The 72089-nt window shown below is 34.5% G+C and overlaps 6 protein-coding genes, 1 long non-coding RNA gene and 2 pseudogenes across 10 annotated transcripts; 4 read left to right on the top strand and 5 right to left on the bottom strand.

Annotated features, from left to right (window-relative positions):
• Window positions 1-5445: 5445 nt before the first annotated feature.
• LOC144574391 (uncharacterized) lies at window positions 5446-6653 on the top strand. Its single transcript, XR_013518201.1, has 2 exons — window positions 5446-5670; window positions 6399-6653. It is a non-coding gene; the product is annotated as an uncharacterized LOC144574391 (long non-coding RNA).
• Window positions 6654-12793: 6140 nt separating this feature from the next.
• LOC144574353 (F-box/LRR-repeat protein At4g14103-like) lies at window positions 12794-14897 on the top strand. 2 transcript variants are annotated; one of them, XM_078324298.1, is made up of 3 exons: window positions 12794-13742; window positions 14205-14264; window positions 14694-14897. In XM_078324298.1, exons 1-3 carry the CDS (start codon window positions 12798-12800, stop codon window positions 14796-14798), a joined length of 1110 nt encoding a protein of 369 aa, XP_078180424.1. In that variant the 5' UTR covers window positions 12794-12797; the 3' UTR covers window positions 14799-14897. The 2 variants fall into 2 exon arrangements, with proteins under 2 accessions (XP_078180424.1, XP_078180423.1); XM_078324297.1 differs by having other exon boundaries at window positions 14205-14354.
• A 3490-nt stretch (window positions 14898-18387) lies between these two features.
• Window positions 18388-21623, bottom strand: LOC144574003 (monothiol glutaredoxin-S12, chloroplastic-like). The gene is made up of 3 exons (XM_078323810.1): window positions 21216-21623; window positions 19352-19762; window positions 18388-18790 (listed from the first exon to the last, which is right to left on the bottom strand). The coding sequence occupies exons 1-3, from the start codon at window positions 21606-21608 to the stop codon at window positions 18707-18709; spliced, it is 888 nt and encodes a 295-aa protein (XP_078179936.1). The 5' UTR covers window positions 21609-21623; the 3' UTR covers window positions 18388-18706.
• An 11998-nt stretch (window positions 21624-33621) lies between these two features.
• On the top strand, window positions 33622-35632 carry LOC144574268 (formin-like protein (DUF1005)). The gene is made up of 2 exons (XM_078324192.1): window positions 33622-34448; window positions 34586-35632. The coding sequence occupies exons 1-2, from the start codon at window positions 33811-33813 to the stop codon at window positions 35307-35309; spliced, it is 1362 nt and encodes a 453-aa protein (XP_078180318.1). The 5' UTR covers window positions 33622-33810; the 3' UTR covers window positions 35310-35632.
• Window positions 35633-44160: 8528 nt separating this feature from the next.
• On the top strand, window positions 44161-46130 carry LOC144574161 (uncharacterized). 2 transcript variants are annotated; one of them, XM_078324033.1, is made up of 2 exons: window positions 44161-44282; window positions 44716-46130. In XM_078324033.1, exon 2 carries the CDS (start codon window positions 44803-44805, stop codon window positions 45562-45564), a length of 762 nt encoding a protein of 253 aa, XP_078180159.1. In that variant the 5' UTR covers window positions 44161-44282; window positions 44716-44802; the 3' UTR covers window positions 45565-46130. The 2 variants fall into 2 exon arrangements, with proteins under 2 accessions (XP_078180159.1, XP_078180158.1); XM_078324032.1 differs by having other exon boundaries at window positions 44173-44282; window positions 44713-46130.
• Window positions 46016-48083, bottom strand: LOC144574162 (cytochrome c oxidase subunit 6a, mitochondrial-like). The gene is made up of 4 exons (XM_078324034.1): window positions 47918-48083; window positions 47699-47805; window positions 47544-47586; window positions 46016-46303 (listed from the first exon to the last, which is right to left on the bottom strand). Exons 1-4 carry the CDS (start codon window positions 48021-48023, stop codon window positions 46257-46259), a joined length of 303 nt encoding a protein of 100 aa, XP_078180160.1. The 5' UTR covers window positions 48024-48083; the 3' UTR covers window positions 46016-46256.
• An 8179-nt stretch (window positions 48084-56262) lies between these two features.
• On the bottom strand, window positions 56263-58372 carry LOC144574049 (L-type lectin-domain containing receptor kinase SIT2 pseudogene; annotated as a pseudogene).
• A 2705-nt stretch (window positions 58373-61077) lies between these two features.
• On the bottom strand, window positions 61078-63192 carry LOC144574051 (L-type lectin-domain containing receptor kinase SIT2-like). Its single transcript, XM_078323878.1, has one exon. It carries the CDS (start codon window positions 63156-63158, stop codon window positions 61179-61181), a length of 1980 nt encoding a protein of 659 aa, XP_078180004.1. The 5' UTR covers window positions 63159-63192; the 3' UTR covers window positions 61078-61178.
• A 1874-nt stretch (window positions 63193-65066) lies between these two features.
• LOC144574050 (L-type lectin-domain containing receptor kinase SIT2 pseudogene) lies at window positions 65067-67332 on the bottom strand (annotated as a pseudogene). The gene has a single exon (XR_013518118.1). The product of XR_013518118.1 is annotated as an L-type lectin-domain containing receptor kinase SIT2 pseudogene (transcript).
• Window positions 67333-72089: the final 4757 nt, after the last annotated feature.

Below are 72089 nucleotides of genomic sequence, written 5' to 3'. Positions count from 1 at the left end.
AACTACGTATAACTTTCTTTTCTCAACCGAAACACTATTTGGGAGAGAAACCGAGAAAGAGAGAAAATACCGATTCGTTTCTGCACGAAAAGATACATGTGAATGTGCATATATATATATATGAATATATCTTTCTCTCTCTACCCCTCCACCCCTATTTATAGTGTTTAGATTCGGTTGCAAAAGACCAAAATGCCCTCCAAGTTCGGCCTATTTACAAGATATGCCATTGACACCTCATCCTTTTATATGTGAAATGACCAAAATACCCCTTCCACACCCTTCCACATTCTTCTCCATGCTTCTACACATGCAAGGTGGCATAGGTGTGAAATGACCATTTTGCCCTTGTGGATAGGATTGATGACATGTCATCTGGATAGGATCAATGACGTGTCATGCGGATAAGCACGAATCTGAAAAGACCCGAATGCCCTCGGCCCGAACACAAATAATATTCGTATAATTATTCTGAACAATTATATATATATTTTTCTTTCGGTTATTTGTTTCGGTATCGATGACGTGTCATCTGGATAGGATCGATGACGTGTCATGCGGATAAGGACGAATCTGAAAAGACTCGAATGCCCTCGGCCCGAACACAAATAATATTCGTATAATTATTCTGAATAATTATATATATTTTTTTTTTCTTGCGGTTTGTTGTTTCCGTAATTTATACAACGTGTCCTGCACATTTATAAATTAACCGGTTAACTTTTATACAACGTGTCACACGCGTTTATAAATTAACCAATGTTTTTGCTTGTTATTTTTTACATAACATTTATAATTTAATTATAACACGTATAATTAATTATAACCATCTTACTATTGATCATAACCAATTTATAATCAATCACAATAAGATTCTCCGATTAACTCCTATATGGTGTGACCCAATAGGATCTGTGTTATGTTGGTAAATAGAGTTAAAACTGTTTTAACTTCTATAATCATGGGTGGCATCTGGCAACACATCATGACCATCCAATTACACAGATGATGCTGTACTGTACAATATCACGATTCAGTAAACAATTTACTTGTGTCTGTTCTTCTGTCTCATAGCTATCAGATCAGTTTCAAGGTAGATGTGTGTCATCCTTGCTAACTGAATCTTTTCTTAATCTTGAGCAGATTATCAAATATAATTACTCTTGTAATTATACCGCTAGCAAATAATCTAACTCTATCAAGGGGCCCAGTGATGTTATAGCTCGTATAGAGATACGAGGGACAAATAGTATTCTTGGTAAACTATCACTTCCTCAGCTAAGCTATACATATGGAAAAGCTACCGTTATGACTGCTTTTTACGGACAGCGGTGGATAACAATCACACATACATATTTCTCAGTGGGAACGATAAATACCTCATACTGTAGAACGTGACACTGAATGAAAACATAAATGACACGAACACAATTCTATTTAATGTTTCATTCGGGGTCTGTCAAATACAAGGTTCTAAATAGCGATTATAGCGGCATAGCGGAGAGACCAAAAAAAAAAGCTATTGCGAATAGCGTAGCTATAGCGGAAGCTATCACACATAGCGATTTTCCCTTTTCAAACTTTAGATTCTATATTTCTACTAATTATCAACATAATCAATATTAAAGAATTGATGTAACAACTAAATGACAACTAATCTAAGTCTATACTTTTTATCAATTACGCAAATAAAAATGAAAAAAATCTAAAAAGTAATATTATTTAATAGTTTATACTTCATGGTATTACATATTATAATAGACAAAGAGCAATTAATTTTATAAGGTAAATGAAGTCAATATACATATTTAAACATTTTATAATTATAATAATAATCAAAATCAGCTTTCAATTGAAACGAACGATAATAATTTTATAAACAAATACTATAAAAAGAGTAATCAAAATGAATAATTAGTATTTGAATATTTCTCGATATAGAATGATAGAATAAATCACAAATAAAAATAGAAGCATATAGTTTGGTTTAGTATACTTATCGTAGAAGACCATGTAGCATTATAAATAAGAATAGAAGTACAGAAGTCCATATAAATTGCAAAAAAAAACCATGTAGCATAGCGGTAGCTATAGCGGGTCTCATATAGCGGTAATAGCGGTCAGCTATTATAGCTATAGCGGTCGTAGCTGAGTTAGCGCAATTTTATCTCATAGCTTAGCGTTTATGGTCCGAAAAAGCTATAGCGTAGCTATAGCGCCGCTATAGCTAGCTATTTAGAAGCCTGGTCAAATACCATGTTTCTAGAACATGTATCTATGTGATTAAAATAACATCTCGTGTCAGGTGGTTTGTAAAACTTAACCATCTTTTAATCCACATACTAACCTTATCGCGGTAATTAGTGTTCCTGCTAATTACCTTGGTCAGTGACTTTTTAAGAGTATATATTATCTATATTATGGAGTTTCACAATTTCAGTCATGAACTCGAAATGATCCATAAATTCAATAATACTCAAGGCAACAAAATGATATTAATCATCCAATTCATGAACAAAGCTTTATGATAAATTATCGTATTATTGACTTCTAGATTATTACAAACTAACAGCTACAAAGTCTCAGGTACAGCGAGATGTACCAGTTTAAACCTTGAATCTACTCTCGTCTAAGGTTGCAAGTGCACAACCCTATCCGTATAGTATAATAAGGTATCGATCCTCAGGGACGGTTTGATTCGATTCTAAATTCCTACAAATCCGAGTTAGGTACTAGAAGTGAAAAGTTTGGGTTGAATTCGTTTCAATTTCTCAATTCAATAACAAAAGATTGCAAAAGAAAATAAATGTTTGTTTCAGTCAAGTTTAAAAGGATGTTTCCAGGGTTTCAGATTTCATCCTCAGCTTTGCCTCTCTGGACCCTCACTCGACTCGCATCATCTCTGATGCGACCCTAGTGATGCGACCCGCATGGTCTCCCATGCGACTCGCATGGCCCTCGAGCGAATGCAGCATTGCATCTGTTTCTGAGTTATTCGATTGTGCAAGGTTCTACTGACCCTACCTACGATTCCTGAGCCTCAACTCTCGTTTATTAGCACCAGAAACCTAGTAAGGAATTGCAATTTCACCTTCTTAGATCTACAACTTTCAACTCTCGTTTATTCGTGTTCAATCTAAGTCAATTGATCGGTTTGCTAAAGGTATCCACTATCTCTCAATAAATGGAAATCTCACCTTTCGGTTCAATTGATCTATCTTTTCAGATTTCTAACCTACCTCATGTGCTTGATTAAATTGCAAGAAGGATCAAAGTCAAGAAATTAGAAGAGATGCAAGAAACATTCAACAATAGACAATCAAGATTCAAACAATCAAAATCAAGCAATGAAAGAATAATACTCAATCAATTGATCACAAGAACAACTCAAATTCAAATGCAATACATACAATCAAAGCTTTAGACTACATCAACCCTAGAAACAAGAAAGATCTACTCAAACAACATCATAAAAGAAGAGAGAAGAGAAGAGATCATGATAGAACCCAATGTAGCAATCTAGCAAGGATCTTCCCTTCTTTCTTGATCAACACTCCAATTCTTGAGGATTTGAATCTTCAAATTCGGAACTCCCTCTCTGTCACCAGAGGTGGTCCATTTATAGACCTTTCAAAACGGTTGCTTCAATTCTGGGCCCTTATTGGGCCTTTGCTGTCTGCTCTGGAAGCTCGCGATGCGACCCGCATCACCACTGTTGCGACCCGCATCGGAGTGTGATGGATGCGCCTCGCATGCAGTGGTGCTGCGACCTGCTGGTGCGGCTCTGAGTGGTTGATGCGCCTCGCGTCAAGTCTGATGAGGGTCGCATCAAGGTCTCTTAACTTCAGCAATTCGCTTGATTTCACCAATTTTCCTGCAAGATAAGAATGAAAGCACAGCAGTACCAATTCTACGCATAATCATTATAATAGATGTTATTTAATGGCTCAAAATTCGTGTTTTGGTACTGAAATTGGTCAAAACAATAGGTCGGATATAGCAATATCAATGACCACCAACGGGTCCGAGTCGCTGAATGCAGTATTCAAGCAGAGCCAGATGTTGCCTGTGGCTACAGTTGTAGAGGACACATTCTACAAGTTAAATGCCTGGTTTCAGGAATGGCGTGCTAAGGCCGCAGAATTAATAAGGATGAACCAGTCATTTTCAACAAGGGTGGAGGAGAAACTAAGACGACACAGGGACAAAGGTGCAACTATGACCGTGATCCCGATGGGCAATGATGGAACAGAATTCGAAGTGCAAAATCCAAATGAGTACGTTCCTACCAGCAGTAAACCAGATGGCACTATGACGTTTGCCAAGAGGGCTTGCAAGTACGTGGTTAAATTCGGAGATGCCAGGGCAGTAACCTGTACATGCCAAGGACCCCAACTAAGTCACATATCATGCAGTCACGTGATGGCAGTATGCCGAGTGAGGAACTACTGCGAGGATCACTATGTTGCTGACATGTACCGTACCGATTACCTTGCTTCCACTTGGGGTGGATCTTTCCATTCTTATCCCGATCAGCATGAGTGGCCTGCATATGTCGGTGATAGAATACTCCCTTCAGAAGGATGGATAAGAAAGGGGAGGAGGAGACACAAGCGTATTGTAATGACCATGGACGAGATGGGTGGTAGGCGACCGTCGGGAAATCGGGGTCGCCGTTCTGTTTCTGACAGGCGCACGGCAGGTATGTAGCATTGTACGAAATTCATTTATGATTTTATTATATTACTAACTGAATTGTGTTCTTATTTTCAGATGCTATAAACGCGCACAACGAAAGAGAAAATGCTAGAGTTTTTGCTGAAGCAACTGGTAGAACACAACCCCCCCCCCCCTCTCCTCCGAGCCAATCATCTAGTTGTCAAGCCTCTACAAGTAATGCCGCACCTGCAGCTCGTACCAGTACAACTAATCGTTTGTTAGGTTTATTGAGACATCGTGGCAGGGGCAGATAAACTTGCTATTTTGCTTGTGTGAACTTATTTGTTTGGTTTGAACTAAGTTATGAACTTATTTGTTATGTTTTATTGTTTTGTTAAGCCACCGTTGGATCAACAATTTTGTAAAATACTTATTTATAAAATAGTAAAAAAAATCAGAAAAAATGTAAAATTTGGTCTCCAAGCACATATTAATATGGAGAACAAGATGAACGGTTTGGATCGGTCATTTGGATTTTGAATTTTAGATTTATGGTCCAATGCACAAACCCCTCCATGCATTGCAATGCACCATAGCCCATCTATATATATATATATATATATGAGTAAGGCTATCGTACTTTGCAAAGTAAAGAGCCTATTGTGCTTTGCATTTTGATCCCTTAGATTTTCATCCAGATTCGTGCAATATCGATCTCAGATCAGAAAGTTTTCGCTGAAAATCAAATGGGGCGGAACTGGAGGGGTCCAGTTGAGATTTGAACCCCTCTTTCTTCCTCCTGACTCCTTCCTCCCTCTCTTTCTCTCTCGCGCGAACTGGATTTCCCAGCGGCGACTTCACTCTCATCCCCGACCATCTCTATCACAGACCCAGCGGCGACCACCTCTTCTTCCCCGATCGGCTCTCCCCTCCTTCTGTCACGCGACCTAGGGTTTCGGCGACAGTGCCAGCTCGTCCTCCATTGCCGTTGAAACTTCGAGAACTCTTCGGGTTAGTTCCAAACTGGATTCTTTTGCGGCTTTTCCTGTCGTTAGTCAGTAATTGATAAGAAACTTGCGGTTTCTCTATCTTGTTTCTCTGTATTGATGGTACGAAAGACATCCGGCGGTTTTTTCAGATCCTCATTAAGTGACTAGGTTTCTTTTTGAAAAAACAGAGTTATCACTTTCAAATAGTTGCAAACACCTGATTATAATTACATCAGTTTTATGAAAAAATATAGTCAGTAAATATTGATAGATTATCATACTTAGAATAAGCTTCTTATCAGCTGTTACACCTAATCCAATATTAGCTTAATTTCTGGAAATAGTCAGTAAATACTGTAAAAGATCACGTGTAATTAGCTTTCTTAAAGAGAATTGATGAACTTTACTGGTACAAATGATTGGTACAGTGTGTTACCAGTATATGTGGGTTGGTACAAATGGATGATAGCTCTTATTATGACTTGATGAAATTTAGTTAGAAAAAAATTAAATTTTATACATCCGTATGGATTTCTGACTTTATCAAATTTAATTAGAAAAATATTAAGCTTTATGTGGAATTCAACGTGCCACTGTATTAGAACCTTGGGAGAGAAAAAGCATTTTTGCTTACCATTATTTAGAATTCGTTGGGGTAATATTACTAGAGCCCCTTTAACAGTTCAAGCAAGAATAAAGACATGGTTGAATTGTAATATTCTTTTGATAACATTATTTTTACTTGACTAGGCAATAAGAGCAGTCGAAGTAGAAACAACAAGGAAGGGGATGCAGATGTGGCGACCCCTTTTTGCAAAAGATGACGAAGCCATATTGTTGTTAAAGTTTCCTGTAGTACTTGATGTTTAATTAGTTGTTGATTTAATTACATGATGAAGTACAGAATTATTATTTCAAGTGTGTTGTTACTACATCTCTTGTAACAGTTCTTTAATTAGTTATGATGTATGTTTATTATTGTGTTATAACAAAATTGCCCTTTTACATGTTTATTTATTTTTAACAAAATTATGATGTATGCTTATTTTTGCAAAATTGTCTTTCTGTTATGATAAATTGGCCCTTCTTCATGCTTATAGCAGTTCTTTAATTCTGTTACTATGCTTACTGCTCTTGAAGTGTATTGTTCTTTTAGCATGTTTAATGTAAAACATGTACAAAACAATTTTAAATAAAACATGCTGGCTGTTTCTGGAACAAAATGCTGAAAACAGTGTAATACAAGTTTAAACATGCTTAAACAACATGCTAAAAGTTTTTCTAAACGACTCTGACATGCACTTAGCAACTTAATCTTCTTCAATTGAGCAATATACCACAATTTGACTTGCACTTAAAAATCATAATGCACAGTTTGTGCCACCTTAATAGAAAACATGTAGAAAACCACTTAAAATTGCACATAGATAGTCAAATCACATAATTTAGCAACAAATGCATGTACAACTCAATTTCCAAATTACCTCAACAAAACTGCCTCCCTAAGCAACCTAGTAGCTAAACAAAATCAACATCAGTACATTTTTATTGCCCAATAGCACTGTCGTCGTGGCGTTACACAACACAGATGGTGCTAATTTACAATTTAGAACCATTGAAATCATCATGATTCCAGAGGGGAAGGAAGAAGCGATTTCCAAATCGAAGCACGAGCTGTACAATCCCAAGAAAAAAATAGAATGTAATTTTCACAGTGATAAAATGCCATCATATAATTTTGAATGTTTTAAAATTAAACATATATTTGCCAAATAGTTCCTCTATGACTATTCTAGTCCACCTAATAGGTACAACTACAAATAATTAACCAGTTAATTAATCTCCAGAAGTACAAATTTGAGAGTTGAAAATAAGGAAGTAAATAACAGTAAGGTATATAAACATTGATCTTTGATAAGACTAGGAGTCCACCATGCATTGAGGTATGCTGGTAACTTATTAGCTTCAAACTGTACCAGCTGGCTCGGTACCAAGATATAGGGACACCATAACATTTCATAATTGTTCAAAATTAAAAACCGAACTACATTCAAGCATTTTCAATATTAAGTACTTGATACATGCACGAAAATCTGAGGCCACGGGACAATGATTGGCTGAGCGATATTTGGGGGTAAAGTAGGAAGAAACAATACATATCAGAAAATCGAAGAGAAAAGAAGATGAAATTGCAATCAATTATAAGAAAATATTTATATATAAAATTAGTTGAATCTGTTTAGCTTTTATACGAATCATTGAAAATCAATTTCGTAAAACAAAAAAATATTGCATCTTATATGAATTTACGATGACTCTAATACCAAATGATAGTCTTAATAATTCATGAGTGTTTTGCAATTAAAAAAACACAAGCAATCCAGAATCCGTAAATTCAAAATAAAATAGCAAAGTAATTTAAATCTTACAGTTCTGAAGTGCAGACATCTTTAGACAGAAGCGTTAGTACTGATCTTCAACGGTTTTCCTCAGATCTGATGATGGAGACCTTAGGCGTTTTCTTTACTTCTCACTTTCAAAAAATGGTCCACATTACACTAATTATTTACATTATCTTAACAAATCAAGCATGCATGCATTAATTAATAATTGTTCTAAATAAGCAATAATAAGCTAGTAACAGAAAAGAGAAATATATATATACACATGACTAAGCTTAGCAAAATAGAGAGGAGAAATACAAATTAACTTTAAAGATCTCAGATCCTAGCTCCTTATGCACAAAAATCAGAATGGCACTGCTGGAAGGAGAGAGAGAGAGTATTAATTGATTAAAACGGCACTGCTGGAAGGAGAAGGTCTTTTATATAACCAAAACCCTAGAATAACCTTTCTACACAGATTTTTTACTTAAAAATCCGTGTAGCTCTCTCAAGGCTTTCTATACTGTTATTTAAACAAAAAACCATGTACAATTTTCACCTTTCTACACGGCTCAACGTCCATGTTGCTCTCTTAAGCTTTCTACACTACTATTTAAACAAACATCCGTGTACAATTCTTACCTTTCTACACGGTTCTTTAATAAATATCCGTGTAGCTCTCTTAAGGCTTTCTACACTGTTATTTAAATAATAACCCGTGTACAGTTCCTAATAAACGTCCGTGTAGTTCTCTCAAGGCTTTCTACACTGATTCTTTAATAAGCATCCGTGTAGAGATCCCACGGATATTTCGGGCTTCCAAAAAATTACAATTTATCCACGGTTTTTAGGTAAAATTATCAAATCCGTGTACAATGTGCAGTGTACAATGACCATTTTTGTAGTAGTGACTGTTTGTATTATAAAAACGATAATAAGAATGTGAGGCACGATAGAAGCATGACATACACTTTCATGAACTGTTTATTGTATTTTTTTTTATTATACATGCAACATTGTAATAAGTGAGGTATGAATAAAGTGTGAATTAACATTTGATTCAATAAATAAAATGGAAATATCTTATATATATAGTTTAATTTCTCACTCTCCAAAATGTAAATAATTTCGAACTATATCTAATTAAGTTGTAAAACGGAGTTTAATAAATAAGTGTACATTGATACAATTAATTATATGGAGTTGAATTGGGTGGATTTTTGTTTGAGGGAGTAGGATGTGAGTTGAGTAGACAAATTAATTTGTGAAAAGTTATATATATTATTTTTGATACGCGCGCGATACAAATTAATTAATAGATGGTTTGCTCCAATTGAGTCGAGTCGGTTTCTCGAGTCTGATTCTAATTTTGATCTAAAATAAAAGTGATTTATTTGTGATTGAGCCGAACAGAACTAGCTAAGCTAGCTCATTTAATTTTAGAAATAATTCTTATGTTTATTTAATTAATTAATTAATTGTTATATATTATTTCTAACATTAGAAATGAACTACCTTCATCAGTGAGATTTGGGCCGGCCTTCTCCAGATTCCAACATAACATATAAGTATAACATATTACTAGTAAATTACAAATATATAATTTACTATTGATTGCTTCTTGATGCATCGTGAAGACGTGAAGAGAAGAGGAGTAATTACTAATTAGTAAATTAAGCCTAATAGCCAATGGCATGTTAGCGTCCATACGAGACACCAGATAACTGCATGTTTCACAGGGTATCATTTTGAATTTTTGATGATGTGAGATATTTCTGTTAAAACATTTTTTTAACTTGGATAGACTTTCTGTAATGAAACGACTTTAAGTCCTTTATTCAAAAAAAATCTGGACCGTCGATTTTAGATTGGATAGATCGGTCTATAATTATATTTATATCCACCCTAACCCTAACTGTATTATTCTCCCCATTTGTCCATTTAATTAATTTTAAATTTTAAATAGACGGTCCGGATCTGTCTGCAGCTCTTCACTGAAATCATTACTGGCTAACTTCTAAAGGTTAGTATTTTTGGAAGTGCAAGAAAAGAGGCAGTGTTGATTAGTATTAAATACTCTTACAAGACTGACTGACTTCTAAAGGTGGTTCCAACTTCCAAGCTTAAATTCATCTTAAATAAGTACTCTTTAGTCTTTATATTGGAAACTTATCAAAACCTACAAGTTTCAACTTAAGGGGCCCCCCTTGTTGAACCAATTTATTATCTCTCTTACCAGATCGATAGAACCAGTTGGGTTGCATCAGGACTAGCTAGTATTCAAGCATTTTACCCCTTGTTGAACCAACTAATTATCACTCTTACCAGATAGAACCTGTTGGGTTGCATCAGTACGTACTAGTTTCAAGCATTTTAAGTCCTTCCTAACTAACTCTTGATTAAATTTTTAATGCAGTCACATTACAAGGTGGAGATAAGCCTTGGATTTCCTGGGAACAAGTTGCACATTATAAATTTGAAAGGCATTAATTTTGATATTATGGAGATCAGAGGCAGCGAGAATGTGGAACTTAGGGCTGACATGGGAGAGCTACTCAAGCATGTTCGGAAAATCAACTCCTCATAGTGTAGTAATTTATTATTCTATTTTTGCGGTGTTTGTTGTTTATTATATATTCTAAAAAATTGATATTTGTTAGTTAAGTTAGGTTATACGAGGTTGTTATTTCTGGTTTATTTATTTTTGTCAATCTTTTACATTAGATTAGGGCTGCACAAAAAATTCGTAGTTTGTGATTCGCTTCGAGTTTGATTCCAAAAAGTTCGTAAAAAATTCGATTCTAAATAGTTCGAAATTAATTCAAATCAAATTCAAACTGGACCTGGTTCGTTCGAAATAGGTTCGTGAACTATTCTAGATTTCAATCTCAAAGTAACGTGAACTGTTAATTTCCGCTGATGATTTATGTTTGCTGATGACTTAAAAGTTTAAACATAAGGCCCTCCAGCCATAAGTCATAACTCATAAGTCGTAACTCTCACTCTCAGTTCTAAAATCCTAAACGACTTTCACCTCTCACTTTCGGTGACTACAATCACTCTTCCTTGTTGTAAAAAAGTTCATAAAAGATTTGAAATTGAGTTCGTAAAAAAATCGATTCGAAATTAATTCAAACCAAACTCAATTCGAAATTAATTCAAACCAAAATTCGATTCGGAGCGCGACGGTGGTCGAAAGAACGGATCCGATCATAGAGAGCGATAGGGTTTGAGGTAATAGAGCAATTATGAGTATTTATAAGTGAGATTAGAATATATATTAGAGTTATTTTGAGTAATTTTATGAGAATAAAATATTAGATTTTGTATTGGGGAGTCATTTAACTCGTTGTAATTTGTTTTTCTTATCAAAGAAATTGTTAGTTGGCACTTAAAGCCGCTAACCTTCAAAAAAAAAATATTAATAAACACTTAATTAAAAGGATGATCATTCAATATTCAGGAAAGAGCTTTATATATGATCCACATACATGACACCAGAATCCATAAATTCTCTTTCTCAACATTTTTCTTAACTAATCCATAAATTAGAAAGGACTTAGTTCAAGTAGTACGCGATGAAAGAGAGGATGGAGGCACCGATAAGGTCCCGACAGTCGGTGCAGAGACTGAGAAGGCCCCATTGATAGGTGCTGGAGTTGGAGTTGGTGCCTTAGATACCATTTCAGCAGTGGTGGATACGGCAACGAAAAGGAAAGCACATGTAACCTTCTTCATCTCCATTATTGCAACGATCGAGTTTTTTTTGTCGAAACCTGCCTTGTATTGTAAATTTGGAGGTGGAAAAAAAAATATAGTTTGTTGTGCTTGTGCTAAACAGGCCTAAATATTTACACAATTTGGAGGTGGAAGAAAAAAGGTGTTCTTTTTCTCAATCTTGAAGCATCCTGATTCTGGCGACTATAGTTCCACTATATATATATATATATATATATATATATATATATATATATGGTTAGTATATATTAAATTAATACCCTGCCATTCCTATATGTGTATAATGTCTAAGGCTTTCCTATCTATGTATGTATGTCTAAGCTTTAATTTTCATCTGTTGAATGTAGAGTAAGGGCTGCCAGTTTTACCTGAGTGGTTATGTCTATCTTGGTTGCTGCAAAATATAAAATAAAAATGGAAAGGATTGCGCTGGTGCTATTTTTTAGCAATTCCTATTATTATCTATGATGTTATTTTGATCACATCTATATATATATGTTCAGAATGTGTTGTACTGGTACTGTAGCTATTTTGGGGAAGTTAATTAAGGCAGGATAGTGGACCACTTTCTAGCTATATCTATTTTAGGAAAGTAGTGGGGGATCCTTGTGCTTTAAAAGGGGGCCTGTAAGGGGATGATTAGACTTAGAGCATTGAGTGCAATTCGTGAGAGATCCATAGGCGCGCAATTACAATCACCTTTATCCTTTCTTCTACTTGTAAACAATTGCTACAGTAATTTTGGGTTACCGCCTTAAAAAGATTGTGCGTCAACTGGTATCAGAGTTTCCATTGCTGTATTGGGTCCTAACACAAGGCATTCTAGGAGATCGACAAGCATCAACTACCAATTTGCAAGAGATCGGATCTCAAGCACGTTGCAAAGGTAAATTAATTCTTGAAATTTGATAAGCGATTAACGTACCCTCTGCAACTCAATATAGTTTGTTGTTTTATGTTCTAAATTAAGCAGGGCCGTGGAGGGAGGTGCTTGAATAAATAATTTTTGTGTAAATTAAGGTGAAAGATGATGAATATCAAGGCACGTGTTAGTGAGGAGAATGACGGCATTGATATGATCACTAGTTTGCCTAATGATATTCTCACACATATCTTATCTTTTCTTAGTACAAAAAATACCGTGCAGACATGCATCTTGTCAAAAGGATGGATAAACACATGGGCTTCTGTGCCGGATCTAAAATTTGACATTAAAGAGTTTGGATTGCCAGAGAATATTGATGATCATGAAATGCATGTAGAAGAATTTGTGACCAAATTCGAACTACTTGTGAAAAACGTGTTGGAGAAACGAGAGGCATTCCGTGTTAATAGATTTCAACTTTGTTTGGATTCGGGGGTTTTCTGGCCTTGCAAAGTTCTTGCCGATTATATTAGTGATGTGATGAAGTTGGAGCCTCGAGAGTGCTCAATCAAACTGTGTTCAAGGGAAAAGTTCAATTTAAACACCGATCTCATTTTCACTTGTGCATCACTAATATATGTCGAGCTATGTGTCTCTACAAAAGGACGGCTTTTTGTAGCTATGGAACTCAACTCAGTAAACCTTCCTTGCCTTAAAACCCTTAAACTCGGTCGTGTTAGAATGAGCGATGATTCTTTGAAGAAGCTTTTGTTGGGGTGTCCTGTGCTTGAGGAATTAGTGTTAGAAAATATTAACATCGACATTATTGAAATATGTTCTAACACTTTAAAGAAGTTAGTTCTTAATAGTTATTATTCTGTAAAGAGATTGCAAATTTCCACACCTAATCTCCAATATCTAGATATTAGTAAACTGCGTGATTTGAGGGGAAATCTGTTGCTAACTATGCCATCGTTAGTTGATGCTTCCATCTATATTTGGGGTTGGCATGGTAAAGATGAATATGTTACTAGGGGACTCAATCTCATTCACAACCTTTCAAATGTCGAAAGCTTACGGATTGATTTGAATTTTCCCAACCGAAAGGTACATTTTCTTTGCACTTTTGCATATTCTTTGTTCTTATTTTCGGTACTTCAAAATTAAACAAAACCCTACTTTTACTCTTGTTATATGCACTCCAATGTCTATCCAAGCCCGATACGTAGCATAATTAATTGTTTATTAGGACATTCATTACTAACTTGCGAAGGCTTAATTTTCACATGCAACAAAAGAAAAATAGTATTGTTTTAAATTGATTGGTTTGAATATTTGTTGTCTGTCATAAATACACAGTTTTCAATTGTGATTCGAATACAATTCATAATCTTAAGTGTACATGATATATATTTGTTTGTGGTTCTTAGATCGAGTAAATACATAATCCTATGGTCATAATAATTAAGCATCCAAATTCTGATTTATATTTAGGTTTGGTGATTTTTGTTTTTGTTTTTGTTTTTTTCTCTATAATATAGTTTTAATTTTATTTTGTATTGAAAATAGACACAGATGAAGGATATTTCTAGTTTTCCAGTCTTCAAGAACTTAAAGTGCCTGAAACTGGTGAGTTGTCGTTTCAATGTCTTTGATCTTCCACTATATTTCCTCCATCACTCACCTAAACTGCAGGAGCTAACCTTAACCAACATCCATGTAATCTCTCTCCCTTTCTCTCTCTCTCTCTTATTAATGCAGCTACTGGTACTTACTATATATATATATTTCCATACTCGATCAATTAAGGGACGTAGACAAAATCAAAATCAATTAATGAGATGTTAGAATAATTAAATTTATCAATTATACAAATAATCAGTTTCAAATATTTATGGTCAATAGATAATATTATTAATGGACTAGATTAGCTAGGAAGTCAACCATGTAATTAATATATAGGAGGTGTTAGTCAAAGTAACATCCTCAATTAAGCCCTTCGAGAAGGAGAAGGATATGTAGTCAATGAAGTATATATAACTCGTTTTGTTACTACAGGCGGTACGTGTCACAGACTTTTCAAATGAGGAGACAACTCTGGAGAGAATGAGAGTAGTCCAGCGGGAGTATCTTAAGACCGTTAGAGTTGCGGGATTAATTTAGAAATGATAATGGATTTGTTGATCAACTAATCAATAAGTTTCTTGCCCATGTTAAAATCATTGATGATTTTGTTATTGATGATCTAGAAGATGGTTATTAAAGATATATAATTTGGGAGAGATTTCGTATATGACTCGACTATATTAATATTATCTAATATGTAATATGCTGTGGGTGTATGACTCGGTTGTATTAATGTTGTTTAATGTAACATTGATTCTTATTGCCAGAAGTTCACGGATATATAATTGTAATGTTTTGTTCTTATTACGTTGTTTGAAGTGTGCATTATATATAGAAATTTCAGTTTTTTTTTTTTTTTTTTTTTTGGTTATTGCAAAGTCTTTTATGTTACTTTTATTTTTCTTGTGTAATATTCGTGATAAAAAATGTAAGCTTCTGATTTCCATTATTATTATCTTTTATAAAGTGGGTACGTACACCCCACCGATTATTAGATGCTAATGCAAAATTTTATCGAGTCTGGTGTTTTCAAGCTTATCTATTTTTGAAAAATGATGATCTAAATGTGTCTTTATTTTTCTGTTTATATTTGAAAAAAAATTATAATTTAAAATAAAAATTTAATTCACAATACAGTGTCTATGTCATTTTTATATTTTATACACAAATAAAAACAATTACAAAATTTCCATTTAATTGACCTCATGGCTTGTAGAATTACATTAATGTGAATAATATTTTGATGTTGATTTTTTGAGTAATTGACCTAAAAAAATGACAATTTTTTGGTGCGTACGTATAGATAAAATATCTAATATAGAGGACATGACAGCGATCTCGCGATACTATTTTATTTTCTGAATTTTATACATATTTTGTTTTATAGAATTTAAATAATAAAATATCTAATATAGAGGACATGACATCGCAACGAACTCTGCTTTGAAACAGGTAAGAAAAAATCACCACGACATATCATTCTTCTAATTATCTCCCTTGTGCATTATTGGACAGGTCGGGTCAAACCTCCAGTACAGGACTGTCTGTCTCTCTGGCTGCCGGTGGACACGGAGGCTATTCCAATCTCTAGTTGGCATCCAGATGATCACTCCATGGAGCAGCAGACGACATCATCACCTGAGCAATATGGAACACCATCCCCTGTTGAGATTGAGCTCCCGATGGTTCTTTATGAAGAAGCTGCGCAATAGATGGCAGACTCTGGTTCTAATGGCCAATTTTGATTTAGCTAAAATTTACCCCAGCCCTTGGTGGCTTGTTGTCAGGCCCTTCTTGTGGCTTAGAGTTATAAAGTTAGATTTTATATTGTTGGTTTTATATGCAGTTTATCTTGTGGATTGCGTTTATCGCTGTTATTGGGCTCTCTTTTGTTGCGGATATTAGGTAATGAACACATGATGCTGTAAATTAACTTTTTCTTGAATGAAAAGGGCTTCGGCCTCTCTTATCAAAAAAAATAATAAATACATAATGGCGATACTATAAATACATTTGAACCTTGTATTTGAAAAATGTCTTGTAAAATAGGTCAACATATATATACAGAAATAATCACATCCGGAGTACTTGACGACAAAATATATATATTATATACAAATTAAGAATCAATTATGATTTACATTACTGTATACTATATAGTTGTAGTTTGATCTTATTATACTACAAGAACATGAATCATTCTCTTTTTTATTCGATCTTGTTGCTTTGTTCGAAATGGGAAACTTGAGAAAGCAAGTGTAAATCTGTGATTTTACATCCCAGAGATGGGCAGGGCAGCAGCTAGCATGCATGTAACAGAGACATATTATCTATAAAAGAAAAGTTGGCAAGTCAACCATGAACTCAAATTGCCAAATGCCAGTCTCTAAATGCCTCAAATCTCCTCTGCAAAAATCCAATTTTCTGATAAATGAAGAAACACATTGAAAATTTGCTTAGGTATAGTCGTATAGAGCTGACACAAAAGTCAAAGTTGGGATACAAATTACACCCATCTAAATCTTTCATAAGGTCATGAAAACCTATTGGAGTTGAGGTACCGTATGACACATAGAAAACACATTAATGAACTTAGACTGAAAGAGCAAACACTTTTGGTAATTTAAATTCATGCTCAAAGATACCACCTGACTGAAAATGAGTACTATATATGCCCAGTACATTGCCTTGACAATAATCACTCCAAATCGACTATGCATGTTCATTAAGATATAATGAATTCCTTTGCATACTCAATTGCAACCAAAACCAAAGCCAAGACTTTAGGTGATAAACAAGGCACTCAGTACCAAACCGAGATGTAACAAATGGCAAACCCCTTTAAACCCTTCTCAAAGTTCAAATTGATGCTTAAATCGATATTTCTGCACAATTACAAGACAACAGTGAAGAAATCACTCAATTCCATGAAGCAAATCGCCCAAATCGCAAGAAGGTTGCTCGGTACCGACACCATGAATGAGCATAGGCTTTAGTAGTTAGTTAGTACTTAATTAGTACCCCTTTTGCTACTGTTTGTTTATCTTTCTCAGAACAACTTAATTGGTCACCGACTACTAATCTACACATGAACATTAATTGTGAAACAATGAAAGGAAGGTTTAAAACGGACAGAGGAGTGAGGATTGGGATTGCTCTTGGTAGGTACAGAAATATATGATAAGTGAAAATATATATTCCTATGCACGAAGGTAAGAATATATTATGTCCCTTCTATTTCAAGGTCAAACCAAAAATAGGAATATATTATTCCCGCCACCCTCATAGATGGAATTGAATAATTCTTAGTAACCATTTTTACAAAATCAAGCAAGCTTGGCGCGGATTGTTCCGTACTATGAATCAATATCTCCGTTTTCAAAGCCTAAACCGTCCATCTGAGCCATTCAACATGATCTCCGTACCTGTTCCCGGGTGTCTCAGTTAACAACAAGTGCATCTCAGTAACAGACTTAAGCAACTTTTTGCATTAACCGGCACTGACCTAATTGATATTCCTAAGTAACTGTTTTGTATATAACCAGCATTGGGCTATTTTCTAGCCAGTAGGAGGTGTTACTAGCAATAAATGCTAATTAGCCAACATTTAGCTCGCATCATGCAATTATGTTTCAAATTTTTAACTTTTACCAGAATCCTGATAAAGTAGTATTATATAGGCATAAAGAATTACCCAATTTTTGTTTGAAATTCCCAAGTAACTGATTTACATATAACCAGAATTGGGCTATTTTCAAGCCCGTAGGAGGTGTTACTACTTACTAGGGGCAAACATTTTGACGGAGCAGTGTTTGATTCATGCAGCACACGAGTCATATGCAGCGCTGGTTTGACTCTATTGTCCGTGTGTTGTATGAATTAAAAAACTGCTCTGTCAAAATCTTTACCCTGTTACAAGTAATAAGGCTAATTACCCAGCATATAGGTCGCAGCAAGCAATTCTGCTTCCAATTTTCTAATATTTACCAGAATCCTGATAGAGCATCATATAGGCACATGGGCCCTTGAAAGGGTTACAATTGTCTACGCAAATTAGGCTTTTAAGTTCCAAAACACTTGCTTCCTTGCTTAAACCTCTCAAATTATTTGCTACCAACAAACAAAATGAAAAGGCAAAAATAAAAAATAGAAAAATTACAGCACCAATTGCTTTCTTCTTTACAAAAGTAAATATTAAAATATTGAGTTCAAAATCATGGATTAAGTTTCTAAATCGGTTGAATGTAACCAGCTACAATTTTTATTTTTTAAAGGAAATACCCAAAAGGACACTTAAAGGTTATGTTTCATATCAGTTCCCACATCTAATTTGACATCCAAAGTAGTGATCAAATCAATAATTCAACCAAGGGATGTGGGCATATGGCAAAAAAAAAAGATGAATGAAATTTAGCTTTGAAGCACTTAATCATTTAACTTGAACCTCAACAAAGAGTGTGTAGCTTTCCCCTCTCGGCCAATTTCCATATTGTCTCCTCTCCTCCGACAAACTTTCCTCCGACAAAAACCTGTGTGAAAATATTCTGTAAAAATATTTTTCTACTCAGTGGAAACAGATGGCTTGGAAGCCAATTTTTCTCTGGATAAAGGAACAAAAAAGAAAATAATAATAACTACATAAACAAACTGGAGTGAGGCTATGGTGATATGCATATTATGGATCAACCCACATAATGGATCCATATCTCTATTTTCAGAGTTCAAACAGTCGATCCAAACCGCTAGACATTATCTTCATATGAAAATGTAGTTGGAGACCAAATCTTATATATTTTTTAGAAGCTTTCTACTATCTTTTTTAATAGGTAGAAAACAACCACTTTCGGATGGTCCATAATTTTTAGATCAAGTGATTTTTTACCTATCTAAAACAAATAGTAAAAAAATTCTAAAAAAATGTAAAATTTGGTCTCAAAGTACATGTTTATATGGAGATTATATTTAACAGTTCGGATCGAGTGTTTGAACTTTGAAAATAGATATATGATCTGTAGTACGGGTTGATCCATAATATGCATAGTACTATAGCCTCACTCAACGAACTAACTAATTAAATTAAATTAAACAACCTGTGGGCATGTATCAGAGCCAGAATGATCAAGCAAGCACTTTTCAAGACCCGAGTGGCATTCTTCGACCAAATCAATTGTCACAAAATCAAACCCGTGCGATACCAAGAGACCCAAAGTAAGGGTGGAGGCACCATACTCAAAGTCCTGTTCTTTCATTACCTTCCGAGGTGGGCCATGAATAAAAACAACCATGTGGTGCTTCTTGAGCAGCTGGTCCAATGATTCGGTCAAGCCCAGGTGCTCTGATTCCAGGAGTAAAGTCCTTGGCGGGGGTGACCAAATGTGACTCTTGGATTCATTGCCCGGAGGAATTCGACCACCCGTCGACGACATGTGCTCCCCCATCCACGCATTAAATGCGTTCCGGAGGGCATCTCTTTCAGGCTTGCCTTTGCCTGTGGGACCCACCTGCATGTGTAAACTTTTTTTTTAAATTATAAGCGACATTCCACTTTTATCGATCAGATTGCTGCCAGCACACATCATCTTGTACCCTTTGCAGTTATTTTCTAATTATTAATTATATCTAGTTTTATAAATTTATGGTAGCAAAGTTACTAATAAGACGCATATCCCCATTGTCAGCAAAGTTAAATCAGCAGTTATTTTCTAATTATTAATTATATCTAGTTTTATAAATTTATGGTAGCAAAGTTACTAATAAGACGCATATCCCCATTGTCAGCAAAGTTAAATCCTATTAATTTTAAGTTAGTAAAAAAAAAAAGGTAAAAATATAGCAATAAGGATTTTTGTTTTTGTATTCCTCTCTTTTTCATATTTGTCTCAGGGCATGTACAGAGGGACTAATATTAATCTCGGGGGGGGGGGGTGTTGGTTGGGGTTAAAAGGTCAAAAAATCATACTGCTACTTAACAGTTGATGAAATTAGTACCGGCTATGTTAATACTGGTAACAGATAACAATTAAGCAACAAGGAAATGTCACAGGTACGGTAAAAGACTGGTACCAACAGCATGCCAGAAAAGTGCCTCTGTTAGGGTAGTTTACAATAAAAATAGATAAAATAAACTGAAATGTGACCACTATTTGTCTTAACTGGTACCCCTTACGTTCCATGCCCCTGTAATAAAACAGATCTTTCACCGCCAATATTTTTCAATAACAAACAGTATACTGGTATGGTATTTTAAATGTTTTACAAGATAAGATTATCTTCTCAAAATAATACAAAAAACCCACAAGTGATAAAAGAATGGACCACTACTTATTAGAAAAGTGAAATCTTTGCAAAGAAAATAAAAGCCTGGGTTTAAGTGAGATTTTAAAATTAACTAGGGGTTTTGTATTTGGTAAATACTACATTTTATTTATTACTACCAGAGTAAGCCCAGAATTATCACAGTTGACGAAAGATGAAATATAGTACATTCTATTTTTCGGTTTAAATGGTTCGGCTTGGTTGAATTTTTAATTGCTTCAATTTTTATATTTGGTTTAATTTAATCACTCTAATTCGGTTCGACTTATATATAGTTTGATATTTATTTCTACGACTATTAAATGTATTTATGTATGTATTGAATTTTGACCTTTAGAATTTAATCTCTATTATTTTGGTTCAGCCAAACAAACCGAAATACACTCCGGTTTTTTTGGTTTGGTTGTTATTCAGTTGGCAAATTTAATTCTGTTGGTTCAGTTAGATTTTTTGAAAACCGAATAAAATTTTGTTTTGAAAATTTTAATTCGGTTTTAACCGAACAGACAGTTTGGACACCCCTATTTCTACCACTCTGGCGTCCTTCCTTTGTAGGACAAAATTAAACCAGTATTGTTTGAATCAAAAGTGCAATTTAATCCCCAGAAAAAAAAAATGAAAATAGTATAAGTGAGGTACCTTGACGGAGTAGCACATCCCAGGGATCAATCGCCTGTGTTTTTTAATACTATTGGAGATACATTTAGAGGTACCGATGTAATGGAGCCTTCCATTCGAATCGTACACACCATAAACCCCAGCTCCGACTGGAATCCTCTCATCCAGTTGTTGTTCTGGATCTCGAGGGATTGGTATAGACTCCACCTCAGAGAGCTTTCTAATGGAGGCGTGTACGCGATGTCTGGAGGAGCGCTGGGTTTGGGTTTGGGTTCGGGTTTGGGTTTTGGATTGGGAGAGAGAAAGAGATGTGAAAGAAGTTGAAAAGAGAGAGAAAGTGATGTTGGGTTTTCGAGAGGTGAGAGCTGGGGACATGAATGGGTCGAAGCAAGAGATTTGAGCTGGAGCTGCCATGGCCGTGCTTCCTCTCTCTCTCTCTCTGCTTGAAATGAAAAGGAGAGATGCCGTTGATTGGGCCAAAATTGGATCCAATAGTCTTTTTGGGCCTGATTCTCTATCCTGTCCTGTCGGGCCTTGAGAAACTTACTCCCAATTGACAGTAACTACTCTGACTCTGAGTTATCTCAACTTATCATCCTTTCTCTCTCCAGTACCAGTTTGGAGGTGCAATAAGATGCAATTTCCAATCATTGAGAGAAGTCGGGTGGTATCCGTGTTGGTGGAGAACAGGTGAAGTCGGGTGTTACCGTCCCATCTCTTCGTCAAACTGCTTTGTTGAAGAGGCATTACAAACAAACAAACAAACGGTTTGGATCTATATTATACTAACGTTTCGAACAAGAACATGAATCATTCTCTTTTTTATTGTTGTTGCTTTGTTGGAAATGTGAAACTTGAGAAAGCAAGAGATGGGCGGGCTAATTCATCTAGAGGGATACTAATTGGGCCTAATTTAGCCCAAATTGGGTTTTGGATTTGTATTAGCTTCTGCGTTGCCCAGTAGGTCCAGTTAAAGTACCATCTTCGCAAATTTGATCTGTATAATTAACCGAACCGAACCGTCTGGTTTTTTGTGTGAGATGTGAACTAGTGGATGGATCATACTTGTATTGATTTTATATCCATTCAGATTCAGATTATACTTGAATAAAAATTTATCAGGTTAAATGACGGTTTGAAATTCAGTTCATGTGCTTAAATTTATCAGGTTAAAGTGTTAAGTTCGTCGAGTGTTGAACTGTGGTAGCATGGATCATAATAAATTAAGTAGGCATTGAAAATTAAAACCTGATTCTCAAAAATCAGAACGTAATAAACCACAGAGATAGAATTGACTCAATCAGTTGTGGTTTAAAATTCCGGTTCCAGACCTGACCGGTCAAATATTTCAAAATTCTGAACAAGCCAGTTGTTTTAATATTCTTATTCAATTATTGAATATTCTGTAAAGAAAAGATGAAGCGCTGTATTAATTATTTATGCTTGTTGCGTGCCTCATAACCAGCTGCCTCCTGTTGACGAAAAGAAAAAAACAATAATAATCCGGCAATGACCATACAGCAAAAATACTCTCTGAATTGGTTGTGTTGGGATTTATTTTATTTTATTTCCTTATTATAGAATCTTGCTTGATTGCTTTCAAGTCCCTTTCTAGCTGCTTTTATGATTGTTATGTAATTTTGACGTGCATTGTCTTGGTGGGAAGGTATTTATAAATATCTGTTCTCTTCTGGAATTAAAAGAAAACATACAATATTATACTGTCCATCCACCTCGTATGAAATATATATATATATCCTACCAATTCTGGTTCGTTTAGTCCTATATGTTGAGAATCTAATTAAGAAGCTGAGCTTAAATTTATGCTTGCATCAGTAGCTGTCATTCAAAAGGTAATTATCTTTTAGTTTAGAAAGTAATTATTTGTCACTGTCATTCAAAAGGTATAAAACTATCACCAAACCACACAATTTATTGTTTGCCCAACTCTTTTTCATGTAATACTTTGTGATTGTAGATATTTCTATTTCATAATTTATGTAGGTTGTAGATCAATTGTGATTCAATTTTAAAAAATATTGATTATTCGTAGAATGATTTGACAAAATAATAATTTAATTTCATTGACATTTGATCAGTTATCAAGTTATTTTTAAATTATATCAAATTTAAGAATAATTATATCAACATGTATAATTTTATATCAAATTATCCGACTCAACCATAACATAATGCACAGAAAAAAGGTAAGGTGACATATTGCCCATCAATGGTAAAACTACAGCTTTTCAGAATGAAAATAAACTTAGCAGAATTAAATTGGATTAAAAAATGGTGAGAATAACATACGGGAGAAAACGAGTACAGGAAAAGTATGTTTCCAAAACAATTTCTTTCTTCTATTCATTTCCTTTTTCAAGCTGAACAGTCAAAACATTTTATTTTTTTTTCATAAGAACCCATGAGAAAGCGACGGAATGGTGGAATTGCGAATAGATAAATTTTGTTTAAACCGACAATTAGAATAATTGAAATAAAAAAAAACTATTAAATATGGACCTGAAAGTAAATGACCATTGTAACCTTATTGACTTTTTGTGTATACTTGGTACTGTAGAATATAGTTTTGCTGAGACAATATTAATTTGAGGAGGATGTTTTATGACAGGTTTGACGAGCCAGTAGTAAAAAAAATAGTTTTTTTAGGTCCTATTCGGTTGCACAGTGGGAATGGGAATAGAAAAAGTTTGAACTAAAATTTACTGTTCACTTGGGAAAAAAAAAATTCAGTCTGAGTGAATTTTTTTTTCCCACGTGAACAGTATTTTCGGGATTACATCCGAACAGGTCCTTATGAAAATAAAATCCTTACTAATTGGGTAGAAATAGTACTAGATTGGATGATCTTCTGAGAAATCCATGTGTTGTTGATTCTAGTTGAGTTTTATTTCTAGCCTATTTCAATTTGTTTGGGAATAAAGATTTTAAACATGTTCAAAAAATGAATGCACTAAAATTAATTTATTAACCTTCTAATTTTGACCAATTGATTTTATACTAAACTAATTCGAAAGTTAAAAAATTTCACATGTAGACACATCACACGTAAAATAGACGGGTTCCAACGGTTTAGATTCGTCATTTGAAACCGATTTGACGGGTTTTGGAGTTAAGCTCACCAAACACTTTGGTGAGCTTAAGAACACCCTAGTTCTACTCTATATATATATATATATATATAGTAGAGCTAGGGTGTGATGTGCTCACCAAGAGAGTTTGGTGAGTACAACTCCAAAAGTTCATTGGATCGACTTTAAACGCTGAATCGAAACCGTTGAAATTCATGTGCTTCATGAGTGATGCATGTGCATGCAAAATTTTGAAAGTTTCAAGTTTATTTGCTAAACGGTCAAAGAAATAATAAAAATTGAATATATAAAACAACTTATAAATTAACTTAATAAAATATTCATTTCTTTGACCGCTTGACCGTTTAGCAAATAAACTCAAAACTTTCAAAATTTTGCATGCACATGCATCACTCATGAAACACATGGATTTCAACGGTTTGGATTCGACGTTTTAAGTCGATCCAATGAACTTTTGGAGTTGTGCTCACCAAACTCTCTTGGTGAGCACATCACACCCTAGCTTTACTCTATATATATATATATATATTTTTTTTTTTTTTTTTTGAGTTGAAAACATCTGGATGATGAGCTGCAAAGTGGTAAAATTGCTGGCATCGTAAGGGATCCGAAGCAGAAATACCATGTACTGACAGAGCCACATGGACCCACCTGGTACACTGATCCTGACAGCCTATTGCACGCTCATCGTCAGATCAAGATCACCGCATCCGCTTTCTCTGAAATCCCTTACCATTCTACTCAATCTGACCACTTCATTTAAGAATTGCAAGGAAATGCAATCTAAATTTTTAAAGGAAGCAGACAGCCGGTCAACCAGGTGCGTGGCGAAACTAGAGTTTTGCTAAACCCGTTAGGGGTTCAACCCGTTTTACCCGGTCCGTACCCGTTACCCGAGGTACCCGTACCCGTTGCCCGGGTACAAACGGGTAGACGGGTACGGGTAATAAACGGACCGGACAACCCAATTTGAAAAAAAACCCGTTGTACCCGTACCCGTTTACCCGTCTACCCGGACCCGCCTACCCGTACCCGTCTACCCGCCTACCCGTACCCGACCCGTTTCAAAATTTGAATTTCAAAATATTTTTGGCGGCCTACTTTTAGAATTCAGATTCAGTGCAATACCTGACTGAGTAGAATGAGATCTGAGCCGTCAATTTTAATTTGGCATGAATCTCAAATTGACCCCTATAGAATTCAGATCCAGTGCAATACCTGACTGAGTAGAATGAGATCTGAGTCGTTAATTTTAATTTGGCATGAATCTCAAAACGGACTCCTATATCTAAACGGACTTCGGGATATGTCCTTTAACTTGGCACGAATCTCAAAGCATAAAAATTCAGAAAAAACAGAAAAGAAAAAAAAAAAAAAACCCGCCCGTACCCGGGATACCCATACCCGTCAACCCGCAACGGGTACGGGTAATAAACGGGTAGGGTAGAGGTTTTGGGAAAACTACCCGTCTACCCGTTGCGGGTTGTACCCGTACCCATCCTACCCGTCTACCCGCCCTACCCGTTACCCCTAACGGGTTACCCGGAACGGGTCACGGGTAACCCGTTTGCAAACCACTAGGCGAAACTGGTAAACAGAGGAATGCGCTGCCTGTGCTCTCGCTATTTTCCAGTCTGTTATCTGTTGGAATCCAAAGCTTTTATTCCAGATCAGCGTCACGCTGTCATGCTTTCAATCCGATATTCCGATAGCACGGTACGCTACGCTAGCTTCTTGATTATCGAATTACACCTGCGGGTTTCTCTCAAACAAAAAAAAAAATAGATTATCGAATTCTTTGTTTGGGTATCAGCTTTGGCAGGATTCAAAATTTCAAAATCCTGATGTCGCTGTCTCGGAATTGTGCACTGCTTTTAGCGGATGTTCTGTTATTTTATTTGCAAGTTGCAACTGATGTTGTGAGTTGTGACATAGGTTAATATGACACTAGTGTTATATCAAACTAAATAACACCACATCTTAAATCCTTAGATCTGTTTTAAGATTCGTACAAAATGAAGTGTTTAAACAGTAAAAGCGGATAGTACGAATCTTAAAGCAGATCTAAGAATTTAAGATGTGGTGTTATTTAGTTTGATATAACACTAGTGTCATATTAGCCTAACTCAATAATAATATGTATGACTGTACATAACTAATAACTTATAGTAATGCATCCCTGTGTTGTGTATAGTATATTAGTATATATACAAGTATTAAACTATTAATTAATAAAATATTGCAACTATTTTGCATCGCATAACAGTTGCAACTCTGTATTATTTGTTTCTGCAACGAACAAATTGTTTCACATTAATTAATAAATGATAATTGCTCATAAGCGTCACTGCGGTCTGATTATAATGCAACAACTAATTAACTAAATTCTATAATATACCCAAGACGCCAGAAGCGATACAAGTTGTCAGGTTGTTTGCAATCCTTATCAACTGTTTAAACCCATTATAACGGTTATTGTCCGTATTAATAATTAATTGTTTTCTTATTTATTATAAGTAAATACCAGACGTTTTCAAAATTTTAAAACTAGCCGTGTACCGAATGATAATTGCGTATTTTGTTCCTCATAGCAAGTTGCCAATTTGACTCAATTTAAAATACAAGCTGTTTAAAGTTGTGGTGCAGTGTGCATCCATCCAATATGCGATTCTCTTGAGAAAGACCTACGATACGGCATCACTTTCATTTCACCATGCTTGTTTACTTTTCTTCTTTAATTCCTGCTTAAATCCAGTTCAAATTTCAAAATAATCATACTTAAATCAGCGTTTATAATTCTCCAACATTAGTTACACATTTAATGTTAATTTTATATTAAAATTCAGCGTTTCACAGGTTGTATCATTTTATTTTGCTATTTCGGTCAATCACAATTTCAACCAACTTTTGGATATGATAAGACGTTGTCATATTGATATTGCACAATTTCAACTCACTCACTCACTTTACCTACATATTTCTGAAAAATCTATTTCGATTTTCGACACATGACATATCACATATTGTCCTGTCCAGGATAAGCACAAGTATATTTTAATTTTATAATTGTGGTGTCCGTAAACAATGAGATAAGAATTTAAAAACTTGTCTGGAAATCATTACGTAGCAATGTAGCATAGAACGAGCGTTCTCCTCCCTTATACCCATAACCCATGCCGATCAACCTTGCTAAAAAAAGTTGGTATGATATTGATGTGGAACTTTAGTGGTTATCGCAATTATGAATTATGGAATGCTTAGGCGATATGCTGAAAAGTGAAAACGACGACGTCGGCACTATCGATTATATGGAAATTAGAGTAATGGTTCATTTATTATGAATAATTGATCCGCTGTACAATAGAACACAAGAAAACGGAGCAGAGATCGGGATTCTTGAGCGGATTTGAAATGGTTTGAGATCCGGAATATGCACAGCACAGGCTGTATACAGCTGTATCCCAACAGCACCTTGACCGTACGTGTTTCTCTCTCTACTCTCTAGTCTCTTCTCACGCCACCCAATCCGGTTCAGAGTTCTAGGGGAACATTTGTCCGGATACCCCTCAACTTTACTTATTTACTGTCCAGAATTTCTGGGTTCCATTCTCATTTGATTTCTTATGCAGTGCTGCCAGTGCAGCAGTGGACCGGGACCGTCAACTTTACTCTCCTGAATGGCAGTATAGAAAATTTATTTTAATATTTGTCTAGGGATTCACCAACTTTACACGTGTGTATTTTTCCCATCGAGTCGCTACATCCCCGCTACGTGTGTACCACAATTAATTCGGATCCAGTGCAATACCTGACTGCGTACAATGATATTTATATATCGAATATCCATAACTGATTTTTTAATATGAATCAGAATTTAATTGGATAATATTTGCTCATTTTCACCCATACCGGCACCTCGTTTGATATAACTGTAATTTTTATTACATAATTATAATTATATATTTATCAAATATTAAAACCATATAAATATTCTTAGTTCTACTTATGTCCGTAAAAATATATACTTATACTATAAAATAAAACTTGCAACTAAATATAAAATTTCCGATGGAAGTGAAAGAAAAAAAGCAAGTCTTGACAAGTGATGAATTAAGTGAGCTATAAAATAAACACAATGTTTTCGAATATACTTACTGCTTGAAATATTGAAAAACAAAAACACGAAGATACTGTACAAAGATACCTAGATGCGTCAAGTTGTCTAATCAGAACAAGTACCCATTCCATTAGAGATTCAAAGTGCAAACCACTGCAATAGCTGAAAAGCAAAATAAAACGCTATTTCAACTAAAAACAATTTCTAAAAAGTGTGAACGATTTTTTACCTATCAAAAAAATTAGTAATTCTAAAAAGTGTGAAAATTTTCATTTGCGTATATTTTATATGGCTATCATATTGAGTTATATGAAACAATTGTTTAAATTTTAAAAATATATATACGGATTCATAGCACGAGCCAATGTGCACTATGTATAATATTCCGGCCTCCCTCTTATTATGTTATTATTCTATAGTTGTCATAATTGATCAATACATTGAAATAACAATGTTCATAATAAATATTACTACTACTATCTTGATTATTATTATTTAACATCATCATCATCATCATCATCATCATTATTGTTTATATTAGTATTACCTATTTCAATTTTTAAATTGCAATTACTTTCAATATTATTATCGAGGAGGGATCCAATTACATTATTTTATAGTGGCATATCTTGACATCATATGTTTATAAGTCATTTTCTGTGATTTTAAAATCCAAACAGTCTATCTGAACCGTTCTACATGATTTCCATATTAAAATGTGTTCAGAGACTAAATTTTACATTTATTGTGAATTGTTTACTATTTATTTAAATTTTTTTAAAATTTGTTGTTTTTCAATGACCCAATTGAAAACAACAATTTTATACAAATCTTAATAAATATTAAAAGAATTTCAAAAAATATAAAATTTTGTTTTCAAGCACAGAGATAATTTTGAATGGTTCGAATTGACTATTTGAACTGTAAAATCAGAAAAATAACTTACAAATATATAGTGTGAAGATGTATCACTATAAATTGATGCAATTGAATCCTTTACTACTACTAAAATTATTATTATTACTATAATAAAACTATCATGCTCTTGAGCTACCGAGTTTCTGGATGAGTTTTAAGTGCGAAATAGTACACAGTTGAAACCAAATTGGAAGACCCTGCTTCCGTTATTATTTAAAAAATCCTGCTATTTTTTGTAATTAGACAGAATATTCCAGTTAAAAATATATATAACCTTTCAGGGCAAAAATTTGATTAAAAAACTACACTTTCCTTATTTTTTTTGTAAATCCAGACATGAGTAAATTCAATTATCGATACAAGCACTTTCAAATATTATTATATGCAAACTTTTATCGAACGTAATTGCATTATTAGTATAAATACATTTTGAATTAATGCATATTTTTTTGTATTTTAAAGAATCGAAACTCTTTTTTGTAATCAGGTATAGGCCTAATTTATAAAAGTCTTTTTGTCATTTAGATATCTAATTGTTTGCAAATTCAGACACGAGCAAAGTGCACTTTGCATACACTTTTCAAAATGTTTGTATATACCAGTGTTGTAAAAAAACGTCTGTTTAGGCCGATTAGTCGTTGGCGGTGACCAAATTGTTGTGATTTTTTTCAACTAATTGGCCGATTATTTCCGATTATTCCCGATTATTCTAGATTAATCGTTTGGCGGTACTCTGTCCGTCCGGCGACTACATACCGTTATTTACAACACTGATATATACATGAGGAGGGATCAAGTTACAACAAATTTTTGAGTTACAACAAGCATTTTCTACATTTTCAAAGTCCAAATCGTCGATCCAAATCGCCGATCCAAACCGTTAGATGTAATCTCTACAATAAAATGTGCTTGGAGACCAAATTTTACATTTTTTGAAATTTTTTTACTATTTATTAAGATGGATACAAAATTCAATGGTATGAATTTGACTAGTTTTTGTACACATCTTTTAAAATAGTAAACAAATTCCAAAAAAAGTAAAATTTGGTCCCAAGCACATTTTATTGTAGATATCACATTTAATGATTTGGATCGAAGATTTGGACTTTGAAAATGTAGAAAATGCTTGTTGTAACTTGTTGTAACTCAAAAATTATTGTGACTTGACCCCTCATCTGTATATATTCCATATTACGTGTAATTTAAAAAGATGTCTGTCTTTATATTAGGCGAAATATAATAATCGACTCTCTTTATAATCATACGTAATAGGGCCATGCACTAAAAGTCTTGTAAAACCGTCACAAGCAAAGAATCAAGTCCAAATAGCAAGCCCAAGTAACAGGTCCGTCGGAGTTGGCCGTACATGGCTCCAGTCGGCTCGCCAGCCCGCAAGTTAGGTCTGTTCGAGGTGCCCATTCGCGGCTCCAATCACCTCATTAGCTTGCGAGTTAGGCATGTTTGAGTTGTACGTACAAAACTCAACCGACTAACTCGGCGTGCGAGAAAAGCCCAGCTGAAGGGCCGCACGGCATCCAAAGTGACGTATTGGTCTAAAAATACTCCGGATTTCATTGAGAGAAAGGACCAAGAACTCAGCACTAAACAGTACATAGAGGATAGAGTAAAGTACATACCGGATCTGTTCACCTGAACACGTAATAAATACACACTTAACTTGCACGGGCCTAAACCCTCTTGATTAGAATGTGCTTAGCTTCACTGTGCCTTAATCTTTTAAGAGATAGGAAGTATGAATATGTAAGACACAAAATTTACATAAACACTTTATGCAATTAGTATAAAATTTTAAATTCATGTTTTTTGTCAGCTAATTACTGGAAAAAAAGTACTTTGATGATTTGATATATATATTTTGGGTGCATTTGGGGATTCAAACACAAATTAGAAAATTGAGTTATCTCAGGAATAGATCTATTATATATAGTTACAAGTGATATTAATAAAAAAATAGTTTGTACATCTTTTTTCAATTCCTCTCGATTAGAGTTAGTTTAAATATTAAATTAATATGAAATAAAATATTCAATTAGCATAAAATATATATAATATTAGATTAGATTAAATAAAATATTAATTTTAATGTTAAATGCAATATAATATTAATTTAAATATTAAATGTAATATATTATTAGTTTAAATGTTAAGCGTTGATGTAATATAATATTAGTTTAAACATTAAATTAGTATTAAACAAATATAATATCAGATTAAATTTGTATTAAATAAAATATAATGTTAGTTTAATTATTGTTTTATTCATTTTCTTCATTATTATTTTTAATATATATTGCAAATAACAATTTTACTAATTCGAATAATTATAAGTTGGTACTACTTTTATACCACTCGGGTTAGCACTATTTTTAGGGGTGGATTCAAGATTGATGTGAGAGAAGGAGTAACAGAAAAATATCGAATTGGATTTAAACACATTAACTTATTAGATAAAAAATAATGCTTTAACTTATATTGTGTTGAATTATCTAGATCTCATATGTAATTCATAGGGTTCACGTTGGTAATAAATGATAATTACTGGTCTAATTAGGATTAGTTTAGTTTGTTCGCAAGCAAGCTAAGCACATATAAATTTATAAATGAAGTATCGCAAGTTGTGAAAGTATTGAATAAAGTAATGGAGTACAGTAATAAAATTGTAAGAAGAAACAAGTGGCAATGGAAATCATGATCCAATAGCAATATAGCATGATGAGATATTGAGATAGGTGGTTAAACAATCCCACGCCACCTATTCAGAATACTTTGGCTCATTCCCTTCCTAATTCCTATTAGGAAACTTGACATTATAATTATAATTATAATTATTTATTTCTCCTCCAGTACGGCAGTACGGGTGCCAGAGGAGCATCCTTCAATTGCATCCACCACGAGACAACACAACTCTCATTTCTTTGTGTTTATAATGGAATGCTGAATAATGTAGCGGGTCAATAATATATCTCAAGTTCTTATCAGTTAAAAGACATATCTCCGATACCACCATTCTGCCGCAAGGAATCCAGATAGGGAGAGATTTAATATGTAGGAACTCAATGCGGATTAATAAATTTATTCTTGGGCTGGACCTGGACCTGGACTGGACCTTGTTTGGGTTGGTTGGCACAGCTGCGGATCCTGTAGAGCAGCAGCTGATCCAGCTCAGGACTCACGACTCTCAGCTCTCGTAGCAGTTTGCACGCTTCCACGCCACTATTTTAAGCGTTTATTATTATTATTATTTTTTTTTAATGCATTTTTCAATCCAACACCCATCCTCTATATTCCCACTCAGGTCCGCTCTAGCATTTAATTTTTGTTCCGTTATTGTATAATGATTTGTTACTAATTATAACATACAATACTATATAAGACTTTTAAGAATCTAATCACTATATAACAGGTCAATCTATATACTATGGCATAAGATCAACATATATTTATAAAATTATTTTGATAAAAGAAATGTTATTAGGAGTTCTTATAATAGAAAATATTTCGATAAAGCTCAAGATTCAATGATTTAGTTAGTGATAATAATTATATATAACAATAATAATAATAAAAAATTTAAACAGCATGTTTTTTTAGAGTAATTTTGATATAATAAAACTCATAGTATTTTTTGTAATAAAAGTGCGAGAATTCCACCAATTTCTTATATTAAAACTTAATAGATTTTTTGCTTATGAAAGGCAGCATCATATAATCCAATGTTAATGGACAAGCTAAGCATTATAGAGGCACTAAATATGATTCCAAATTACAAGGCAGATCGTAAATGAACATTGTTCAACTAAATTATATAAAAGTAACTAAGTTAGAGTTTGCTTGAAGTAATAGAAACATACAACAAAATAACAACCAAAAGTAGTAATCATATGTAGTAAATCAATCAGAAAAAATATCAACTATGACACCTAAGATAGAGAGTAGTCCCACAAGATGTGATATTAGTGTCAGAGTTGAAACATAATCAGTTGAAATTTTATATATATTTTCAAAATCTAGTAATTTAATCTATTGTTGTTCATAATATTATGCAGTATTTATTTTAGACAAAATAGAATTTAAATTTTGTAAATACTGATAATATTTAATTTAAAAAAAAACCTATTTTTTGTTTTATAAAGGTTAGGGAAGTGAATTATGGCTCACATCTTTAGACATTAGACCAGGTTCAGACGTCAGGTGGGTACATCAAAGACTGTAGTCCAGCTATACAGTTCCAGGCTGGCAGCACTGGCATCTTTAATCAATCCTTCCAATTTTTATACCAAATCTGTGGCGCCTTTCCCTTCCCAATCTGAGCAACGTAGCTCATTCCTCCTTCCTCGGTACCTACCAAATCTTCATACAAGAAGAAGAAGAAGAAGAAGAAGAAGAAGCAGAAGAAGGTAGAAGAAGCGCAGTTTAAAGCGAAAGCAATAGCTACGCAAATCTCCCTCCAATGGACCCGTGTCAGTTCGTCCGGGTTCTAGTCGGAAATCTCTCCCTCAAGCTTCCCGTATCAACTCGCCCCGTCGGCGCTGGCTCTGGAGTGCATCCTTCTTCAACCCCGTGCTATTGCAAGATCCGTCTTAACAAGCTCCCGTACCAGACAGCGCCAGCCCCACTAGTTACCTCGGACTCAGACAGCACAACCGCACCTTCCTCTACCCCTGCTGCTGTGTTTCACCTCTCCAAGCCTGACCTAGAGAAGATATCTGCCAAATCGTCTCTCTTTGGCTCCAATCGCACTGCACAGCTCAAGGTCGCAGTGTACTCTGGTCGAAGGGGGTCTACATGTGGGGTAAGCTCTGGCAGGCTGCTCGGCAAGGTTACATTACCGCTAGATCTGAAAGGAGCCGATGGGAAAGCCACTGTTTTCCACAGTGGCTGGGTATCGGTGGGGAAGAAGACTAATGGGGCAGCGGTTGAGTTAAATCTAACGGTTCGGGCTGAACCTGACCCGCGCTTTGTATTTGAGTTTGCTGGTGAACCGGAGTGCAGTCCACAAGTGCTCCAAGTCCAGGGTACGATGAAGCAGCCTATGTTTACATGCAAGTTCAGTTGCCGCCATAACAGTGATCTACACTTGAGATCCAGGTTGGTTTCTTAGTTTCAAACTTATGGTTGTTCCTATATACCTGATTTTGCAATGTAGTTTTTAATTTCAAATTATTAGCCCAAGCCGGGCAATGTCTCATTGGCCACCTCTAACAAACTTATAAAAAAAATTGCAGGTCCATGCAATCGGATCCCGGCAACGGTGCCCGCAATTGGCTCCCAAACTTTGGGTCTGATCGGGAGAGATCTGCCAAGGAGCGCAAGGGCTGGTCTGTGACTGTACACGACCTATCTGGTTCCCCAGTCGCCATGGCATCCATGGTCACTCCTTTCGTGGCCTCTCCCGGGTCCGACCGGGTAAGCCGATCCAACCCTGGTGCGTGGCTCATACTTCGACCAGGTGACGGGACCTGGAAACCTTGGGGCCGTCTTGAGGCCTGGAGGGAGAAAGTTGGGTCAACCAGTTCTACTGACGGGCTTGGTTACCGGTTCGATCTCCTACCAGATAATTCCATGAACTCTAGCGTTTCATTGGTTGACACATCTTTCATCTCATCCAAAGGTGGGAAATTTGCTATTGACTTAACGGGTACGGTTCCGATGAACAAAAATGGGTCTAGAAGTGGCTCTCCCGGGTGCAGCCCTAGAGGTAGTGGGGATTTCGGGTATGGTCTGTGGCCGTTTGCGGGTTATCGGGGCTTCGTTATGTCGACCACGGTGGAAGGCGAAGGGAGGTGTTCGAAGCCTACTGTGGAGGTTGGTGTGAATCACGTGGGATGCGCTGAAGATGCGGCTGCTTTCGTTGCATTAGCCGCAGCGGTTGATCTGAGCATGGATGCATGCAGATCCTTCTCACATAAGCTGCGCAAGGAGCTCATCCACTCCACCGATGCTCTTTAGCATCCACATCCTTCTTTTTTTGGATATCAAATTTAAGTTTTGATGGCGGGATTTGGACGCGGATGAAACTGTACAGAAGCGAGTGTTTGTTTTATCTTTTCTATTGCTAATTTGGCCTTTAGCTTTTTCTTGAATTTAACTTACACTTGGTCCAGAAAGCAAAAAAAAAAAGAAAAAAAAAAAGAGAGAAATTATCCTGGTCCATGCTGGTTTTCTGGGTGTGTTTCGTGAGGGTTAGTTGTAATTTTGTTAGTCTTCTAGGTGCTTTTTAAATGCTTAGAAGAGGAAATGATTAGTGGTGTAATTTGTAAAATAGTTGTTGGCTTTGAATTGTGTTGAGGAAATGTTCGTTTCTTCGTTGGATAATGGCTTGTGGGGTTTGTCCGTGATCATTTATCGTAAAGCGGGGTGTTGGAAGCCTGAAAAGTAGGGCTTAAATTGCTTAAAGGCCAAGTTTAACTGTTTAAGCTAAAAAGTTATTGGTAGAGAAACGAAGGCTGCCCAATGGGCATGAATGGCATGTTGGTTTATAGGCGTGACCCCACTTGGATTTTTGTTTTGGTTTTGGAGGCATTCTGGAAAAAAGATGCAGATTTAGGGGACCCAGGCACATGGTTTTGCCTTGCCAACTGCTCTGCCCAATTACAATTCAAATGGTACGGAGCTTTCCCATCACTTCCAATTTTGTACTCACCCCTCTAACCCTCTTCAAGGCGCATTTTTTATCTGTAGAAAGTAAAATATATAAATTAGGAAGGAAGAGAGAGAAACATAAACAGAACATTATATTTTTAATTAGTAGAAAGAACGTTAGATTTTGTACTATTTCTACATATTAAAAAGTAAAAGTTTGGATAGGTAGAAATTCTGATTTAATATCAGTTTGTATTTTTTTTCTTTAATTTTTTTATAGTAAAATATAAAAAGTTTTTACAAAAAGACAGTATCTTAACTACATATAATAGAAATATTTTATCTATTTTTTTGAAAAACTTTCTACATTTTATTACAGATCTAATATAAGAATTTCCTCTATTTTGGATTGGTATAAATTTTACTGTTTCATTTTTTTTAATTTTTAAGATCAATAAAGGTCATACCTAGAGTATTAATTATACCCGTTAAGGGTATACCCTACCCTACCTGCCGCCCGGGGTACCCGTGCCCGAGCCCGGTTATGGGTCGGGTACTCGGGTACGCGGGTACGGGCAAAAAACGGACCGGACCTGTTTTTTTGGACAAATACCCGACCATACCCGTACTCGACCTTACCCGTACCCGACTTTACCCTACCCGGGTACCCGAGTACCCATCTACCCTTACCCGTACCCGTATCCTTATACCCGACCCAATAATTCAATCCCCAAATTCAAATTTTCCTCCCAAATTCAATTTAATTTCTGTTTTTAAAATTCTGTTTTTATTTCTGTTTTTTAATTTCTGTTTTTTAATTTCTGTTTTTAAAATTCTGTTTTTTATTTCTGTTTTTTAATTTCTGTTTTTTAATTTCTCTGTTTTAATTTCTGTTTTTTAATTTCTGTTTTTAAAATTCTGTTTTTATTTCTGTTTTTAAAATTCAGTTTTTAATTTCTGTTTTGTAATTTCTGTTTTTAAAATTCTGTTTTAATTTCTGTTTTTTTATTTATATTTATATTTTATTGTTTTAAAGTAAAACAAAAAAACAAAAATAGGAAAAAAAAATAACAGGAAAAAAAAAACGAAAACAAAAAAACCAGAAAAAAACAGCAAAAAAAAAAAAAAAAAAAAAACCCGTACCCGGACCGCCCTATCCGTCAAGGGTACACGGGTACGGGTATAGGACGGGTAGGGTATGGTTTTTGAAAAAAAATACCCGATATATCCGTACCCGTATACCCAAGTACCCGTCATACCCGTACCCAAGACGTACCCGTACCCGTGCCCGGGTATACCCGGGGTATCCGTACCCGCCCGACCATTAATACACTAGTCATACCGATCTTTTTATTAATAAAAAATATAATTGTCTCTCAACCTTTATCTTAATTTCTACAATAAAAAATTTCTCTCTTCAAAAAGTTTGAATTCTGACGAAAGCATTTAAGTATGTTCTAATTTAATTATATACAAAATGTATGATCATGCGGTCTTCATGTTAATATATTTCGTCCAGGGCATTAAAGTCTGTTTTGCAAAATTACTAGGATCGATTGTTCCAGACTTGTTAGAACAATTGATAACGAGATTGATTTAATGCCTCAATAAATGTAGAAGGTACATGTCATGCGATCAATATTGACTACTGTTTACCTCTAAGAAAATGGGACATGCTACCCTACTACCGGTACCGCGGTACGAGTCCCACCTTCTCGGATATATGATTCCGGTACATGATATCTAAATTTTCCGATTGATTTGATATTCTATTGGCGTCTCATCATATATAATCCTGCAATTGTTTGATGAAAATCGGAAGATACCGGGATCATGTTGTAATGAATAGAAATTGTTTGATCAGAATGAGAAGGTATGGGGACCTTTGATTTGAAGCATGTTTAGCTGCACATATGGAGTCACATACAATATCATGCATGCATGCATGCATCATCTACCTTAAATTTCGCATAGCATAGGACGTTATGTGATACAATATATGATTTTTTTTTTAATTTGTGTGTGTGTGTGTGTGTGTGAATAGTGGTACGTTGCAGGTTTCGGAAATAAAAGTGGAGCAGTGGTGGGTGGGGTTATTACTTATTAGGGTTATTGAGTAGTTGGGACGGATGACGCATCCAGAGGACTCCCTGCTGTCTGTTCCCTATTTCCTGCTCCTTTTCATTTCAAATAACATTTTTTTTAGGGAAAATTATTGGAGTTATTTTGGCAATTTTATTATTGTAGTTGTTGTTGCAGACTTGCAGGGCCCATAATTGCTTATGAGTGTGGCCTCTTAAATGAGGTTCCACGCCAAGATGAACAGTCATATGCGTAGTTTATAAATTTTTGTAGAATTTTATGCACTTTTAAAAAAAAATGGATTTTTTTACTTCATAATGTTATTATTTTCTGAATTTTAAAACCCTCAAGTTTATCTAATTTATTGTCTCTTTCATCAAAAAGTAATTCTATATTTATAGATTCCCATTTTACTTTCTATTAAAATATAATAAACTTGTATAATGAAGTGTGAATTCTCTGTACCAAAAATTCAAATTTATTTATAATGAAGATGCACATAAGTTAACTTCTGAGGGGCATATCTAAATTAATGGTATAAAAGGGACTGACATAGAAGGAATTATTTATTATTATTATTATTATTATTATTAATATACATATATATTTTTTTTATACAAAAGTCAGTACAGACTAGAGAGACTGTAGAGCGTTGGGTTGTTTTATATGTATTTTTCCTTGTCAATTCTAGCAAAGTTCTTTTATATGTGTGTTTTTTAAATTTTTTTTTTTTTGGAGAACAAATATAGTATTCTTTTGGACAACTAAGATCCCTTTTAAAATCAAACTTTTTTGTTGGCTTGTGCTGAAAAGAGAGATTCTAATTTCTGACTAAAAATTAATTGGATCCGATAAGCGGAACATGTATTGTTTGAACGTGAGTGCATATAATTTGGCAATTGCTTACTAGATATGATATATGATATAACCGGAGGAAGATGTCAATGTGAATTATGAAGTAAAAAATGTGGAGTTTGATATTTTCGCACACGTTAAAGTCTGTGATGTGAATTGTAATATTTACATAATTTATTAGGATGGGCTTGTATAATTTGGTTTGAAGGCAATCAATCAATAGACTACTAAACTTTAAATTAAATGCGCGATTGTGTCGTACCGGTTGGTTGAATACTTGAATGGTTGGTAACCTGGTATGGTATGTGCTGGACAACTAATTACTTTTCCAGTCTGTACTTGGGCCCCTCTCAGTCTCAGATTTGCTCATCATCACAATTCACAGCCCACAGCCACTCTAAATTATTTTCTTTCAAACACAATTATTTTCTGAATCTTTTTCAAATTTTAAAACAATTGTATGGACCGCATATACGTCAGCATGCATGGAATTCTGGATACCATTTAAAACGGCCATTTTTATTAATATTCCTAAAACAAATGTAAATTTTAAAAATGCCCCTGTCTCCCATTTTTTTTTAAATATGCCCTGACCGCCAGAATTACGGGCGGCCCATTCCTCTAGTGAGGCGCCAGTCCCTGGGGTGCCCCACTAGGCCTGTGAGGCGCCACCCCCCAGGCGCCCCATGGTATTTTTTTTTTTTTTTAGATCTTAGTATTTTGATTTGAATAATTTTGTGAAATTTTTTTTTTCTTATTTAGAGTGTATGCCAAAAAATAAAATATTTGATATATTTACGAAGTGATGTCGTAAATATTTGATATACTAAGATCTCTATAAATATGCGGCCATGCAGTCCTTCCATGCGGTTTTGATAATTTGATTGTATTTTAATTAAAATTTATGTGAAAAAGGACTAATCTGGACCGTACATCTTGATGGGTAACTTGACTAATCTGGGCTGTTGGTTAAAAGGATTTACATGCAATTTACTTAGAAATAATTTTCTCCGGGCTGAACAGAGCGGTGCTTCGTAACCTCAGACATCGCTCGCAGGGGGCTGCCGCCCCCCTGCCACCCCCCGCATAATGAAACTAATATTGTGAATTGTGATTGTGAAACTAATGAACTGTGATAACTGTCTTATCATTGATTTTCTTTCCGATAATGACAATATTATAATATTGTTTCCGTATTGGTTCTGTTAACAATATGTCAGAATAGTTAGAATGGTATAAGTCCTAACACGATAGATACATGTTATAGTATATTTCCGTGTTACCAACCTATAAATTGTAAAGTTAAGAAACCAAATGTTACTAGACTTAGTGGTTCTAAAGATAGGTCCCAAACGTTACCTGACTTTATGGTTTAAAAGATTTAGACCCAAACCATTTATTTTGATACGATCCTTAGTGTTTTGATTTAATTATGTAATTTTTGTTGTTCAATTAGATACTGTTATTGAGCATTTGCATTCGTCATTATGAAATGAACTGTTTATTTCTCGTGTGGTGATTTCATTCTGAATATGGATTTCCTTCGAATCCAATAATCTGAGTGGCAATCAGCACTGAGAAATAATTTATTATTTCTTACTCGTTTCCCCTTGTGGGTTACAGGTTTATTATACGAAAATAAAGAGCGCTTCCGGGTTATAATTGACAGCAGGGCCACCTAAAAGTATGGAATTTGGGTTTATTATATCTGACAGGGTACAGAGAATATATCTCTAGCATCATCCACTATAAAATGTCAGATAATTATTGTAAATAAATTGGGATGTGGCAAAAATAATGGATGATATTGGCAATGCATAAAAAGATCCATGCCTTATATTACGTATATTAAATGGTAAATAGACACGGCAGAATCGTTGCACCTCCGGATTCGGGGTGTGACAAGCATAACAATATATACGTGAACATGAGTAGCTAATTTACTTTGTTTCTAGGGCTAAGATGTAGTTTCTAGTTTGGTTTTGTTTGCATGCTACTTGGATTTTGTGTTGAATGCTTTGTTTTTACCTTGTTGAGTAGTATTTTGATTGCTTTATTTGTGCTTGCTTGAATTGATTAGTCATCCCCTTAGATGAATGCGCACATCTAGGTGTTAGGAGCCAAGTCTATGACGTTTAATCCAACCGAATAAAGTATATGAAGTAGGGTAAAACCAAGGAGTACCCGAAAGGTGAAACTTTCCTTGAGGCGGAAGTTCTTGGATACTTTTAGTAAACCAATAAGTAACTTGGATAAATTAAGCCAAAATGCGAAAGTTGAGGTTAGGTATCTAGATCTGGTTGATAAAAACCCTAAACATTAGCACCAACACAGAAAACAGTAGCTGCAGCATTAACTTGGGGTAACCTACTGGCCGTATGGGAATCCATACGGGCCGTATGCCTCGGGGCTGAACAGAAATGAAATCTGAACCCTGGAAACGCCTTTTTATTAATTGAAAACAACTTTAATTCTTTTTATTGTCTTTTGAACTTGTCATAAATCAGTAGAATTGTTAGAATTAAACCAAACCAATTTCTCTCACTTCTAGAACCTCAAGTAATTTTAGGATAAGTCCGGTCTTTTTCTTCCGTCCCTGTGGATCGATACCTGAACATACTCATCGATAGGATAGTACACTTGCTATCTGATTTGACAGAGTATAACCAAGGTTTAAAAGGTATAGCTTGCTATACTGAAACTTTGTAGCATATATTATGTGTGAACATATATGTATATGTATATGTATATGTATATATGTGTATGTATATGTATATGTGTATGTGTATGCGTATGTGTATGTCTATGTATAATTGTATTTATATGTGTATATGTGTATATGTGTATGCGTATGTGTATGTGTATGTATAATTGTATCTATATGTGTATATGTGTATATGTGTATGCAGTGTTTTAAAATGCGGTTTTGTATATGTGTATATGTGTTTTACAATGCTTATGTATGTGGGCCTGATTTTAGGAGTATGCGGGGGGTGGCAGGGGGGCGGCAGCCCCCTGCGAGCGATGTCTGAGGTTACGAAGCACCGCTCTGTTCAGCCCGGAGAAAATTATTTCTGAGAAGTAAATTGCATGTAAATCCTTTTAACCAACAGCCCAGATTAGTCAAGTTACCCATCAAGATGTACGGTCCAGATTAGTCCTTTTTCACATAAATTTTAATTAAAATACAATCAAATTATCAAAACCGCATGAAAGGACTGCATGGCCGCATATTTATAGAGATCTTAGTATATCAAATATTTACGACATCACTTCGTAAATATATCAAATATTTTATTTTTTGGCATACACTCTAAATAAGAAATTTTTTTTTTCACAAAATTATTCAAATCAAAATACTAAGATCTAAAAAAAAAAAAAAATACCATGGGGCGCCTGGGGGGGTGGCGCCTCACAGGCCTAGTGGGGCGCCCCAGGGACTGGCGCCTCACTAGAGGAATGGGCCGCCTGTAATTCTGGCGGTCAGGACATATTTAAAAAAAATGGGAGACAGGGGCATTTTTAAAATTTACATTTGTTTTAGGGATATTAATAAAAATGGCCGCATTTAAAAACACTACAACTTTAGAAATGATACATTGCTGTGATGATTTTTATATTGGATAGTGCAATATGCTACAATTTTGCGATAATATATATTTTTTTTTTGGCGCCTAACAATTGCTTACGAATTGTATTTAACTCACAATTATTGAAAGATCTTGTGTGTTCCCATATGTCACGGTCTTTTATTTGTAAGTGAGTATCGGAGCAATTTAATTTAATTTAATTTAATTTAGCACAGCACAGGTGATAAAAATTCTTTTCCTCTTCTTTTTTTTACCAGTCTTGAATCCTTTCATTAAGTGAGGTTCTGTTAAATCATAGGCAGCATATTTACTTGTAGATAATTCATGTAAAACTCTGTATTATGGTAAATATAAACTTGTAGATTTAAATTCGTTTTCTTTAGACGGTCAGCCTGAAATGAACGAACACATGGATCATTAACTTGCGAATATAAGGCTTCAAATGGACTTTTAAAAAATGTAGGCCCGTTAGTATCTGAGCAAGTCCGAAGGAATAAACAGTTACATAAAATAAGCTGATTTTCCACCAAACTACTTTCAGGTCGTCCATATCTTGGACCTTGTTTTGAAAATGATCTTTCTTCTTTATTTATACTATTTTTTTTGTTTTTTTTGACAAATATCTTATATTCAATTATGTTTCATACTGTTTGATATGATTTTTTTATTTCTGCTTTTGTGTGCTTTCATGTCTCCCATTTGCTTTTTCATTTTTTCTATTCATATTTTGTTCATGTATATTATACTTTTGCAAATTCATAATTTGCTTCATTTATTAATTAGTCAACAGACTTTTCGCTAGAGGCTTTGAAGCATAGCAGTATATTGGAAATATATTTTATTTATGATTTTTTGTTGTTGAAGATTAGCACCACACCGGCTATTCTATTTCTTCATTGGAGCTGGAGCTGGTTGTAATCCTTTATGATCTGTGTTGAACAATTAGGATTTTTTTTCATTCTATGCTTGGTAAAAGAGATTAAATTTTATTTCATTTTTATAATCTTTTGTATGCCTTTATTTTATGTTAATTTTTATTTCGGTTGAAATATGGTCTATTTTTTTTGGTTCTTCAATTCATATTTGGATGAAACATTTGATGGAATAATAATTGGGATAAAAGGGGGGGGGGTTGAATTTTGATGAATTGATTTGTGCAAACTGCCAAACCGACAGTAGAGAGGAGAAGACATCTAATATCATAATTTTAGTGTGAGGCAGACAGACAGCCAGTTGACCGAAAACGACTTGGGCCAGGCCCATTTGCATGATCCATTCTACGTGTTGTTCCAATATTGATTAATATCTGTCTACGGATGTGCAACATGTTGCTATTGCAAGGTATTATGCGACCCGTTACAGGAGATTTATATTATGAATGGTTAGGACTCAATTTATTAACTAGGCATGGCATGAATGAACATGAACATGACCCCAACTGAGAGTTGTAGATTTTCTGTGAAAGCTACTTACTTGCCTGTAACATTTATTTTTCTAAAATTTAGAGTGTGTTGACACAGAACATCCGAAGATTTCTCTCACACTTATCGTTTAATGGGAAAGTTGAAAGACTAGTAGATAGTAGATAGATAGCTATAGCTAGTAAATTCTCCTCTGGCGGTCTGGCCTGCCACTGTCTCACTCTCACATTTATTTATTCAAACCTTTCTCTTAAGATAATTTTCCTTTTTGCTCTCTTTCTTCTTTGTTTTTGATTCTTCCGAGAAACAGATCCTCCCTCCACCTCCACAGACAAGGTTTTGTTTTGTAAGAGACACAAAAGAGAAAAAAAAGAGAGGTGTCATCTAGACCGGTATTGTTTTCCTAAACTAAACCCTCTCTCTAATCCCTTAGATTTGGTGCGGTTTTAAGAAATTAAGTCTTCCTTACAATTATCGATAGTCACGTGTTCTTATTTTTTGTTCTATCTTCTTGTATTTGGGGTTGCTAGTTCAGAAAAAAAGAAAAAGAAGAAGTTGCAATTTGGAGATTTGTTTATTTTGTGTTCTTCCATTTTAAACGGTAAACTACAATTTTTCTAGCAACATTTTACCTAAAATAAACTGTTTAAGATTGGTTCATGCAATTCCTTCTCAGAGATTGTTATTTAGCAAAGGTTTTGCTGCTTAACCCTTTTTTCCTTTTGAGGCAATTGATATTCATTGATTCCCAATAGGCAATGCCAACTAATTCTTACATAATTTGAATTAATTTTACAGATTTTGTTGTTAATTTTGCCACAGCAGAGGAGCAAAACGAGCTTCCCTTTTTAATATATCAACCATATCTTAGAGGTAGAGTAGAGGCTTGATTGTAGCAGTTCAACTTCAACCATGATGAGGCAATCGTCTCGAAACCAAAGAAGCAAGAATCTAAAGATAAAACATGTTCTCCAGTTGCTTGTCTTACTGGCCATCTCCATTTGGCTCCTTTACCAACTGAAGCATACTTATGATAAGAAATACGCAGTAAATTCCACAACTAACAACCCAGATGAGAATCCAATTACAACAAACGATCAGATACTACCACAAAAAACAACAAAATTAGGCCGCAAAGACCTACCGCAAAATATTGAAAGTCATAAATCCGAGGGGGACAAAGAGAATGAAGTGGATGAAGAGGATGAAGAAAAGGACATAGAATTGGAACAATTGTTAGAGGATGTTGAAGTGAGAGAGACCGGACAAGAAGATGCCGAGGAAAATGGAGAGGACAGAGATGATGAAATTGCCGATGGTGAGTATGGCACAAATGGAGAGGAAGATGAAGAGGGGAACACTGATGGTGATGCAAATGATATGGAGGGGAAGGGTACGCTCCCGCTCCCGCTCCCAAGTGTTAATGCATCAATTTCAGTTGAATCTGATTCGGTTTCTAATCAAACTGGTAGTGTTAATTTGTCTATAAATCAAGAGAAGAACAGCACTGCCCATGTGGAGATAAAAGAGGAGGTTGGAAAGTCAGGTGTGCAAGATGAGTTGCAAGCAATTGAGGTAAGTTTAGTTGAAGCTGCAAATGAGACCAGTACAGATGCTCCACCATACCTGTCAACTAAAGTTGATGGCAAGAGGGATGGAATTAAGGAGGAATGAATGAATAAATTGAGTTAGGAGTAGCAGCTTTCAGGTCAAGTTGTGAAAAGCATAAAGATCTATGTAGTTCCAGTTCCAGGCATATTAATTATATAATCTGTCAATGTAATCATTCCTTAATTATAACTCAATTTCCTTCTAAATGTCTGGTAACAACAAACTCCTTTTGTTATCCATAAGCTGCAACACTGGTACTCAAACGTCTTGGGAGTGCGTGCATTTCCGTATGAGCAGAAGAAATGGTGATGAACTGATGATATGTTGTGGTCAATCTTTTACTTCACTGTCGTTTTCTATATAATACATTAATTACGGTACTAAACCTTAACTAATGCCAGAAAATCTTCAAGAGGATCTCAGGGCTGCACAATTTATGGATACTGAATATAACGGCTCTTGTGCGGATAGCTCAAGTTTGAACAACTCGAATATTGGGTTTCAAACTCAGAGATCCATTAAAAAAATATAAATTTTCATTTCGCATCAAATCGACATCTGTCAGTATAGTAAAAGATGAGACAAGAAAAAAAAAATCAAACAAGCTTTGAAGCTTTGCCATTTTCCCAGCTCCATATATGCTGTTCAACAATCTTATTTTGAGGAAACAGGAGAGACTAAAAAAACAAAGCAACTGAGTTGCACGTTGAGCAAACACACAACATTTATAGAAGATGAATCATGTTTCTTGAAGCTCAGTGGTCATGTTCAGTATGCTTAGCCTCAAAAAGACCATTCGGACCTGCATTTCAAATACAAACGAGGCATAATAAGTAATAATATCATCAACAAAAGGAATTTCCTAATATATAATAAGTACAAACAAATATATTCCTACTCTTATGCTTAACTACATGGGGATGGATTTCTTCTTGTGTTTTATGCATATCACACTAAACAATTTTAGCTTGCAGTTCCAAATAATTTAAATGTACACTTGACCAGGATGTTCGATTAAGCATTATGCTTTTCATTTTTTTCCTGAGCCCAAAATGGATCAAAACCAAGCTTAGTACATTTCCATACAGATTTCCAACTTAGAGATAAAGCTAGACTGGCACATGTCTTACAAAACTCGAAAGCTGTTGATTTTTTATGAACCTTGACTTTAGAATGCTATTTGCAAATGACCCAAAAAAACATGTTGCATGAAAATGTGACGAATGGTGTTGTAAATATTTACGACAAGTAAATCTAATCTGCAAGCTGCAGAAATAAAAAAGAAAACCGTTTAAAATCCACACTACAACAAATATCCCTCATGCCAGTGGAAATTTATAGGAACTCCCACTTCGCTCTTCTACTGTTTGTCTAACAAAATCTGAAAAGAAAATTTCTTTGATATCTGGAAGAGACATATTCATGAACTTGAATATGTCTCATGTTTTGAAGCAACATATGGGTGGGGGGAAGGCAAAGGGTATGAGCGTATCTCATGTCTATATAAATATGTATGGCATCAAGAGGTTTATAGCATCCTGGAAGTACTGAGAGCTCAGGCTTTGTTAGAGTAGCATGATTACCAGCAGTTTTAACACAGATGATCAAGCAAGAATAGGATAAACAAATTGGGAACGAACCTGGTCTACTTTAATACCAGGATAAAATTAATCCAATTGAAACATTTTCCTGACCAAGGTTAGTAGTCTAATTGCCAAACCAAGATTGCCAAGGAATAGGTACATAGTGGCACAAGGAACACAAGGAACGGAAAAGGGAAAACAGTACACTATCCCCATGGTAAAAAGGACAAACTAGGGTAGCAATTTTTATATAATTTTGATGGAACAGATATTTAGTGAGAATACATTAAATTTCCTTTTGACACAAGGCATGTACCAGTAAAGAATACGAACCCTCTAAAGTGTGTTCTGACTACATTCTATTCAACAGAAGGAAATAATGGTAAAATACATAACTGTAAGGGCAGTTACACAGAAAGGAGTAGGAAATTTAGAAGAATTATAGAATAAAGTACTGACCCCATGGGAACTCTTTGTTCCTGATGTGGAGGTAGGGATATGCCTGATTCATTCAAGATACAACAATCACATAAGCCCATTAACTAATACAGCAAAATCAGAATCAGACAATAACAATATAAAAGAAAATGGGAAAGATAAAAATAAATAAATACAGGAGAGTCGGGGGAGTGGTGGTGCCCCTTTGAGAGACAATAAGCTGCGAAACACGTGCAACCAACGATCCCTACGTACGTTATCTTCTCCCATTTAGCGGTTTCATCTATCATTCAAACAAAAATTTTAAAAAAAAAAAATCAGAAAAATTACGATGAAAATCGAAACCCTAGATCTGGAAAAAGGAATCATAGGTTATGATATGATCGGATACGAACGAGCATCGTCGTGAAGCTGTGAGGAGAAGCTCCTCTTGGGAGTAGAGGCCACGCTCTTCGCCTTCGCCGCCGCCGATCGCAGCGCAGATCTCGCCATTGACGCCATTGTTTCTTCTGATTTTATCTTTTTTTAATTTCTCTTTGCGCGACTTATCAAAGTCCCTTCTTTTTTAAGTTTTTATCCGTGGGCTAGAGAAATTTTATCTGTTTTCTCCATTTATCATAAACCCGGCCACCTCCATTTATTAATCCTATGTGTTGATTAGAGTTAAAATGTCTTTATTATTTTTGTGTTTCAATTATACTTTTTTATTTTTATTATTTAATTTTAAAGTTCAAATAGTCGATGTTGTTCAATATGATTTTTATGTTAAAATATATTGAAGATCAAATTTTATATTTTTTGAAAACTTTTAACTATATTTTCAAATATGTAAAAAATCATTGTTTTTGGATGATTCAATGTTTAAAAAAAAACAATAATTTTGTATATGTATTAAAAATAGTTAACAATTAAAATAAAATATAAAATTTGGTCTTCAAATATATTTTAATACGAAGATCATATTGAGTGGTTCAAATCGATGATTTGAACTTTGAAATTAATAAAACATTTTAATCCAACTCATATGTGCTATACCAACTATTAATTTGTTGAATAATTTATTGATTAATAACCGTGAGAGCTAAAGGCTCGTAGATATACATATCAAGTAAAATATAAGAAATTACCACTAAGAAAACTAATATTTCAAGTAATTTATAACAACAAAACTTTCTAACAAACTTTGAAACTTAATTACAATAACAGAATACATGTATATACGTGTAGTAATATTTTCAATCCGTAAACAAAACTTATACGTCAATAAAAACACAAAAATAATTAATTAGCACCAAGACGAATAGACGATGATTATTCACGAGTCTCCATGGACCAAAGCAACTGTACCAAACCATTTTTCTTTTGAAGAAAATCAACTGATGAACAATTTCGTCTGATATAATCAGTAATAATTTGCATACGTACACCAAGTGACCATTCTTATTCTTATTATTATTCTTATTCTAGTAAGGGATTATATATCTTGATCATCTTGATTGTTCTGGACACACGTAATTATAATTATTCGTATTACAAGAAGTAAATTTTCATTTCTGCTAGAATTAATTTGGATTCATGTATATCAAACTTTTTTTTCTCTGATCTAATGTTAAAATGATAAAATTTATTAAATCAAGTTGTTATTTGCATGGATCTTAAAACCTAATAGTATATAGTATATACATTTGTTTTCAATGAGTGCTACAGCTATGTAGTATTTTAACCGATCGAGGTTATTTTGGATAAAGTTAATTTTAACAACATCAAGATCTCAATATAACAGAGTAGTGGTTTGCTAAATCCGTTAGGGGTTGAACCCGTTTTGCCCGGCCCGTACCCGTTACCCGTGGTACCCGTACCCGTTGCCCGGGTACAAACGGGTAGACGGGTAGACGGGTACGGGTAATAAACGGACCGGACAACATAATTTTGAAAAAAACCCGTTGTACCCGTACCCGTCTACCCGCCAACCCGTACCCGCCTACCCGTACCCGTCTACCCGTACCCGTACCTGACCCGTTACAAATTTGAATTTCAAAATTTTTTGGCGGCACCCTATAGAATTCAGATCCAGTGCAATACCTGACTTTGTAGAATGAGATCTGAGTCATCAATTTTAATTTGGCATGAATCTCAAAACGGACCCCTATATCTAAACTCCATCTGGGATGTCTTTTAACTTGGCACGAATCTCAAAGCATAAAAATTCAGAAAAAAACAGAAAAGAAAAAAAGAAAAAAAAAAAACCCGCCCGTACCCGGGATACCCGTACCCGGGATACCCGTACCCGGGATACCCGTACCCGTCAACCCGCAACGGGTACGGGTAATAAACGGGTAGGGTAGTGGTTTTGGGAAAACTACCCGTCTACCCGTTGCGGGTTGTACCCGTACCCGTCCTACCCGTCTACCCGCCCTACCCGTTACCCCTAACGGGTTACCCGGAACGGGTCACGGGTAACCCGTTAGCAAACCACTATAACAGAGGTGATGAAGAGGCTTACTGCAATGCAAACTATAAACAATCTTGGCACTTTAATTATGGCCCTGCTCTACAGTCAAAGACCATGTTATTCTAATGGCAGATTGGCAGCCATTCAACTTTATTGAGATTTGTCACACCCCAGGTTTTTGTCATCCGGAGCGTGATTATAACACCATCATTGCACTTTTCCTTGGCCCATCAGCCTACGTCGCCAATAGAAATGAAAACAAAATAACAAAACGGAGTCAGCTACAAAGCTCAGTAACAGGTTATTTAACGATGCGCTTCTCTATAATTGGCTTAATTTAACAACCATTCAAATAGGCCAGATTAATCCACACAAATACATATTAAATTATGCACGCATATTTAACCAGCAACAGCATGTTGGTCTAGGTTATCTATAAAACCAGTCATATCATATTCACACGTGTTATCCCTGTCACTGGCGATTCCCACATTCTCATAACATAATTCCTTTAATCCGCCAATCTAATGGGAAATCCATCAAACATTGGAAGACCGTATTGAGAACAGTGGAAGGCTACAATCACATATCAAATTCCAACCTCAGACCCGCTATTCCGTTAAATATCTTATCATAATCCAATATGCAATATTAATATTCAAATCAACCATACAAAACAAAAACACAGATTATAAAGAAGTCCGGTTACCTGATAGGGAGATTTTCAGAACTTGAAATCGGATTTTAGCAATAACTCATAATCACTGTGACGTAGTCATAATTCAAATCGAACGTAAAATGAAGTTCTTCTCGATAAGATGTGCAAGAAAAAGAGGAGAGAGGAGAGATGACTTAATTGGATTCGGCAGAGAATTAATACAGAGGGATTGAAATTAGGGCGCTGAAAATAAAATAGAGAGGCGGCACTAGTGAAATGAAATAAAGTGTTACAGATTCAATATTAAACAGAGGGATTTATTTATATAAGGAATCAATTCCAAAATCAGAGGCGTTGATTGGTTATTTCTTTCTCTTAAAAAAAAAGATTTTGAACGGTTATGAAAATGGAAAGTTTGCGGAAACAAAATCATATTAGTATATACTAGTATCGTGCTCGTGGGTTGCAACAGAAACATGTTATAAGAAAAAATAAATCATAAAAAATAATATATTTTCATTAAAAAAAAATAGAAAAAGAAAACATATTAATCTCAACCCTCTAAATATCACATAATAAATCCTCAATTTGCCTAACTAAGCCTCAGTGCAAAGTTGTTAATACAAATTTAATTTTCACACATGCAACATTTTCAAGCCAATAACAAAACTTTAAATAAAACTATTAAATACCTATTGGTAGGCTCTTCTATAAATGTATAGCGCCCTAATAGCGTCATTCTTTTGCATCTTGAAAAATTGATTTAATACAATATTACAAAACCTTTAGAAAATAAATTTTGTTGATAATTACAAAATTTGAAGTTACTCAATATGTTAAAAAAAAACACCTTGTCAAGTTAATTGATTGTGCCGTCACTACTTGCAGTGTATATCTTCACACTTTCCAGATCAACCTGCCAAAACAAGCATACAATATTCAATTATAAAAAAAAAAATGCTTCAGGCTAAAGAAATGTTCTAATTGAAATCAGATGAAAAATAAGAAAAATATTATCAAGAAAGGATTAAACTTTTACTTTAGGAGTAAAAAAAACAAAGCTAATTAAGTATCTAGGGTGGCTACAACTCACTAAAAGAAGGATGGGTCATGCTGATCACCATATGTCAACAATTCCACAATTGACCTTAGTGCTTCTATTACAAAATCCCTTTCGTCTATATCCACATGCACAGTCAAAACACATATCATCATATTAAGAAGAAATGATACAGTTTTGTAATAAACAAAAATAATCTTTTATTTTCAAGTACAATTGTAATCACCTTGCATTGCATACCTGAGATAATTTGATAAAGAAAACGTCAAGATTTGCAGCTGTCAGTCTCCTAACAGGAGGGGAGCTCGGCCGAGGCATAGATACTGATTCAAAAATTAAACCAACAAAAAAAAATTATAAGAAAGATAATACTAAAAATAATAATTTATTTGAAATTATATTCTTGAATTAAAACAAAATCACAAACAAAACCTTAATTTTTGGTTTATGTTTGCACCAGCAGCTAAGCTAGAGAAATAGGTGGCCCGTCTAATTTGTGCTTTAATGATTTTAATTGATATATAGAAACAAAATTGATAAAACATATTCTAGATTACTCACAATAATATCTATAGAAACAAAGCAAGAGAAATAAGGAAATGAAGAAAAAAGTTGATTTCCATTGTGATTCGCTGTATAGAAATGGAAAGTGGATTCAATTGGAAAAGGAAGAAATAACGAAAGAAATAAATAAGGAAACAGATAATTATATTGCTAAATTTCAGAATTTGTTTAATTTTAATTGTGATGTATCGTGTGGCAGTATGTGTGGCGAGTATTTGTTTAGTTAAATTTAGACTTCTACACATTATTCAGATGCATTTAATCAAAATAAGACAGATTATGTGATTGGAGGGCTAAGATTAAATCCGAAATTACATCTTTCAATCGTAGCCGTTGGCATATTGATTATTCAATCGTAGCCGTTGGCATATTGATTATCCAATGTGCTTAATAATAGAATAGAGATACATAGAGAGAGAGAGTGACTAATGTGCATTCGTATGCATATGGTCCGATATGCATACGGTCCAAATTTGAAATTTCAAAATCCAAAATGTTGATCCGAACCGTTCATCTTGTTCTCCATATTAATATGTGCTTAGGGACCAAATTTACATTTTTCTGAATTTGTTTATTATTTATTAAGCCACTTTGAAAATTATTGATTCAACGGTGGCTTAACAAAACAGTAAAATCAGCAGCCACCGTTGGATCAATAATATTCAAAGTGGCTTAATAAATAGTAAAAAATTCAGAAAAATGTAAAATTTGGTCTCCAAGCACATATTAATATGGAAAACAAGATGAATGATTCAGATCGACGTTTTGGATATTGAAATTTCAAATTTAAACCGTATGCATATCGGACCATATGCATACGAATGCCCATCGGACCATATGTATACGAATGCACATCGGACCATATGCATACGAATGCACATTAGTCACTCTCTCTATATATATACAATAGTGAACATAGCGCACTAATTAATAGGCGTCTCTTTTGCCACTAACAGGTGCATCCTCTCACATTTTAATAATTATTTTAAAAAGGGTTCTAATTTAATTACATGAAAACTAACAGAGAAAATGCAATTTATTATAGACGACTAATCGAATTGGTTATTAGAGGTGCTACTTTTACGCGATTACTTGGATCTGATTCGGAACCGAACTGGATCCGACCCAGAACCGACCGGGATCCGATTAATTTGGATAGGGTATGGTTTTAAAAATATAACCGGTTAATTTATGGGTACGGTTACAAAATTAATAATTTAATATCCTATCCGGATCCGAACCGAAACCGATACTGTAATGGGTAGTATATGGGTTTCATTTAATTTTCCGACCGATAACCGAATTCGACCCGATACCCGTATAAATACCCGATAACACATATATTAATAACTATTAATATATAAAAATACAACTTTGCATATTAATTTTTACATAAGCCGTGGTGAGCCCAATACTTTTTCACAACTTGAATGTGAGAAATATAATGCAGTCACATATTCACTATGTTTATACACACAGATGAGCTGCATTAATTTTTTAAATAAAATGATTGCTATGAGTACATCCTTCAATATTTGCCTTAATATCCTCTGCATAATAATGAAAATTTATTGCTCTTATTGATATGTCATTTCTACAAATTATTAGTATTTTATTCATAGATTTTTTTGAACTATAGAAAAGGAAATTGCCATCTCTAATATTTTACTTTCTAAAAATTATATCTATTTTTCAATATTTTTATTTTGAAAAGTTATTTCTCTCCATCCTCCTGAATTCAAAAGCTATTAACAAAAAACAAAAAAACTTTTCAATATATATATATATATTTTTTGAGGAGATCAATATTTTTTTTGTTAAACTATGAATACTCTAAACAATCAACATCTGAAAATAATGTTTCCCAAGTTTCACAAAATATTATTGAAGACTCTAATGGAAAAAAAAGTAAATATGAAATGAGTACTTGTAAATGTTGAATCAATAAGATAGTATTTTTTAATTTAGATAGATAACTACTAATTTAGAGTTATTATTTTTATTGTGTTACATAGCATGATATATTTTATTATTTATGAATAAGATTAATAGTATAGTTTTTATTTTGTAGTAATTTTTAATTTATATTATAATGATTTATGATATGAGATGTTTAAGAAATTATTATATTTAAATGTAAATAATTTTTCAAATGCTTTGGAGTTGTGACATATACTCGTTCCGGATCCGGAACTGCTCCGTATCCGAATCGGACCCGATAATCTACAAACAAGTTATGAGTATCTATCTACCCCGGAACCGAAATACTGGATCCGAAATATCTACGGGTAGATAGGTATCCAGATCCGGATCCGACCCGATTTGAAACAAATAAGTATATGGATCTAAATTTGGACCCAAACACTTTTAGGGTACGGATCCAAATATAATAGTATCCGGACCCAACCCGACCCGACCCGATAGCACCTCTGTTGGTTATTATTGAGAAAAACACATTTATAATCGAAAATAATGATTAATTATTATTTTAGATGAAATATTTATTTAAAATTATATACATTTTTTTTCAAAAGAAATGTTGATTTCAGTATTATCAATAAAATCTTTTATGCATAAAATAAAGATCTATTTTTTTTCGGGATGTTATAAGATTAGTGCATAAAAAAAATCTGAACGGCTACTGATGCAACGCTTGGCTAAACACAACATGACACAACACAGCAAAGACAAAATATTACTAAGTTGGGGCTGTTGTATATCTTTTTGTAAGGAAAGACAAAACTAGAGTTTAAATATTCACAAAAATAATATTCTAATTTGATAACGGACTTGAGACCTCTCACACATGGGTGTCTCAGCCGAGATCAGATCTCCTGCCTTCGGGGTGCAGGAAATTCTTGCTCCCAGAGTCACTGCAGGGTGGACCCGGTTACTGTTAAAGAGTTAAAGTTAACTGGTTACTGTTTACTAGGGGCCCACTCTTCAGTGACTCTGAGGGCAGACAATTCGGTCTCGTCTCAGCCACAACACAACACACAAAGATGGTACCTGAGCTGCTGTAATATTAATTAAAGCTCCGGAAATGAAGGAATGCGTATCCTCAGCATTAACTCAAAAGTTTGAGTTAATGTATCTCAATCATCCGATCTGTTTTTAAATTTGAGCGAATTAAATCTGCACTAATATTAAAGACCCGTATGTTATATGCAAGAGCTGGATTGACTTCGTTTAAAATTATATAGTTGAGATTTATTAAATACGTATTCGAAATGAAAGGGGTTGGATCTGACATGGTGTTGTAATTAATCACCCTCCATAATCCATAATCCATAGTTTTATTATTTTACAGCTCAATTATATTGAGCTTTTTGTTTGTACTCACATAGTTACAGCCTTTGTAGCTAATTTAATGAAATCAAATGGTGGGCATGATCCCCTCCCCCTTTTTTTTATTACTTTTGTATGTTATTTAGTTTTGTTTGTTCATATAATTTGTCAAATTCAACAATATGTTATTGATTTTTGGTTGATCCACGGTAATATAACAAGGTCACATATGAGTCATTTCTACTATCTTAATTTGTATTTGAATGATTATATATTCGATCACTTTTTCTATTTCAATTGTTGAATTGCATGCCGATCGAACACGTACGTTTGGAATAGACTAGAAAAATGAAAAATGAAAAATGGCTAATATATTCTTAATTCCATAATCCTCTTTTTCCTATTCTATTTCTATATATGTTCTGCCGAACAGGGCCCCAAGATTTTAATGCGCGTGGAATTGAAGAAATTCAAACTCAGAAATTAATCACCTTGACCCCATCTTATATATATATATATATATATATATATATATGGATCCGGTCCCAGACGGCTTATTTTCATAAAAGATTTTTGTACGCTAGCTGCTACCTCCAAATAAAAGAATTATACATACTCCGCTATTGATTATATATATATATATATTGATCACAATGCAAAAGTAATTTGGTGGAAGAAAATATAATTGCTAATTAAGTAGTTGCTTCAAATTAAGTTGAAATAACATGACAAAAATGATACAAGAAATTACATATTATGTCAACACCGGAAAACAAAAACTCAAATGTTTACCTAGAAATCGAATCCGAAGACGACATGGAAGCATATGAGAACGTATGATTCTCATATCCTTCGCATTGCATCAACCAAAATGCATTTGAATTGCATCCTCTCATGTTATTAGGAAGGAATTCTGGAAGACTAACTTCCTTTCTCAAGTATTTCATCACTTGACACATGCTCGGCCTGACCGAAGGTACCGGATGCCCGCAAAGCAACCCGAGTCTCATAACCAAATTCACTTCTTCAAGAATATAATTCTCCCTCAACCTTGGATCTAACACATATATGAGAGAACCCCTTTCCCAAGTCTGCAAGACCCAATCAAAAATATTTAACCCCTCTTGACGAAAAGTAATTTCAAATGGCCTCTTCCCACAAGCGACTTCTAACATAAAAGCACCAAAGGCAAATACATCATTAAATGTGCTAGCTTTCCCAGTTCTTGCAAGCTCTGGATCAAGGTAACCAAAGGTTCCAACTACATGTGTTGTATGGGGATCAATTCCATGATCATACAATCTTGCTAGACCAAAATCACCTAATCTTGCATTTAGTTCAAAGTCGAGAAGAACATTGCTTGCCTTGATGTCACGGTGGATCACAACTTGCTCCCATTCTTCGTGCATATATAAAAGACCCGATGCAACCCCTTTGATTATAGTAAACCGTTTGTCCCAATCTAATCTGGGTTTAGTTGGATCATGCAAGTACTTGTCAAGGCTACCATTTGGCATGAAAGAATACACCAGAAATAGTTCACCTTTGCGCCTACAATATCCCAGCAACGGGACAATGTTTCGATGACGAAGTCGGCCTAAACTCGCTATTTCAGAAATGAACTCTTTTATACCTTGTTTTGAATCATGTGATACTCTTTTCACCGCAATCTCAATTCCTAACCTACACAACACCCCTTTATAGACCCTTCCGAAACCTCCGGCCCCAACCAATTCTCTTTCGTTGAATCCATTTGTTGCTTTATACAATTCTTTGTAGGATAACCGGTGTGAACCGCACTCTATTTCCCAATCCTCAACTACTTCGGAATATTTGATTACTCTATTCCTAATAGAATTAAACATCAGGGCAACTATGAAGGGACCAAATAAACAAAGAGCTATTATTAGCCAAAGGGGGAAAGCCTTTGTTCTGGCTACATTGATCCGTGTAGGAAGTGCAGGAAGTTTGCTAAGGTCTAGTGTTGCAGCTTTCCCATTTAGCTTAAAGCTCCAACCAAGAATGTAGTGGTTAGTGCGAACATCTCCCGTAGAAGAGGAAAATCCAACATACATGGAATTTAATAACACTTTTGAAAGATCAATGAAGGACGATAGTGAGGGTTTGTGAGGTTTAGATATGCCTATTGGAGCTAAGGTAACACTAAGGCGGCTCTCTTTGCCATCATAATCTACCCATACTTGTATGGCTCTGCGGCTGGTAAGACTAATATTTTTGAAATGATTTGCACCATCAGGATAATATCCAGCTGTGCTAGAGTTGGATGATATAAGGCTGTTGACATCAATTCCAACATGATTATCATTTATATCGCTGAATTCGGAACTATAAATGGTATCGAGCTCAACTGCAATTATATGGTTGGTTAAATTTCCATTATTAGTATCATTGAATAGACCTATGTAGTCGTTAGCGAAAGCATTAGAGAGGTCTTTGGTAGGGGATATAGTAAATGCAATGCCGTGGCCATTTAGGTCAGGAAATCCTGATATGATGCCGAAAACAAACATGGTGGAGAAGGAAAGGATTTTACCATTAGAAGAATCATGAAAGTAAAATCGGGATGGGTAAAATGCATGGCCTTTTCCCTTAATTGAATCATTTGTTAGCCGTAGTAAGCCACTGGAGGTGATTGATGCGATGCCATCAAGGGTGAGATTTGCACCAGCAAATCCATTGAAGGCGAATTCAGTTTGACACAATGAAAATAAAAGGTTATTTGAAAGAAAGAAGAGGGTGATGTAGAAAGCTTTTATCAACATGCTACAAGTAGCTAGAGTTAATTCCAAAGTATGATAGAGTTTAGATTGTTGATATTATCAATGGGATAACTGATAAAGCCACAGAGATTGAAATATATAATTTCTTGTGGAAGTCACAATTTGGGACCCATGTAGAAAACTGAGCGTATAATTTGATTGCTAGCTATGACTATGACTCGAAGTAAATGTCTAGTCAATGCTCATTGACCAAAGAGTCGTCTCATTCAAAGTCTACTGATCTTTAAAAAATTAAGTTAATTCTTTTCCAAATATTATTACACACTTTCTTTTACATGATGCTCTTCAAGGCAGAGTAAAAATAAGGAGCAAATGTGCCTCGTTCCAACATATATATCCAATAAATTTTTCCAATTTCTACATTTTTATGGGTGCGAGATTGTTATATATATAAAAAAAACAAGAGTTTCTAATTAACTATATACAAATTTTGAAGTATATTTTCTGTCAAATTAGAGTACTGTAGCTATGAAGTTTGTATCTCTCCCCAATACAAGGTTTAATTAAATGTGGGGACTGTTGACTGTTGACTGTTGGCTGCCCAACCTCTGTACCTTCTCCCAACGTGTCCTCTGGTTTCACTTAATGTGTCTTTAATTGAGAAAAATATGATATCTAACAATCGGAGACCTTTAAATTCTAGATGTTAACCCTTCAAAGACTCCCTCTTTTTTAGTGTTGGCTGCTATACAACACAATATAAGTATAGCATTTGCAGAAAAAAAAAAAGACACACTTAGCAAAATAACAATAAAAGTACAAGTGCAAAAAATATAAATAATATATTTTTTTTTTTGACAATGAAGCCCTTAGGCAAAAATATAAATAACTGCTGGAATGAAAAAATAACGATAGAACGTACGTACTGCCTGTTTAAATGTTTCAAGCTTCTTTGCATGATTGCAGTGGAATTTATTTAAAGAAAATAATTTATTGGCAACAAAGTCTATTTAGAAATCGGTTAATATCTCAAAATTTGTCAAAAATTGATCACTGGAAATATAGATATTATTATTATTATTATAAGTTAGATAAACTACGTGTCAAAAATTTAGTGCAAATAAATAATTTACCATATTCCGAATAAGTGCCGATTGATTAAACCGAACAATCTATTTTATATTACCTGTGCACCCAATTATTTACACCTAAAAAACAAACATTCAATATTGACAGATCGAAGTCTTTGAACAAAGTACTAGCACCTACACCCTTAATCAGTTAATTGTTTGTACCTTTTACCTTGTAATTGAGAAATTGAGAGTCAAATTTTCAAAATTTTATCAACTGACAGGGGAGCATTGAGTATACAAAAGCTTGAAAAAAAATATACATAGTAATTTAAGTACAAGATTTGATTACACAGCGAGAAACCAAACTGCATCGTAGAAAACCTGGAGTTGCCTAAATTTTATACTTGCTGATTTGAGGGTTACAGAAGCAAAGTCACCTCACCTAGTTGTGGCATGTTAAGAGAAACTGCATATGAGTTCTTGATTAATTGCCCAGTTATATATGTTTAAACATTGAAAGGAACCAGTAAGTTGATTTTGATACTTAGACTAGAAATATTAAATAATACTGTAATCAACCTAGTCAGGCTTAGAATCTCATTCTAACTATAAATTAAGTAGTATAGTGTGGTACAATTAATCATATTACTGGTTAAAGATGTTGAGTACTGCTCTTCAATTTGAGAGGTTTTTTTGGTTCAATTTAGAACAGTACATTTAATTAAATTGAGAGATACGCTTTCTTTCTTCCTTTAGTCTATATATATATATGTCGTGATTCTATGACCTGCTTGATTTCTTTAAATTTCTTGACTGCTACCAGTTGGTACTGCCCTTTGTAGCCCACTAACACGGTGTTGGTGGCTTGGTGCAGCAACAAGAACCAATTTTGCAAAGCTAAATCACTGGCTTGTCATTTGCACTTGTTTAATAAATAATTTTAGCTTACTTTTTTTAAAGAACCATCTTTTGTTACTTACTGGTTCCTTTTGCTGAAAAAAAAGAAACCAATTTTAACTGGAAATTTCAGAAAAATCAGTTAATTTTTTAATTTAATAAATGAAATTGTAAAATGAGAATTTGGATTATTTACCAGTTACAATTTGTCTCACTGCCTCCTATTAACCTTCCTATACAGCTACCAGATTTTGACTTATGGTTGAACTTTGAATCAACACCAGTAGAAAGATTACATACATTAAGTGCTTCATTTCGTACAGACCAGAACCTTTGTCTTCAAATCAGTAAGCGGACTGACAAATGCAACCATGAAAATTAATATATGAGCCACAAAATAATTACAAATATAACAAAGGGACAAACAAATTCTGCTTCCATTTGCTTTTCTGAACAGTTTCTAGTGTCATTTTGTTTTCTTTCACACAAGGCTTAAACTGTGCTATGATTCTATCATTAAAAAGAAGAGTAAAACAGAGACCCTAAGCTACAAGCCAGGCCCACTTTATCTACTTTTCTTCAACACACAAAAAAAAAAAAAAACGTGGCCCAAATATGACAAACCCCACAATAAAGGCCAATCAATCCCATGAAATCATTGGGCAACTAATTAGTAGTAGTTTAGAATATTCGGCCGTGTTGCAATATAATTGGGCAACTCCTTAAAACATAATATTAAATCAGTTAAGAGATCCGCTTATCAGAAAATTACAATCTTGGGTTTGAACTAAATAAAGGCTATAAGCAAAATTCATAAAAATCTATCAACAATGACAGTATAGACATATTATAGACTATAAGATCTGATTACACAATTTGATGAGTTAAATCAAAATAAGAAAACTTAAAAGAGTCTAATTTTATCATCTACCACCAGATAAACCAGAGAAAGATGTCATCGTAGAGGAGTATGACATAACATAAGAGTCGAATCCTTCATTCTGAAGCATTGCAAGCGTGCTAAAGTTCATATATATTGCCGATAATTCTGGTAGGGGTGCATCGCCTTCCAAATATTGCACGGCTTGTCTCATGCTTGGCCTGGCACTAGGTAGTGGATGCGAGCAAAGCAAACCAAGTCTAAGCACCATCTCTACCTCCTCTACTGGATAACATTGGCCTAATCTTGGATCCACAATATCGGCTAATGATCCGCATTTCGAGTGTTCTAACACTTGATCGACTAGAATTAATCGATCCCCTTGTGCATTAGGTTCTACTGGCCTCTTACCGCAAACAACCTCTAACATGAAGGCACCAAAGGCAAACACATCAGTGAGAGGTGTGGCCTTGCCAGTTCTCGCAAGCTCTGGAGCAAGATAACCCATTGTACCTACCACATGGGTGGTTTGAGGGTCAGTACCATGATCATATAGTCTTGCAAGGCCAAAGTCACCTAATCTACCATTTAAATCACAGTCTAATAAAACATTGCTTGCCTTAACGTCTCGATGGATGACGACTTGCTCCCAATCCTCATGGAGGTATAAAAGACCTGATGCTACTCCTTTGATAATTTTGAGTCGTTGGATCCAATCAAGAATCGGATTTTCTTGACCATACAAATACTTGTCAAGACTCCCATTTGGCATGTAATCATATACCAAAAGGAGCTCCCCTTTACGCCGGCAATAACCCAATAACTGAACGAGGTTTCTATGCCGTAACCGGCCAATACTCACAACCTCTGCTACGAATTGCTTCATACCTTGGCTCGATTCGTGTGAGACTTTCTTGACTGCAACTTCCAATTTGGACACAGGTAAAACCCCCCTGTAAACTCTCCCAAAGCCACCACTTCCAAGCAACTCTTTTTCCTTAAACCCATTGGTTGCACGGTACAAATCTTTGTATGAGAAGCGATGAGGACCAAACTCAACTTCCCAATCTTCAAGTAGTTCTTTATACTTGAACCGCCTCTTCATGTAGAGGAAAAGGAAAACAACTAAAATAAGAACAAAGGCTGCTGAAGTGAAAGGCATCACTATGTCGAAGACTTTTGATCGGCGTTTCGGGGTTGTACGTGGAAGTTTTGGTAACTTTGATAGGTCAATGGATGGTGCAGCTCCATTTAGTTTAAAGCTCCATCCAAGTATATAGTGAGAGCTATGGACAGAGCCAGTGGAAGAAGAGAAACCAATGTACATAGAATCGTTCAAAATTGTTGAGAGATTGAATTTATAAGAGAGTAGAGGTTTTCTTGGCTTAGACTTTCCAATGGGAGATAAGGTAACAGTAATTTGTGTCTCTTGGCTCTCGTATTCAACCCATACTTGCATTGCTTTACGACTGATAAGGCTTAAATTTTGAAAAACACCCGAATCGTCGGCATAATAGCCGGCAAAAGCAGATTTGCTTGACTTCAAACTATTTATATCAATACCGACATGGTTATCATTTATATCTTGGAACTCAGAGCTATATATAGTGTCAAGCTCAATCGCAAAAATATGATTGGAGAGATTACCGTTGTTTTGAATATTGAGGAGGCCCAAGTATTGGCTTGGCAAGGCAGTAGAGAGATTATTTGTGGGGGAGATGAAGAAGGCAATCCCATGGCCGCTGAGGTCAAGGTACTCTGAAATAATTGCGAATACAAATGTGGTTGAGAAGGAAGAGGTGGTCTTGCCGAAGTGTATTGGAGATGAGTGGAAGGCATGACCTTTCATTTGAAACGTGTCGTTTGTTAACCTCAAAAGGCCATTTGACTCGATGGATGCTACACCATTTAGGGTTAGATTTGCACTGGTGAATCCATCGAATGTAAATTCCGCTTCTTGGCTGGCTGATAATGTGATTTTTAAGAGGAGGAGAAAAGCCAAAGCAAAGGTTTTAATGAGCATGGCTAAAGAAACAAATTATTTGATTAGAAGATGTGAAGCTTAATTGTGGATTTGAGAGTATATAGTGACTAGAGAAGGCACCAAACGGAAGCTTAAGGTTCTACTTATACAATTTAGCGTACTTTTATTAAATGTAAATTATTAAGTCGTAAGCAATTGACCATTACCAATTAATAGAGACGTGCGTCTCAGAAGTGGGGGAGAAATTTCTGGTTAATCATAATATACAGACATCGATGAAGTCATCATCAAATTGTCTATAGTTACAAAGTTGCGACAAGGAAATTGTTTGATGCATGGTTTATAGCCGCCAACCGGTTATTTAATTTTAATATATAATTGTAGAAAGAAAATCCGGACAAATATGTATTAATTTTTTTTTATATGCTTGATAAGGACATATGATTTGTAATTAATTGAGCCTATCTGCAATTAATAACTCGATCTTCATCAATTAATTTATTGGATCGAGCTTGGTCTCACCTGACTGCATTGATTTATTAAGAAAAAAGAAGTACTGTCAATGACTTTTTTTAATATAATAAATTTGGAAGTCGATCATCTGCAAAAACCACGAGGGGGCTGAATCTCACCAACTTAATTAATTATGTAGCTGTTAGTCTAAACATAAGACCGTTTTCTAGTAATTTGACCATAAGAGTAAGACTATGGAAATTAAAGATGGAATTATATATTGATTAAACAGAATCACGTGTTCCGTAACTTGGTTGACTTGACCGGCTGCTTCAACTTCAAGTGTTTCCATTTCGAGATCTAATTCTAATCACACGTTTAATTTTCTGTTTTAAGTTCTGATATGTTAATGTCAGTGACCAGCTAGCTAGCTATAAGATCTGGGCTACCAGAATAACTTAAATAGCCTCCCTCTACCATGTTCGTTCGTACTATAGAATAGAATTAGAAGCATAGAAATTAAGCTCAACAATTAAAGCCCTAAAAGGAGCCCTTCTGTTGATGTAGTGGCAAAAAAAGCACTTAGCCTTATCCATAAAAGCCCAGAATAGAGGCAATCATAATCCGATCAGACCCAAATCCTAATTAATGTCAATGATACTCCTGGATTAATATTTTATAAGCATACGTACATATATAATTGCATGTGTAAATTTTATTTTGTAGCTTTGTTCAACCAATGATGGTTATATTATATATGTTCTTCTATTTGTCATGCGGGCACTCAGGCACCGACGTACTCTCCTCTGATCGGGCAGCATCAGCTCTCCTCTGCTTGGGCTCAGCCACTCAACGGCTGAATCCAGGCCTGCAGGTGAATTACTTAGAACCTTAATTTTGTAATGTCACTGCTTGGGCTCAGCCACTCAGCCCCTGAAAAGTTTGTAATGTCATTTCATTTGCTTCACTCTTGGCTTAGACGTGATGAAAGGCCACAAACAATACAAGAGAAAAAGGAGAGAAAAACCGAGACCCTAAACTACAAGTCCATATCGATATCGTCGAAGCTAAAATAATATTTCTGTTTAGATCCGGACCGTTCGATCAGAATTTGGGTCAACTCGGTTCGTGGTGGATTGCTCATGATCTTTTTAATATTCCTACTTCTGATCAGACAATCTAAAAATAAATATTCTCTTACCTTAGATGATAGGAATTCCTAAACTACTAGCCAAGCACACTTTATCTAGTTTCATTCCAGAAAAAAACGTGGCCCAAACTTGACAAAGCCTAATAAAACGCAAATCATGCCAGGCCATGAACTAATCTTTCAGTGAACTGATTACTGATTAGTAGTTAAGAAAATTAGTCCGTGTTGCATGGACTACGTACGTACTGCTCAAAGTCAAAACTACAATCCGATTATCAGAAAATTACAATCTTGGATTACAACTCCATGTTTATAAGAAAAATTCAACAATGACAGTATACACAAATTATAAACTATAATATCTGATTATCCGCTCTGTTTCGATCTAGAGTATATGAAACAAAATTCATGAGATTAATCAATAATTAATGATAGTTTACACACATTATTGACTATAATATTATTTACTGAAGATTAGAAAATTACAAAACAAAGAGTCCTTCTATCATCTAGCACTGGATAAACCAGGGGAAGATGTCATCGTAGAAGAGTATGACATAACATAAGAGTCGAATCCTTCATTCTGAAGCATTGCAAGCGTGCTAAAGTTCATATATATTGCCGATAAGTCTGGTAAGGGTGCATCGCCTTCCAAATATTGCACGGCTTGTCGCATGTTTGGCCTGGAACTAGGTAGTGGATGCGAGCAAAACAAACCAAGTTTTAGAACCATCTCTACCTCCTCTACTGTATAACATTGGCCTAATCTAGGATCCACAATATCGGCTAACGATCCAGATTTCCAGTGTTCTAACACCCGATCGACTAGAATCGATCTCTCCCCTTCTGCACCGGGGTCTACCGGTCTCTTACTGCAAACAACCTCTAGCAGGAACACACCAAAGGCAAACACATCAGTGAGAGGTGTGGCCTTGCCAGTTCTCGCAAACTCTGGTGCAAGATAACCCATTGTACCTGCCACATGGGTGGTTTGAGGGTCGGTACCATGATTGTATAGTTTTGCAAGGCCAAAGTCACCTAATATACCATTCAAATCACAGTCTAATAAAACATTGCTAGCCTTAACGTCTCGATGGATGACGACTTGCTCCCAATCCTCATGGAGGTATAAAAGACCTGATGCTACCCCTTTGATAATTTTGAATCGTTGGATCCAATTAAGAGTTGGTTTTTCTTTACCATACAAATACTTGTCAAGACTCCCATTTGGCATGTAATTATAAACCAAAAGGAGCTCCCCTTTACGCCTGCAATAACCCAATAATTGAACAATGTTTCTATGCCGTAACCGGCCAATACTCACAACCTCTGCTACGAATTGCTTCATACCTTGACCCGATTCATGTGAGACTCGCTTGACTGCAACTTCCAATCTGGACACTGGTAAAACCCCCTTGTAAACTCTCCCAAAGCCACCACTTCCAAGCAACTCTTTTTCCTTAAACCCACTGGTTGCACGGTACAAATCTTTGTATGAGAAGCGATGTGGACCAAACTCAACTTCCCAATCTTCACGCAGTTCTGCATACTTGAACCGCCTTTTCATGCAGAAATAAAATAAAGCAACTAAAATAAGAACAAAGGCAGCTGAAGCGAAAGGCATCACTATGTCTAAGATTTTTAATCGGCCTTTTTGGGTTGTACGTGGGAGCTTTGGTAACTTTGATAGGTCAATGGATGGTGCTTCTCCATTTAGTTTGAAGCTCCATCCAAGAATGTAGTGAGAGCTATGGGCAGAGCCAGTGGAAGAAGAGAAACCAACGTACATAGATTCGTTCAAAACTGCTGAGAGGTTAAACTTATAAGAGAGTAGAGGTTTTCTTGGCTTAGGTTTTCCAATAGGAGATAAGGTAACTTTAATTTGTGTCTCTTGGCTCTCGTATTCAACCCAAATTTGCATCGCTTGACGACTGGTGAGGTTCAAATTTTGAAAAACACCTGTATCGTCGTCATAATAGCCGGCAGGATCAGATTTGGTTGACTTCAAACTATTTATATCAATACCGACATGGTTATCATTTATATCTTGGAACTCATCATAGTTCTTTACAGTGTCAAGCTCAATCGCGAAAAAATGATTGGTTAGATTACCGTTGTTTTCATTATTGGGGAGGCCCAAGTAATAGCTTGGCAAGGGTGCGGAGAGATTCTTCGAGGGGGAGATGAAGAAGGCAATCCCATGGCCGCCGACGCCAAGGTACTGTGAAATAATTGCGAATACAAATGTGGTTGAGAAGGAAGAGGGTGTCCTGCTGAAGCGAATTGGAGAGGGGTAGAAGGCATGTCCTTGGATTTGTACCGAGTCAGTTGTTAACCTCAAAAGGCCATTCGACTCGATGTAAGCTACACCGTCTAGGGTCAGATTTTCACTGGCGAATCCATTAAATGTAAATTCTTCTTGTTGGCTGACTGAGAATGTAACTTTTAAGAGGAGGAGAAAAGCCAAAGCAAAGTTTTTAGTGAGCATGGCTAAAGAAGCAAATTATTTGCTTAGAAGAGAAGCTCACTTGAGGGGATTTCTTTTCCGGCAAGTTGTTATGGATTTGTGAATAGTGATTGGATATTATTAATTCATTTGAGTGATAAAATCACCAAACATTGCAATTTAGCGGACTTAAAAGTTAAAAGTCGTAAACAATAATTGACCTATATATATAATAGAGCCGTCTCAGAACTGCTTTCTGGAGAGAAATTTCTGTTGAAGTAATTGTTGTTGTGTAAATATTAATATTGACCCTAAAATATGCATATGACGATTACGAAGCTTTATTAATTATTTGCTTCAAGTTCGGGCTATATATATATTGAGTATATATGTTGTTTGGCTCAATTAAATATTGACTTAAGCTTAGAGCGAACAGATGGACACATAAATTAAACATTGCAACATAAAACCTTTTAACTTTTTCCAGAAAATTGGTCATGAGTTATAATTACCAATTATTGAATGAGATTATGGTATACTTTTATATGTCTATTTTTAAAGTTCAAACAGTTGATTTGAATCACTTAATATGAAAATATACTCAAAAAAATATTTAAATGTTTTTAAAGTTTTCTTTTTAACTTTTTTAGATGGATAGAAAAGCACGATTTCACTTGATTTATATTTTGATAAAAAAATTCACTTGTTTCTCCATTAAGCAACTTAGCAAAAAAGAAAAAAAAAATTATAAGTATGTCATTAAAGAATGAATTTTACATTTGTATGAGATTATGTTGGTCTATTTTTTATTGTTAAATAATTATTTTTTCATTAATCTATTTTTTCTTAATGAAAATATATCATTTTGTATAAAAAATAAAATTTCTCTTAATTATGATATATTTTCTTTGTAACACACCGACACAATATTAATTTTCATCTATTAAAATATTAAAATATTTATAGAGATAACATGTGGACAACAAAAGAAGAATTTATTTATTTATTTTGTCAGAAAAAGAATGATTAAATTTCCTGGGCTCAAGGGAACCCATTCATTTGCATGAGTACTTGTCAATTTAGTTGGCTTCAACGAAAGGGCATCCAAAAAGCGACTGTCCAGCAGAACCAAATCCTCTGCCCACATATGGACAGAATTTTCCTGTCCACCATTGAATTTAACCAATATTTACTTGACACATGGTATTCCTCTTTCATTTCATTAATGAGGATCTTTATTCAATTAATTTATTATGTATGGATTAAGAAAATAACTTTCCAAACTAATGAGTAACATTTCTTTTCTGTTTTTCGGTCATTCACCTTCCATTTCAGATTTTTTTTTTAGTAAAATACAAAGATCTAATTAATCCTTATTTGCTTTATTCATAGAAAATATATCTGCATGTCTTTTAATATCTTATAAAAAATATATCTACATGTTTTGTTTCCAATTTATCAATCATAAGATGAAAATTATTAAATAAAAAATTTACTTTATGTTGTCGGGTTTTACAAATAACATATTATTATTAAAAAAATTATGAAATTTTTTTTGTTAAAAATTACAAATAAAAATATAAAAAATTCTAATAAATAATAATTCAGTACAAGTTTCAATTAAAATAAGGTACCATATTGTTTTTTTTGGAGATAAAGGTGTTACAATGGTGATTCTTACATTAGAAAGATTTTCAATTTTTCAGCATTTTGTAGGTTTTTGTAAGTATGGAAGTTCAAAACTTGAGCTGCTATTTTAAAGTTTTGTCATTTATTTTTTATTATTTATACCATCTATTCGGTTTACTTTGCTCTTTTTTTTTTCCTATAAATTTGGTGGAATCAAAGTGATAACTAATAAGTCACCTGACCAACTTTCACAATTTTTGTTTTCATTCTACAAGTTTTATTTCAAAACCTAAAATAATTAACAATCCCTTGTACGAATGAAGCAAACAAGGATTATATTTTTTTAACATATATAAAAATATTTTTCTGAAATGAAAGGTGAAGTCACGGAATAGAAAAGAAAAATACTTAGTTTGGTAAGTTATTTTTTTAATCTATCTATAATATATTTATTGAATACAAAGATATTTATTAATTAATGACATAAAAGATAAATGTCATATGTCAAGCTAAGAATAACTAAACTCAATGGTGGGCAGAGAATTTGATTCCCTGTCCAGAATACCTTTCTACAATTCAAATGAACTTCCATGAGTAGAAAATAACCGGTTGTCGACTATGAATCATTAAAATAGAAAGGATTTCCTGCCCATATGTGAGCAGAGAATTTGATTCCCTGTCCAGAATACCTTTCTACAATTCAAATGAACTTCCATGAGTAGAAAATAACCGGTTGTCGACTATGAATCATTAAAATAGAAAGGATTTCCTGCCCATATGTGAGCAGAGAATTTGATTCCCTGTCCAGAATACCTTTCTACAATTCAAATGAACTTCCATGAGTAGAAAATAACCGGTTGTCGACTATGAACCATTAAATAATTTTCTTTGTCTACTTATGGCTATAAACCATTCATTTTGATGATGACTTCAGCGCTGTATTTATATGTATCATTTGCAAAAAGAAAAACAATCTAGATATTATGACTTTTGGAACGACTTTGATTGTTCATATATATGACATATTTAATTATTTCATTTCTGTTCATATATTTTCATCTTGATTTTTGCAACTTCAGTCAATTAGAATTCCAAAATTTCTTTAATTAATAATTAGTGTGTGAGGCTACGGTACGTCCGTAGTTCGTAATTATACTATAAATTTATATTTTTCTTTATAAATTAAGTTCAAACATCGATTCAAATTCATATGAAAATAATTAATTTGATCTGAAGATAATTTTTGTTGTTATCCTCTATGAGACATTCTGTTGTCATGTTATAACTCTTCTTATTGTTGTAAGGCTTATTATTCTTATTTTCCTGTGATTTATATACATTTGTATATCTAAAATAAATAATAAAATTATGTTTACTTAAATGAGATGGACAAATAGCATTCATTATATTAATTTATGTTTTCTTCAAACGTGCCTTGTTATTAAAATAGAATATTAAAATCAAACAAATGATATATTTTTATAAAAAAAATATAGACTAATGTAAAGAATATTTATCAACAATATCTATGAATGATATTAAAATAGATAGGTTCTAAATTAAATTATTCTAAAAAATTCAATTAGTATAATAAAATCTAATGAGAAATAACGTTGACTTAGTGCAAATTGAAGATATCATAGTAGTAACTATATTATACACCTTGTATCTGTCAAAAAATATATATTCAATTACTATAATTGAAAACATATAATAAAATGAAATAGACATGAAATGATTGTAGTACCTTGTATCTATTGATTTTCAAATAAACATAGCCATTGACATACAACGATTTGTGTTTCTCTTTACTTGAAAACATATAAATTGTTGTTGTACATGAATTAATTTGAACATTATCTGGGAACTAAAAATATAATGAGACCGAATCGTCTGCCCCCTGGAGGGCAGGAAATTTCTGCCCCCAGAGTCTCTGCGGGTGGGACCCCATTTAAAAACAGTAACAATAATTAAACTCTTAAACAGTAACCGGTCCCACCCCGGTCCCACCGCGCAGAGACTCTGGGGGCAGGAAATTCCTGCCCCTGATGTGAATTATTACAATACAAGTAATAAATCCTAATTTACACTCAATTCGGTTGCAAGTGTACAACCTTGTCAAGTAGTACTTAGGGATCGTCTCCCCAGGGACAAGTCAAAATATCAAATATAACCTAACAATTTAATTTAGTAAAAGAAAGTAAAAAGGTTTTTGTTTGTTCAAAGATTGGTTTGATTTCGATTAAAATGAATTAAACTAAAGTCTTAAAGCAAAATCTGAGTTTTTAACAAGTATGAGAAATTAGGTAGGGTTCCTATCCACTAGTGTTATGACTAATTGGTTTATTAAATTTGTTCTTTTAGTTATGAAGGCACAGTTGGGTGTTGTAGGTACAGAGTGATATCTCTATATTAATACCATCTTTCAATTAGAATAAAGGTCACCTCTCGCTACTTGGCTACTCTAATCTAAAGTCATTAAGTTCTTACTGTCCCAATTGATCTAGAAAACTATCTTTCACCTCTCGGTACTTGACATAATTTTCTAAACTATTAGGTAAAGCCTGTATAAGACAAGCGTCACCTCTCGGTACTTAGCCTATCAAATACTCTATTCCTTATGGTCTGGACCTAATATTCAATTTCTCAATTGCAAATACCAAATCCTAGGGTTTCATGTGATTTCGATTAAGTCCTCACAATCAATTAAAATAAAGAATAGATCATAACAAAGAACAAGAATATATAAAATAAAACCAACTAAATCATAACAAAAGTTTCAAGTACAACCCTAATCAATCCTAGAAAAGCCCTTAGCCAGTCATGGCTAAGATACAAATCAAATCAAAAGAATAAAAGAGTTCCAAAGGAAAGAAAATAATAAAACCGATTGATCAATGATCTCTTCTTCCTTCTCTCTTCTTGCTTTCCCTTTGCTTCTCCTTGTTTAAAATCATAAATTCTGCCTAAAAAACGTACTCAATATGTTCTACAGGTCCCTATTTATACCCAACTCAAAAACCTAGAAATAACCAACCAAAAATAGCAAATTCGGGCTCTGAACCGACCTAATTGTGGGCCGCAATACATTCATTGCGGGCCGTAATAAAGGTCCTTGCGGGCCGTAATAAAGGTGCAGAAATGCTCTGACTTTCTTGGGTTCTGGCTTCTTGGTTGCGGTCCGCAAAGGGTCTCTTCCGGGCCGCAATGGCTGTGGCAGAAGCTCCATTCTTCGTGCTAACTCGCCCGTTTTGCTTCGTTAAGCTCCAAAAACTTGATTACCTGTAGAACA

This window comes from Carex rostrata, chromosome 22 (genome assembly GCF_964058835.1).
Source record: "Carex rostrata chromosome 22, lpCarRost1.2, whole genome shotgun sequence".
NCBI classification, from domain to species: Eukaryota; Viridiplantae; Streptophyta; class Magnoliopsida; order Poales; family Cyperaceae; genus Carex; species Carex rostrata.
This window is presented reverse-complemented; position numbering and strand designations above follow the sequence as displayed.

Bases quoted from the DNA above. Each gene is read 5' to 3' on its own strand.
- LOC144574051 (XM_078323878.1), bottom strand. From the start codon at position 63,158: ATGCTCATTAAAACCTTTGCTTTGGCTTTTCTCCTCCTCTTAAAAATC.
- LOC144574268 (XM_078324192.1), top strand. From the start codon at position 33,811: ATGGACCCGTGTCAGTTCGTCCGGGTTCTAGTCGGAAATCTCTCCCTC. The intron at 34,449-34,585 runs GTTGGTTTCTTA...AAAAAATTGCAG, and splicing joins GATCTACACTTGAGATCCAG to GTCCATGCAATCGGATCCCG.
- LOC144574162 (XM_078324034.1), bottom strand. From the start codon at position 48,023: ATGGCGTCAATGGCGAGATCTGCGCTGCGATCGGCGGCGGCGAAGGCG. The intron at 47,806-47,917 runs GTTCGTATCCGA...TTTGAATGATAG, and splicing joins ACAGCTTCACGACGATGCTC to ATGAAACCGCTAAATGGGAG. The intron at 47,587-47,698 runs GTATTTATTTAT...TGAATGAATCAG, and splicing joins ACCACTCCCCCGACTCTCCT to GCATATCCCTACCTCCACAT.
- LOC144574161 (XM_078324033.1), top strand. From the start codon at position 44,803: ATGATGAGGCAATCGTCTCGAAACCAAAGAAGCAAGAATCTAAAGATA.
- LOC144574353 (XM_078324297.1), top strand. From the start codon at position 12,798: ATGATGAATATCAAGGCACGTGTTAGTGAGGAGAATGACGGCATTGAT. The intron at 13,743-14,204 runs GTACATTTTCTT...TATTGAAAATAG, and splicing joins TGAATTTTCCCAACCGAAAG to ACACAGATGAAGGATATTTC. The intron at 14,355-14,693 runs GTAATCTCTCTC...TTGTTACTACAG, and splicing joins TAACCTTAACCAACATCCAT to GCGGTACGTGTCACAGACTT.
- LOC144574003 (XM_078323810.1), bottom strand. From the start codon at position 21,608: ATGGCAGCTCCAGCTCAAATCTCTTGCTTCGACCCATTCATGTCCCCA. The intron at 19,763-21,215 runs GTACCTCACTTA...TTACACATGCAG, and splicing joins GGATGTGCTACTCCGTCAAG to GTGGGTCCCACAGGCAAAGG. The intron at 18,791-19,351 runs GTTGTTTAATTT...ATTTTCACACAG, and splicing joins GCTCTGATACATGCCCACAG to GTTTTTGTCGGAGGAAAGTT.